The sequence below is a fragment of the Gossypium arboreum genome, chromosome 10 (genome assembly GCF_025698485.1).
Source record: "Gossypium arboreum isolate Shixiya-1 chromosome 10, ASM2569848v2, whole genome shotgun sequence".
NCBI lineage: Eukaryota > Viridiplantae > Streptophyta > Magnoliopsida > Malvales > Malvaceae > Gossypium > Gossypium arboreum.
Window position 1 is genome coordinate 3,157,914 of NC_069079.1, and position 72,089 is coordinate 3,230,002.

Below are 72,089 nucleotides of genomic sequence, written 5' to 3' on the forward strand. Positions count from 1 at the left end.
AATTATAAGTTGTTAGTGTTTATAGTTTAGTGTTTTATGATTTTTAATGTAATTTTTATATAATGTAAATTTAATTTATTGAATTATTTATTTGATAATTTTTATTGATTGATTAAAATTTTGATTAAATTTGTTGTTATATAATTTTATAGGTTACGTGAAAGAAACTATTTAGGAATGTTTCAATTTCAATTATTTTTAATTCATATGTTTTTAATCTTTAGATAATTTATATTTATTTTTATTGTATATAAATGATGGGGAATTATAAAATTAATTTTTAAAATGGTTGTGCAATAAAATTATTTTTTATTAGTGTATTAGTGTAGTGTGATTTTTAATGTAATTTTTATATAATGTAAATTTAATTTATTGAATTATTTATTTGATAATTTTATTGATTGATTAAAATTTTGATTAAATTTGTTGTTATATAATTTTATAGGTTACGTGAAAGAAACTACTTAGGAATGTTTCAATTTCAATTATTTTTAATTCATATGTTTTTAATCTTTAGATAATTTATATTTATTTATTATTGTATATAAATGATGGGGAATTATAAAATTAATTTTTAAAATGGTTGTGCAATAAAATTATTTTTTATTAGTGTATTAGTGTAGTGTGATTTTTAATGTAATTTTTATATAATGTAAATTTAATTTATTTAATTATTTATTTGATAATTTTTATTGATTGATTAAAATTTTGATTAAATTTGTTGTTATATAATTTTATAGGTTACGTGAAAGAAACTACTTAGGAATGTTTCAATTTCAATTATTTTTAATTCATATGTTTTTAATCTTTAGATAATTTATATTTATTTTTATTGTATATAAATGATGGGGAATTATAAAATTAATTTTTAAAATGGTTGTGCAATAAAATTATTTTTTATTAGTGTATTAGTGTAATGTGATTTTTAATGTAATTTTTATATAATGTAAATTTAATTTATTTAATTATTTATTTGATAATTTTATTGATTGATTAAAATTTTGATTAAATTTGTTATTATATAATTTTATAGGTTGTGTGAAAGAAACTATTCGGTATGTTTCAATTTCAATTATTTTTAATTCATATGTTTTTAATCTTTAGATAATTTATATTTATTTTTTATTGTATATAAATGATGGGGAATTATAAAATTAATTTTCAAAATGGTTGTGCAATAAAATTATTTTTTAGTAGTGTATTAGTGTATTGTGATATTCGGATAAGGTATTTTAAAAAATGATTAGGTTATATAAATTTATTGAATTATTTATTTGATAATTTTTATTGATTGATTAAAATTTTGATTAAATTTGTTGTTATATAATTTTAATTGCGATTTGTGGCAAATGGATTCATTGATTGATAATACTAATCACATATCAAGTAACATTAATGAGATGGTAATGAAATTTTATTTGATATTCACATTACATTATTTGTTGAATGAAATTCTATTGTATTAACTATTTCGTTAATATAATAATGTCAGGTCGAGTACCGCGCATTGAAGGCCCGTATTCATAGTGTAGGGTTTCAACCGGATGAACGCCTAATACCGTTCTTAGAGTTAGCCGGGTTCGGATCAGCAGCATTGATCCGGACTTTTAGTCTGATATGACTTGATTTACGCCTTAGTCGGCGATGGCGTCCGGAGACCCACACATTTCATTTGCCGTGTGGGGAGTGCACCATCACTCTAGAGGATGTTGCACTACAGCTGGGGCTCCCCATCGATGGGAATGCGGTCACGGGCGTAAGTTTGATTTCGGTGGCTCGCCTTTGCTATGACTTACTTGGGCGCCGCCAAGTGAGGGAAAATTTCAAACCTTGAGGTTTTCATGGCTAAAGGCCAATTTTGAATATTTGCCTATCGCCACCGAATTAGAGGTTATGCGAGCGTAGAGCTTATATTATGCACCTTATAGGAGGTGTACTCATGTCGGATACACACGGCAGTGAAGTCCACCTGATGTACTTACCGCTGCTATCAAATCTGCATAACACACGTTTATACGGTTGGGGGTCCGCAGTGTTAGCTGTTTTGTACCGCGAACTTTGTCGGACGACAGATGCCTCTGCGGTTGACATAGGTGGATGCCTTATACTGTTGCAGTCGTGGGCGCTTTATCGGATGCCATTCTTGGCATCCATTAGTCACCAATCATATGTATTTCCACTCGTTAACAGGTGATGAATCTTTAAGCGTTCTGACAATTAATTGTCTCTTTTCGGATTATATTATTCTAACAATTTATTTTCATAGATGGAGCACGAATCCGGGTATTGGGAGGTCATACACGGTTCCGATATACCGTCTGATGATCGAGAATCATTCTGGAGAGGGAGTAAGTTTTTCTAATATTATTTTTATTTTATTATTTTATCTCACTTAACCCGCGCTAATATAAAAATGTTATGAACTGTGCAGTTCATTTGGATGCCATATTCTGTTCCTGAAGTTACAGCTGTTATTCCATCGTATGCCCACGTCCACTCACACCTATGGTGCATTAGCGCACCCCTTATCCAGTTTCAAACGGTGGAGTGGTACCATGGCGATCGAGTACTCCGACAGTTCGGTTGTATACAATATATCCTGACACAGCCAGTAAGATTGAATGAACAGCTACATTGCATGACTAGGAGGGGGAGGCATGGAACTGATTGGGGAGATGAGCATTCAGAATATATTACGATGTGGAACAACCGGTTTAGTAGGGTACCTCAGATGCATCGTTGTTTGGATCTGCGGCCCTCGCCACAGTACTTACAGTGGTACTATGAGAAGGGGAAACCATTTTTATTTGGTGGGCGGTCGATGGTTGTCCCCCCTCATACGACACGGATTGGGCAACATCTTCCAGATCCATATCATGCACCAGCGCCGGAGGTAGAGCCGGAGCCGGAGCCGGAGCCAGAGCCGGAGCCAGATCCGGAGCTACACTCCGGGAGTAGCTCTTATTATCCAGATTTTGGGGGCAATGACTATTTCTCGGGCTCTTCAGCCCACGGATATTATTCAGATTTTGATACCTTCAGCCCACTACCACATCAGTACTCTACTACTTCTACCTCCTATCCACCACCGTACTCCGCTCCTTCCGGTTCCTATCCACCACCGTACTCCGCTCCTTCCGGCTCATATCCACCACCGTACTCTACTCCTGCTGGCTCATATCCACCGTCGTACTCTGCTCCTCCAGAGCCGTATCCGTAGCCGTTCTCTTCTCCCCCTGGCCCATATCCAGCGTCGTTCTCTACTCCCCCCGGCCCGTATCCAGCGCCGTTCTCTACTCCCCCCGGCTCGAGTTCATCAGTGGCATTTGAGTCATTCTCTACACCCATACATATGGATGAAGAGAACGTTGATCATCGTAGTCGCCCACAACGTGAACGTCGAGCTCCACAAAGATATACCCCTAGAACCACACCATCAAACCATCAATTTTAAGGGGTTTTGTATTGTAAATTACTTTATTTTTATGTAAATTATTTTTTGCATTATATTTATCAATTTTTTATTTGGCAATTTATTATCGAATTTGAGGGTGAATTCTGGATATTGCTTACTTGAAAAACATAATACGAATTAAAAAGGCAATAATTTTCTTTCAACATGCAATAAGCAACATGTAATGAATAACATCTTAATTTCTATCTGATCGCGATGATTGTCCAGTTTGGTAATTTCGGAGTGAGCAGTTACTCCGATTGTGACCAGCTAATCTGCATACTCCACACAGCTTCCCGTCGGATTTCTCTCTAATGTCCATTTCGTTACGGATTCTTGATGATTGCGGATGACCTCTCGGGTTCCTACGCAAGCCTTTGTCTGGGATAAGCTCAAAGGTCGTTTGAGGAATCTCCCAAGTAGATAGGTCAGGAAGCACGGGAAACTCATTCTCCCATACACGCAACGTGCGTTCAAGTGTGTACACTTCATTGATAAATTAATCTACATTGAGCGAGACCTTAGCACAAGCTGCCACAACATGTGCACAAGGATAATGAAGTGTTTGGAACCTCCTACAATCGCACCGTCTATTTCGGAGATCAACCCCGTATGACCTAGGTGGAATACCGGGTCGACGACCGATGGTCTCTGTAACGCGAAACGTTTCATTACGTCGTGAATATACTTCTACGTTCATCGACCTCGCCATCCGACGGTTTGCAACAATTGCATCCCTGACATGTTCGACAAACACGTGTCCTGCCTCTATCTGGTTGACTTGTTGTTGACCCATTCTTGGCATCAATGTAGCCAACCTATAGAATGTAGCTGAGAAGACAGATGAAATCGGAAGATGTCGCGTTTTTAACTACACAGCGTTAATCCCCTCTACCAAGTTTGTCGTCATTTGACCGTAACGAAAGCCCTCGTCAAAACTTTGAGCCCATTGCCATGGTTCCATGCTACCCAACCATTGTCGGAAGGATGTGTTCGTCTGACCTTCCATGTCACTCTCAAGCCGAGTCATTCTCTGCCGAAAAATGTGTGGTTCTAGCTCGTAAGCTGTGTATGTATTAAGACGATATAAGTTAAGTTACAGTCTCGCCATAAAAAAATGTATGTTATATATTGAAATGATAAGGTTGTTCTTTACCCATTTTCACAACTTGTCTCTTCCAATCTGCATTCTTATAATCTCGATGAAAGTTAGCCGCAATGTGCCGTATGCAGTAAACGGATCTCCATGGTACACCAGAACGCCTAATGGCGGCAATTAATCCTTTCCCTCTATCGGAGATGATGCAAATATTATCATTACTAATTACATACCTCCGCAGATTTGTAAGAAAGAATTCCCACGACTCCATGTTTTCTTTATCTACGATGGCAAATACAATCGGTAGCACGTTCCTGTTCCCGTCTTGAGCAATCGCAATAAGTAAGATTTGTGTATATTTACCGTATAGCCATGTCCCATCCACTTGCACAAATGGCTTACAGTGGGGAAATGCACGCACACATGGATCAAATGTCCAAAACATCCGTTGGAAAATCCTTTTACCCGGTTGCCGTTGCTCATCCAGGCCATAATAAGGTCGTGTCTGCAACTCAATGACAGTCCCTGGTATATACTCCCTCATTGCTGCAATCCATCCCTGTAACTCATTGTACGATACATCAAAATTTCCGTACAATTGCTCCATTGCCATCTGTTTAGCTATCCATGCCTTTCGGTATGATAGTCGATACTGGAATAGTGCTTGCATTTCGGCAATTAATACCGAAACTTTAATGGTCGGCATGTCTTCAACCATTGGCATGATGCATGTACAGATAGTTTTCGAATCAAGTTTTCGATGATCTTCTGTCATTCGTGTTGAAGTACATGTGTGAGACTGAACAAATTTTCGTATCTCCTACATCTGAGACTTCTGGATAAATGCAGCTCGTATCCGCCACTTGCAGCCTTCTGCCGACTTCCAACACTCTCCAATATATAATGTCGATTTAGACTCGACGACTTTGTAGTCTACTGATATATTCATACTATACCGCTTAATGGCAAATACGCACTCTTCTTTACTTTCGAATCTCTGGCCCACGAACAACTCCTCAGGATCAGAATATATGGCCATCTGGTGAGCAGGTAGTATCTCAGGGTACTCCGGGAACTCGGCTGCATGCGCCGCATCAGGGTCTATCCGAGACATGTGTGCCCCAGGATTATTGTGTATCACAATACGACGGATCTGGTTCCCGACTAAAGACGCATTAATGTTTCCATCCTTGTTCACACCTTCATCGTCAATATCATCTGGGACATCATCTACGTCGGGATCACTATCAATATCGACTTCATAATCAGAAGGATCACTACTTCGGTATACATCATCACCACCCACATCAGTATCGGGTATAGCATTAAGATCAATGTCGATCCCATGTGTAGTTGATTGACTACCAACGTATGATATCGGAACCACCGTACACGGCTCTTGAGGTCCATCTTCTTCACCTAATGGAGTTGGATCTTCTGTTGACTCCACAATAGCTAACTCAGCAAATAAGTGAATCGATGCATTTTGGTTGCTATGGCAGTAAAGAGCGACCATTGTCTCCACATCTTCATCGTCTACAAGTTCCATTTCGGTAAATTTTATGGGATCCATCGAAACTGAAAACTTGTAGAAAATTTTCGAGATCCTTCTTCCATAACGTCTATAAATTTTTTCACTAATTTTTTCCTTCATATCATCAAACGAGATATTTCTATTAAATCTCATTGCAACTTGTTTGCGGCATTCAAATATACATCCGACGCTTGTTGTCAAAATTTCTCCATCGAAATAAACGCATACGAAAAATTTGTTCTCCATCTTCAATACTAGATCTGTTAAAAAAAGTTCAAAATTCTCACAATTTTCAAAATTTTTGATGCAAAATTTTTCATTCAAAACCTACAAACAAAATTATTTATCTAACAAAATAACATTAAATAATAAAATTTCTAACAAATTTCTACATTCTATTTAAAAATAAATAAATTAAAATACCTTGTTTTTCTTCTTCTTTTCCTTTCTTCCCTTCTTCTTTCTCTCTTTTTACATCTACTAATTCTTTTACTAGTTTTTTTGCTCATGCTTTCCCGGGGAGGGGGTATATATAGGGGAAATGGGTTGCGCCTAATGAGGAGGCACCACATGTTGCCCCTACGATAAGCGCGACATGTTGAGCTTGTCGTAGGCGCGACATGTGGTGCCTTCTTAAGAGGCTCAACCCGTATTTTATTAAACTCTATTTTCGTATATAATAAATTTTTATACCAAATAGGTGAAAACCAATAAAACCACTATATAAACTAATCATAAATTACTAATAAAATAGCTATAAAAATACTTTTTAAAATACATTATAAAAAAATCACAATACAATAATACACTACTAAAAATACCATTTTAGAAATTAATTTTATTGCACCAATATTTACAAATTTTATTGTCCTCAAACTCTAATACTACTTTCACCAATATCATATTTTTCCATTCAATTTCCTCCGTCTTTTCTAATTTTTATTCTCAATCTCTTTTAATTTCAATTTTCTAGTCTCTTGACTTCTAAAAATTCTAAATTATTTTCTTTACAGATTACAAATTATTTATAGCAAAATATTGAACAAAATAAATTTAACATTATTAAACTAAACAAAATAATTTAGAATATATAATCTTAAATTATTAATAATTTAATTTTAAAATAATTACAAACATAAAAATTTATCTAATAATTCTACATTTGTACGGTTTCCTCATTCATAAGAGTAAAACATCGATTATATTAACATAGATAATACCCTCAATGTATAGATAACACCTAAACCCTCTTCATGCTCTTCCACCAAGGTGTAAACAAGATTTCAAAATTTATTCGTTTAATTTTATAAATTATAAAAATTTTCAATCAATTATTTGATTCAATTGATTTTTGCCTAATTTAATTGGTTCCAATAATGGAGGTAAAAATTGTTTTGAGATCGAAATTAAATTATATATTTTACAATGATAAAAATATAATTTCATCGATTAATATTTTATTATTTTTATATGATTAAATTAGATTTTTATTATTTTTTAAAGAGTTAAAGTATAATTTTGCTATTATTAATTTAAAATTATATAAATTATAAAAATGTAAATGAAAAATTTCTCATTATAGGAGAAAGCAGACACCCTTATCAACCTCTCTAGTTCTACCACCGATTCATTCATAGTAGTTTTTAGGTCATGTCTTTCTTAAGATTGATATATTGATTTTTATTTTATTCCGTCTAAGTTACACAATTATTGATAAAGAAATTATGTAATTATTTAATATCAAAAGATATAAGATGCAATTATTTTAAAATTGCTTTTATTATAATAAAAATTGAGTTTCTAAAATAGTAGTAAATTATAACAATTGAAGACACACTATACCTATACTTTTTTCTCGCCATGTAATCTTTGTTCACGCAGTGATTTGGCACCCCCCTTATTCATATAAATTAAATACTGTTTGAGTAATTAACCAAAAACAAAACAAAGAAGAAAACAAACAAAGAAAAGACAAAGGACCAGTCAGAGTCAGCAACAGTTGCTGCAGGGTGTGGCGCCCTTGCAGCAGGCGCCACATGTGGCGCCTCCGGGTCACGAGCGACCCGTTTTTGACCCGATTTTTTTTTAAAAAAATATAATAATAAAAATAATAATAATAAAATATTTTAAAAAAATTTATTAATAAAATAATATGTCGCGCCTGTTAGGTAGGCGCGACTAAAAAAAGTAACCTATTTCGGTAAATAATCTATCTGACAACCTATTTTCGTATATAATAATTTTTTTTATATTAGATTTGTAAAAAACCCGTGGCCGTAAGAATGGAATTTAGAATTAAAAAGAAAATGTAAGGTCTGAATTGAAATTATGAAAAGAAAAAAATGTGGGGTTATAAAATTTAATGAAGGTGTGGCCAACCTTTTGAGAAGCAAATTTTCAAAACCCGACCATTGGTTGGACCAGTCATAATATTGATTTTTGTTCCTATTAATTTATTCGTTTTAATTAAATAAATTAATGAAAATTTACTAAAAAATTTTAAAGAGTTTAACCGATTTTTTATTTCAATTCATTTTAGCTAATCCTCTCTTCGAATCAATATCTCAATTTGTTCTTGATTTAATTGGTATAATTTAAACAACATTGTAGAGATATTATTCAGGATGAGTTTTAAGGAGTTTGATTTCTGGATTTAACTTAAACTCGGTGATTTTTATATATTAAGAATCGAAAGAAAATAATAGACAGATTTAGGATAGATCAATTCAAGAGTTGAGTTAATCATCTAAGTCCAAAGGTCCGTTCGAAATTTAAAAAGATTTGGAATAGAAATATAAGGCCTAAAAAATGGGTTTTGGCAAAAAATATAAATCTGTTTAAAATACGAGTTAAACTCAAGCTCAAACATTCAAGACCTATCGACACTATATATTTTTAGTTTGTAATTAATTATATTAAGTTATTTATATATTATATAATTTATAGCACATTCAAATAAAATCTAATCTAGTCTATATTTTAAATAATATCATAATTTTTTAAAATAAATTATATCACTATTATAATTTAATTTCACCCAATCTATCAACACTTTAAATTTAAGATTAGAACAAGCCCATTTTTTTTTACTCACACCATGTCTTTTACCTAATTTTCTTTAGTGATGTTTGAGAAAAAATAAGAAAAATAACAATTATTTAACAAATAATAATATAGGAATTTCTTTACAAAACAAAAAAAATGGGAAATTAAATAAGGAGATGAGAGAGAAAATTGAAAAATGAAGATTCCACTTTCATTTTCATTACCAAATAAGGAAAAATATAAAGGGAAATATATAATGAAGGGGAGAAATTGGGAAAACATGCAAAATATGGTCAAAACCTAAACAAGAAAGAGAACGAGGAAAAAAGAAGTCTTTTAGACAGGATCGCCACCTTTTGCTTACCTTGCATTCACACTTTTCAATATCCACAACCATAAATAAATTTCAATTTTTTTCCATAAAAAAAAACTGAAATTTGTTGTTGGGTGGGAACAAAATATTTAAATATAACATATTTTTAAAATTTAAAAATTATAAAAGAAGTTTAATAATTTTTATTGATGAAAAATTAGAATAGATTCACTTACATCGATGTAAAAATCAAGTAATTTTATAATTTTTCGTATATTTTTATACTATTAATATTTTAATGATACAACATTATTCATATATATAATGCATATTAAATTTGATGTAAACTTTTATATTTCTAACTATTTGTTTTATATAAAAAAAATTTACGGGTTCAATATTTTGTGAGAAAATATAAAATATCTATATAATTAAAATGTGGTCTAAAATATACCTTAAATTATTGTATTTTTGAAAATTTTAAATTTAATCCTTAATTAAGAGAATTTTTTAAATTTTTTATTTATGAATTACACCATGCCACATGATAAGTTTGTAGTTTGTAAAATTGTTTTTTGTATATTTACACTCTACAAGTAAGGTTAGGGTTGACAAGTATCCTATATAAGTATAGTACATTATTAAAAAATAAACACATGATAGTTTTTTAAGGCTTTTTTGTGGAATAAAAAAAAAACACTCAGTGTATCAAATACTAACTATTTTTATAATTACAAAACGTGTAGTTGCTATCTTTTTAATTACATTTACAGTTATTTTATAATGTACAAATCAATGTTATTTGAATTGGGCTAGATCAGCAAGTTGAATCTGTTGGAGTGGGATTGGCTAGTCTATTAGTCTGAATGTAGGTTTGAACTGACGTTTAAGTGAATTGCTCGGAATTGATAAAAAACAAAAATTGAAACAAAAAAAATAATTGATTTAGTTCAACTAGTTTTATAAATTTTTATTACTTTCTAGTATTTTTTAAATTTTATGACATATTTAATTAGTTATTATTAGACCAATGACTAAACCAGTTAAATCTAAACTAATAGTCTAATCCGTTCAACCACTAGTCTGGTTACTAAAACAGTTCAAACACACTTGTAATAAAAATCAGGGTAAACTACACTCAAGGTCATTAAATAATTAGTAATTTTACATTTTGGGCATTCAACTTTAAAATTTACCAATGATCGTTGAACTATTCAAAAATTTTCATTTAAGTTACTGAATTATTCGAAAGTTTTTATTTAAGTCATTGAGTTGTTAAGTTTTTTTTTTTTCAAAGTCCAATTAGTGAGCTTCAAGTGATGATTCAATAATTGATATGGTGGATTAATATCCATCAATGAGTAGAAGAACATACCCTAGATACAAGTTGATCTAACGTTCAATGTCAAATATCAGAGGAAAAAGTTGTTTAGATTTTGGTTCACAAATTCATAATATTCAAAATTGTTTCATTAAAAATAACTGAGTTGTAAAATGGAAGAGAAATGAGAGCAGCTTTTGACTAGAACAGGCTGTAACACCTCTACCCGTATTCATTGCCAAAATAGGGTACGAGGAATTACCGAAGTTTACCGAATTAATTTTCTGTTATTACAAGTTAAATACTATTCATTTACCGAAACATGTCATGTCGTCCTTTAAATGGGCTTCCAAAGTCCAAAACATACTTGGAACCAAACCGGAATTAAATCGAAACCATAGGAAATTTTTCACAAAATCTCAAAGTTTTTTTTTTAATAAGCTCAATATAACTCATTTATAAATATCTAACCTTCCATGCAAATTTTAAAACCGAGATCAATCCAACCAACCAATCCATTTCAACCAATTTGATACCAAATTATACTTCTATTATAATTATACCATTTAACATATTCAACACTCTTTACTTTAATGCATATTCATTAAACAAGTCTTAGCATTTATATAATCATCAAACCTTATACAAGCCATATAAATCAAAAAGAAAATTTACAAAAGCTACCGGAGATAATCTGGATAGTGTGATCCTTTGTGTTGATCCGATCCTCCGTATACTTCCACGTCAATCTACAAGAGACATTGAATACACTTAAGTAAGCTTATAGAAGCTTAGTAAGTTCATAGGCATAAAACATAATTATTACCAAATATTCATACACTTATACATTATACACAAATATTAAGTTCACCTGTCAACTACAATCATTGGTAAGTTCCCTTGTATAAACTCATAACCACTTATCCATTTCCTTTAATTCTTTTGTACCCATTTGTCACATATCATTCTTAATCAAATTAGGGAACGGTTACGAAAAATTGAGTACTTCACTTCCACTTTGCCATAGTATAACTATAGTCTTGCGTATGATTACTTATCATTTTCCGAAGCCATAGCCCTGCCACGGTCTTACACAGATCACATTTATCACTTGTCACTTGTCACTGATCAGATAAGTATAGCTAAAGCTACCACTTATCACTTATCACTTGTCACTGATCAGAAGTACTCAAATCCGACGTTCCGCTCAATTTGATCATTTATTCGGTTTTTGCATTGTTATTTTATTCTCAATTAATTAATAAATATATCTTATCATACATTATATAATCCATAAAATTAACACTTAATCATTAAATTTCAACCATATGAACTTATCTGGGTCGATTTGCAAAATTTGTGAAAGTTTTGGGACTAATCAGCTACTTTTTCTTTTCCTGACTTACTTCGGGTTCTCGATCTATCATTGTAAAATCATTCACTTATCAGTATTGATTTCACTTTCACTCTATTTTACATCTTTAATGTTTATAACCCGCTTATAAGTAACATTATCTATAATTTCACTATTTACTTATGTATATTCAATGTTGTCCATCCGTGTCACAGTCACTAAATTATTTTTATCTTGAGCTACAAAATTCCGAATTAGGATCCGCTAATTTTTCCTGAAACTAGACTCACATATTTTCTTATCATAAAATTTTCAGAATTTTTGGTTTAGCTAATAAGTACAGTTTATTCTTTAAAGTCACCCTGTTCTACTGTCTGACAGTTCCGACTCTTTTTCACTAAAAATTAATTATCTCCTCGTAAAAATTCAGATAATGTTCCCGTTTATTCATCTTGAAAATAGACTCATTCATAATTTTAAAAAGATAAATTTAAGCCCCTAATTATTTTTATCCAATTTTTTTATGATTTTCTAAAGTCAAAACAGGGGAACCCGAAATCAATCTGACATTGTCTCACAAAATTTATTATATCTAATGATTTACAATTCCATTATTTACATCGTTTCTTCTATAAGAAATTAGACTCAATAAGCTTTAATTTCATATTTTATTCATCCTTTAATTCAATTTCTAAAATTTCTGGTGATTTTTCAAAGTTAAACTACTGTTGCTGTCCAAAACAGTTTTAGTACAAAATGTTAATTTTCATTTTGCCCCAAATTTCACAGTTCATACAATTTCGTCCTTGCTCAACTAACCCCTCAAATTATCTAATTTTTCTCAATTAATACTTTACCTAGACATTATAAGTTATTTCAAAACTATTGAAATTTAGAATTTTCACATAAAACCCTAACTTCAAACTCTTTTATCATTAGGTCCTAAACATTCACTTTCTATTCAATTCTTTCAATAAAATCAGCATATAAACAATTTAAAGTTCTAATTCCATGCTAAATAATCATATACTTCCAGCACATATTCATAGAAACTTTCAATTTCTTTCATAGAATAAAAAATTAATGAGTTCAACAAGTGGACCTAGTTGTAAAAGTCACAAAAACACAAAAATTTCAAGAAATAATCAATAACTGAACTTACTTGCAGTAAAAATATGAAAAACCAGCTTAAGGAAACCCTTCTATGGTGTTTTTGCTGATGAGAATGCAGAAAAATAAAGAGAAATCTAGATAATTCCACTTTAGTCCTAGTTTTTTTAAGTAAATTTTGCAATATTCCAATTTTACCCTTAATTCTCCTTTTTTTTTTTTTTTGCTGATTTCATGCCCTTGCTGTCTAGCCCAAATGGACCTTGGGTCTATTTTCCTTTTAAACCCTCTTTCTTTTATCATTTAAGCTATTTAATCATTTTTCAAAATTTTACATTTGTTACAATTTAGTTCTTTTTATTCAATTAACTATCGGAACTTTAAAATTTTTTGACGAAACTTTAATACTAACTTATTAACACTCCATAAATATTTATAAAAATATTTATGGCTCGGTTTAAAATTTTCAAAGTCTCGATACCTTGTTTTCGATTCTAATTATTCTATTTATTTTTAGTCCACTATTCGCTATTTCAAAAATTTTTTCTACCTTCACATTTAACTTATATTTACTAAATTAATAATATTTTTTACTCATTTTTTGAATTTAGTGATCTCGAATTATTGTTCTGACACCACTGAAAATTTAAGCTATTACAATTCGGTGCGAACATAGAAGGCCATATAACAACTATTTTAACAGTCCAATTACTTAAATGAAAACTTTTGAATAATTCAATGACCATTTTAACTTTTCGAAATTAATTTACCAAAACATAAACTTACTAATAGTTTAATAATATTGGGTGAAGTTTAGCCTAAAAATATACTTGTTTTGTCGCATTTCGCATGAATGCTTTTTTTTGACATAATAACTTATTTGACCCTTTAATTTTATAAAAAATATTATTTTAATTCTTCATTTAATTTTTGTTTTTTATTTAACCCTTAAACTTGAGTTTTTTTCAAATCACCTTAAAATAGATGAAAAATAACTTTTTTAATTTTACCGATGTGAAATATATGTGAATTGTTAGGTAGATGATGATCTGCTTTTAATTAATTTAATTTTTTAAATTCAAAAGATATGTAAAATATATTTTAAAACTTAAAATATTTTAAAAAAGTATAAAAATTATAAAAAGATTTTTAAAATTTTAAATTTAATTAAATCTTGACATGTGGACATCCACGTAGCATTAACTTTTCCATCAATGTTCCATCAATGTTGGGATGATTTGATAAAAAATACAAGTTCAAGTGTTAAAAGACATGAAAATTTAAATGACGGGTTAAAATGATTTTTTTTGTAAAATTGGAGAGCTAAAAAAGTTATTATGCCTTTTTTTCTTTTTCAATATGTTTAAGCAAAGTATTTGAGACATCTTAATATGTTGTCATCGAGGCTTTTGAAGGCGTTGTATTTTTCCAATCAAACAAGAAAAAGCTAGAACAATGCGTAAAAGTACTCTACTTTGTAAACATCCATTAATGGAAAAATATGATCGGTACAGCATTGAAGACAAACAAGAAGGAAAATAAAAAAAGGAAAAGACAAACACCAATCTAGGTCTTGGGTTTGGAGAAGATGTCTTCAATGTTGCATTAATGCTTTTTTTTCCCCTTAATTTCAACAAAAAAATTGTGATTTGAGGCCACACGGCTGCTAGCAAACATGCCTTCAAAGAATGACAAAAATTGCTGTTGAATTGGCCACCAAGGTTGTTGGGAAATGGAGCGACACTTATCAATGGATACCAACATTCGGAGCTTTTGCCACAATTGCAATGGCATTTTCAGTTGGTGCCAACAATCTCCCAGCACCGGTTTGTCTCTCAATTTCGCCCCTTTTTTTTAGCTCAGTTTTACGGTTCGTAGATTACTTTGCAAGGCAAAGTATAAACTTTAAAAAAAACATGTTTTTGACATAAAAATTATTTCTTTTGATGGCAGTTCTCAATATCAATAGGTTCAGGGGCTTTAACCCTTCTGAAAGCCTCAATCATGGCTTGCGCCATATATATTCCCGGAGCAGCCTCTGCAAGCAACAGTAGAATAGTAGATGCTTTATTTTCTGATGTAAGCTAAAAGATTGTGGTTTTCCTTACACAGACAAGCAAGTCTATTTATTGGTAAAAGAACATGATCATGTCTTGTTTGATGCAGTTCCTCAAAGAAAGTCAACCCACTGAAGGTTTCTTGATGTGGAGTATGGTAGTTGTTCTGCTGACAACAAGTACTTTTTATAATACTTGGTCTCATTGATTTTGTATTTTCTTTGGCTTGACATTGAAGTAATATTAGTTCATGGTATTGTGTTTTTGACATAGACAGCAATGTGGCTTACACTTGCCACATACCTAGAGTTACCAGTATCATCCGAGCAATCGATACATGCTGCTATGTTAGGAACCATGCTGGTTACACAAGGTTTTGACTATTTACCACTATGGAACAAGGTAAAATGACTTAATTGATTTGCTCATGGAATGTTTCGGTCCTTGTACTAATCAATAGCTTACTGCAGAACGAGAATCATGATTTTAACAGTGGAGGACTGCTCTGGATATTCCTTGAATGGACTCTTGCCCCATCAATTGCCTGTCTATGTGCATGGTTCCTCTTTGTTGTTTTGAAGAGTTCTATACTTCACCGTAAAAATACAAAGAAAAGGATTCTTGTTTTCCTCCCTATCGACTATGGGATATCTGCAGGATTACTATGCTTCGTTATCTTATCTCAGGTTTCTCATGTTATGCTTAATCTCAAGTAATTATAGCTTATCTTTGATTGGCATTATTGCCTACTTAATTATTGTCACAGTTTCATGTTTTGGGTGGCAGGTCATAGGGAACTATGTGGATGTTAATAGATTGACTGTTATGATTGCTGTTGCAGGGTCTGCTTTGATTGGAGCTGTATTATCTTTGGTAATTAGTGTTAACATTAATGGAAGATAATTAATAATGGTTGCCATTAACATTAATGGGAGACAATAAAAAATGACAACCACCAACTTTGGAAAAGTGGTATGGGATAATTTTTTTTGGTCCTTGAGATAATGTGCTATTTATAGTTTGGTCCTTGAACCTCAACTATAAATAGGCCTTCTCATTTCTCATTTCATCCAATCTTTCTCTCTTAGTTTTCTCTCTTCTCCCATTTGAGAATTCTTAAGGAATTCTATTTGTTTGTAATATTTTGAAGATAGTAAAGTTATCATCTGGTGTTAGTGCCCGAGGACGTAGGTATAATTTACCGAACCTCGTTAAAACTCTTGTGTTCTTTTTGTCCTATTTTTCTTTCAATATTTGAGGGTATAATAGTAGTATTTAATTGTGCTATTAAATTACGTTAGGAGGAATATTCTGACTAAGGAAAGACTTGGTATTTAAGAGATCCTTGTGATCCACCTCTCTTCCCTGGGAATTGAACTTTGTGTGATTTTTTAGTACAATAATTTACACGCTTTCGACCCTATTAGAACAACAAGTGGTATCAGAGCCGAAGGTTAATCGTAGTATGCTCTGTGGTTACAGTTTAAACTGATCTTCCACATCAGAAAAGATTTCCTTAGGTATATTGAAAGATTATGGAGAAAACGGTCGGTGTAGGAGCTTCAACATCGTCCATATGGACAAGACCGACAATTGCAAATGCAAGATTGGCCGTGGAGATCTTTGATGGTACGGGCCATTTTGGTATGTGGCAAAGTGAGGTTCTAGATGCCCTTTTTCAGCAGGGTCTAGACATTGCCATTGATGAAGAGAAACCAGATGATGTACAGGAGAAAGATTGGAAGGCGATCAATCGGTTGGCATGTGGCACAATTCGATCATGCCTTTCTCGAGAGCAGAGGTATGCTTTCTCAAAGGAGACTTCTGCAAATAAGTTGTGGGTGGCACTTGAAGAAAATTTTTGAAGAAAAACAGTCAAAATAAGCTCCACTTGAAGAAAAGATGCTTTCTTCACATACGTCCCAAGTACCACAATGAATGATCACATCACCAAATTTAATCGATTAGTCACCGATTTCTTGAATATGGATGAGACATTCAAAGATGAAGATTTGGCTTTGATGTTGTTGGGGTCACTTCCGAGGAGTTTGAGTTCCTAGAAACTACTCTACTTCATGGCAGAGTGATATATCTCGAGCGAAGTGCATGCGGCCTTATACTGCTTATGAGCAGAGAAAGAAGGACAAACAGAAAAACTCAATCGAGATCTGAAGCTTTAGTAGTCCGAGGTCGTTCATACACTCGGAAGAAAACTCAAAAGGGAGATCAAAGTCAAAGTCCGGACTGGGAAAGATGAATGTGCCTTTTGTCATGAGAAAGGCCACTTGGAAGAAAAATTGTCCAAAGTCAAGAATAAGGGAAAAGTCATTGTAGATGCTCGTGTTGTAAAGCATGATACCCGTGACTCGAACTATCATCGGTTGCATCATCATCGTCATTCCATTCGGATGAGTGGATATTGGATTCGGGTTGTACCTATCATATGTCCCTAACCGGAGTGGTTCTCCGATTTAGTAGAACTAAATGGAGGAGTTGTTTATATGGGCAATGACAATGCTCAGAAAAGCTGTTGGGATAGGTTCAATCCAATTAAAGAATCAAGATGGATCAACCAGAGTTCTAACTGATGTTCGGTATGTGCCCGGTTGAAGAAAAATCTCATCTCATTGGGAGCCTTGGAATCCAATGGTTCAGTTGTTACTATGAGAGATGGGGTTTTGAAAGTGACATCCGGCGACTTGTGATATTGAAGGGCATCGGAAAAATAACTTGTATTACTACCAAGGTAGTACAGTTGTTGGAGCGATCATTGCAGCCTTCCAAAGAATAAAGACTTGGACTCAATGCGGTTGTGGCATATGAAGTTGGGACATGCCAATGAAAAATCCTTGCAAATTCGCAAAGCAAGGATTGTTGAAAGGTGCAAAGGCTTGCAAATTAAAATTTTACGAGCATTGTGTTCGGAAAAGCAAAAGAGAGTGAAGTTCGACCTCGCTATCCATAATACAAAAGGTATTTTGGAATATATTCACTCGAGATGTGGGGGCCTTCCAAAACACCTTCGTTGGGAGGAAAACACTACTTTGTTACCTTTGTTGATGACTTTTCCGAGAAGAGTTTGGGTGTATACCATGAAAACTAAGGATGAAGTGCTTGGAGTTTTTCTTAAATGGAAAACTATGATCGAAAACCGATCGGCAAGAAAATCAAGCGGCTTAGAACGGATAATGGAGGCGAATATAGAAGTGATCCGTTCTTCGATGTGTGCCAAGAGTATGGTATTGTTCGACACTTCACGATTAGGGATACACCACAAGAGAATGGAGTGGCAGAGCGTATGAATCGAACATTGCCGGAGAAAGTTCGATGTATGTTGTCCAATCTTTGGGTTGGGCAAGCAATTTTGGTGAGGTGTGACATACCGCCATCTTGTTAATCGTTTGCCATCATCTGCATTAGAAAGAAAAACTCCTATGGAGGTATGGTCTGGAAAACCGGCTACAGATTATGATTCCTTACATGTGTTTGGATCCACTGCATATTACCATGTGAAGGAGTCAAAGTTAGATCCGAGAGCAAAGAAAGCTCTCTTTATAGGAATCACTTTTGGAGTGAAGGGATTTCGTCTTTGGTGCTTAGACACAAAGAAAATGATCATGTGAGAGATGTTACCTTTGATGAATCGCCACATTGAAAAGGTAGCAGATAAAGATATTCAGACGAGCGATACTCCACAGCAGGTGGAGTGTACTCCAAAACAGGTAGAGTTTGAGCAGATGGGGATTTTCCCAGTTAATAAGTCTAATTCTCCAGCCATAATGGAGGAATTAGAGGTTGAAGAGGTTCTGACCCAAGAACCATTAAGTACACCAGAACCAGTTACAGTTGCAAGGCCAAGGAGAGAAATTTATAAACCTGCTCGATTTACTAATATGGTGGCCTACGCCCTTCCCGTTGTTGATGATGATATTCCTATCACTTATCAAGAAGCAATGCAAAGCTTAGAAAGTGATAAATGGAAAAGCGCCATGGATGAAGAAATGCAATCTCTCCTGAAGAACAATACTTGGGAGTTGGCGCAATTACCGAAAGGTAAAAGGGCAATCGGATGCAAGTGGGTATTCGCAAAGAAAGATGGATCTCCTAGCAAGAAAGATGTTCGCTACAAGGCAAGGTTGGTAGCTAAAGGCTACGCCGTAAGGAGGAATTGACTACAATGATGTATTTTCCCTGTTGTGAAGCATTCCTCCATTAGAATTTTGTGGCCTTGGTAGCACAGTTGAATTTGGAGCTAGCTCAACTTGATGTTAAGACGGCTTTCTTGCATAGTGAGTTAGAAGAGGAGATCTATATGACTCAAATTCAAGGATACAAAGATGCTGGTGGTAGAAATTGGGTTTGTAAGTTGAACAAATCGCTATATAGATTGAAGCAATCCCGAGGCGGTGGTACAAGCGATTTGATAGCTTTATGAAAAGCGTATACACAAGAAGCAAATATGACAATTGTGTGTATTTGCAAAAGCTACATGACGGATCTTTCATTTATCTACTCTTGTATGTTGATGATATGTTAATCGCTCAAGAGCCAAAAGAGATAGATAAGTCAAGGCTCGGTTGAATCAAGAGTTCGAGATGAAAGATCTAGGTGAGGCCAAGAAGATTCTCGGCATGGAGATAAGTAGAGATAGACAGAGAGGCAAGCTTTGTTTGAATCAGAAGCAATATCTGAAAAAGGTATTACAATGTTTTGGTGTAAATGAAAACACAAAACATGTAAGTACCTCACTTGCTTCTTATTTGAAACTTAGTGCTCAATTATCTCCGAAAACTGAAGAAGAAAGAGAATATATGGCAAAAGTCCCATATGCAAATGCAGTTGGGAGTTTGCTGTTGGAGTACGCGGCCTGACATTTTACAAGCTGTTGGAGTTGTGAGCAGGTATATGCATGATTCTGGAAAAGGACATTGGCAAGCTGTGAAATGGATTCTACGGTATCTTCGAAAAATCGTAGATGTTGGTTTAATTTTTGAACAGGATGAAGCACTTGGTCGGGTTTGTAGTTGGATATGTTGATTCCGACTTTCTTTGGTGATTTAGATAAACGTCGCTCAACTACGGGTATCTGTTTACTCTTGCGAAAGCCCCAGTGAGTTGGAAGTCTACCTTACGATCTCTGATGAGTCGTGTCTACTACTGAGGCGAGAATATATGGCGCTACAAAAGTCATTAAGGAGGCTATTTGGCTTAATGGATTGTTGAAAGACTTGGGAGTTGATCAAAGTCACATTAGTCTATATTGTGACATCGAGCGCTATTCATTTAGCGAAAAATCAAGTCTATCATTCAAGAACCAAGCATATCGACGTAAGATATCACTTTGTGCGGAAGTCTTTGAAAAGGAAAAATTCTACTTGAAGATTCCGACAAAGCAGATAATCCCGCAGATATGATGACCAAGGTGGTAACAACAATCAAGTTTAATCATTGTTTGAACTTGATTAACATCCTGAGAATTTGAGCACCTTCAGTGTATGGCGCCGAGAGCGCATTTGTAGGCACTACAAAAGATAGCTTTATCGAATTTGGGAGTTGAAGGAAGTGTGAATATGTGATTATCCTAATCAAATCTTCAAGGTGGAGATTGTTAACATTAATGGAAGACAATTAATAATGGTTGCCATTAACATTAATGGGAGACAATAAAAAATGACAACCACCAACTTTGGAAAAGTGGCATGGGATAATTTTTTTTGGTCCTTGAGATAATGGGCTATTTATAGTTTGGTCCTTGAACCTCAACTATAAATAGGCCTTCTCATTTCTCATTTCATCATCCCAACTAATCTTTCTCTCTTAGTTTTCTCTCTTCTCCCATTTGAGAATTCTTAAGGAATTCTATTTATTTGTAATATTTTGAAGATAGTAAAGTTATCATCTGGTGTTAGTGCCCGAGGACGTAGGTATAATTTACCGAACCTCGTTAAAACTCTTGTGTTCTTTTTGTCCTATTTTTCTTTCAATATTTGAGGGTATAATAGTAGTATTTAATTGTGCTATTAAATTACGTTAGAAGGAATATTCTGACTAAGGAAAGACTTGGTATTTAAGAGATCCTTGTGATCCACCTCTCTTCCCTGGGAATTGAACTTTGTGTGATTTTTTAGTACAATAATTTACACGCTTCCGACCCTATTAGAACAACAATTAGTACATTCATAGTATACTTTCATATTGCTATTGTAAAATTATGTTATTATCCAATTGGTTTTTGCACACAGATTGTAGTGGTTCCCTTGGCAATTAAAAAACTTGCTGCCACTAAAAACCATAGAAACTCAATGGAGAACAACACATCCATGAAGCAAGAATCTGTGGAAAGTCGAATAAATCAAGGTTGTTCTAATGGTGCAAAAGTCGATGATGATGTATTGGAAGATTTTATGCAGATGAGAGTGCTTGAAACAGTCTATGAGGAGGAAGAAAGAAGTTTTGGCTCACTTGATATGATCCAAGAGCCTGAGCAGGTTCAACCGGTGATAATACAAGTACGGAACAATCCACTCCGTTTAAACAGCTGCTTAAGCCTACACCGTAGAGGTTGGTGCAAACACAGAACTTTCAGAGGATTGAAAAAACAACAACAATCGAAAATGTCATCAAGTATATTGGAGATACGGCGAAGTCCACTTTTTCCCCTGTATGTACTCAGGGTCATACTCCGACTCGGTCTCATAAACTGCACTGGTTTTTTCTTTTATTGACAGAAAATTTGTAATGATTAGGTCCTTGAGTATGACAGAAGAACTCTTGTTCGACATGCCTTGGCTGAAAATTTGATGATATCGAAGACTGCTTCGGTTTTCCTCAACTTCTAGCATCCTGCATGGTTGCGTAGGTTACCTAAACTTATTACACTAAACCAAAATCACACAATTTCAATCTTAAACTATGCTAAGTTGCTATATCAACTACTGAGATAGCTTCCATTATGAATCCATATGTAGCTATACTCGACGTGTTCAAGCATAGATCAAAATATTCCAGTGAAGATATGGTGAGTTACTGTAAACATTATCGAACAATTCATTTTCATGGTTAAACCGAAATACAATATAACCATTCATAAGACAATATTATCAGGGACATTTACAAGTAAAATGGTGGTATGGTGGCATTGGAGGACTTGTTGCTGCAATTGGATTCCTTTTATGTGGGTGGAGGCTGACTCAATGCCTTGGTGGGAAGCTGACATACATGAGCAACTCTAGAGGATGGGCATCCCAGTTAGCAACAGTGGCAGCAATGATCATAGTTGCTAAGGCGAAGCTACCAGTTTCAAGTGTCCAAGCATTCGTCGGTTCTTTAGAAGGAGTCAGAGTAGCGGATGATCGCTGGGCAAGTTTTGCTCAACCATTTCTTATTCAATTTCAGTGTTTTTACACCCTCAGTGCTCAAGATATTTTAACTAATTTAAGATTTTTGTTTTTCAGAATGTTAACCGGAAATTGGTATGCAAAATTATACGTGGGTGGATCATGACAGTAATTCTTTGCTGTGGGATTGCTTATATGATGTTCTCTGCTTCCATACATACACCAGCCTATGCAGTGCCCTGAAGAGGTAAAAAAGATAAAAAGAGATATACTTATTTAGCCCATGCAGGTCTCAAGCCTACGACATTCACATTATTAGCACGAAACTCTAACCAACTAAGCTAATAGGCCAACTGTTCATCTACGTTCTATTTTCACTTCTCTGAGCATTCAGCTACTCAATTTTGGGTTATATGTTTCTTCTTTTAGTTTAATGTGGCCAGCAGGATACAAACTTTTAAATTTGTAATTCAATCATTTCATTTATTAAGATTAGATATTTGATCCAAATCATCACAACTCAAAACTATCAAATGATCCACCATGTAAATCTGCAAGGAGCGCCAAAGACATGTAACCAGTGGCATAAATGGACATTAGGGATAAAAGTTTCTAAAATGATATCAAGGCTAGGCAAATATGAGTGAGAAGGAGAAGAGTTATGGTCCAACTTATGGGCGGCGGTCTGATTTATGCAATGTCAGCACGATCGAGCATGTCTACCAAAGTCATCCTTCTGGGGAACCTAGGTGGCAACCTCAGGTTCATGGCATCTTCAATCTGAATTGGGAGATGCGTTGCAACGATTACAATCCCACCCTTCTTTCTATGCTCTGCAATAATATATTCTAACAACCTCACCCCTTCGTTATCTAATGCAACAGAAGGCTCGTCTAACAACCAAATCGGCCTATCGATGGCAAGCAACCTCGCGAGCTGAAGCCTCTTTCGTTGTCCCATTGAAAGCATTCTTGCCTTATCTTTTGCCAGTCTTCCTAGGCCCATGAGCTCCAGGGCTGGCAAGGACTTACCATGCTTACCTTCAAGAACCTCAAACCATTGAACATTGTCAAGGACCGTGAACTTTTCTTTCACTGCATCCTTGAGGGAAAGCCAATTTAGTTGAAGCTTGTATTGGTGGAAGATTCCTGACTGACTAATGTCATGGCCGTTCCAAAGTATCTGACCAGCAGAAGGTCGAGAGAATCCCGCTAACATACGCAGGAATGTGGTCTTGCCAGAGCCGTTGCTCCCTGTCAACACAAGTGCTCCACCATCATGAACCGACACATTCACGTGCCGCAAGATTTGTTGTGCATTTCTCATGCAAGACACGTCGTTGAGAAGGATTCTAGGGAGTGGAGGCTTCCTCACAGGCATTGAAGTTGAACAATAATATTACCCTCAGGTTTGGTTTGGGGATTTCGCAATACAACTGCAAATAATATTAAACCATGTTAGACGAATACCATAATTGATTTACACTTGTCAGATGAAACTGCCTGTAAGATAAAAGACAAATCTAGGCAGAATTCAGTGGGAAAAAACATCGAACACTTGAAAGACAACAGGATTTGACTATTGAAAATACATTTAACTTCACAATAGAAATGCAAACTGTATGACTTTGAGCAAACGCAACTCAAATAGATTTTAAAAGAGCTAGGGACCAAATTCCATTATATACCGTTCTTACTATTATCCATAACCTTCGTTACCTGGATTCTGCAATTTGGGGTGAAGTGCCCGTGTCAACACGGATTCCGACACGGGATATGGGTCAGATCCGGCAAAAACCAGCCGACACAGAGGTAGGTGAAAACTGAGATGAGAAAAAAAAACTGACTTGCAGAGAAGAGATAAAGGACGATGGCAGGAGGAAGATGATGATAGAAAAAAGAGAAAAGCCTTCTCAAATAAATGAACAAAAAATTAGGGTGTAAAAGATGCTCTAACTTCAAATAAACTGTATATATAACCTCAAATACGAATTTTTTTTTTATAAAAATAAAATTCAGCTATCTAACAAGTTTTAAGTAATAATTCGAAGATTCATATGGTATATTAATATTAATCAATGAGTAATAAAATATATTTTAGATTCGTGACGATTAAAATTGTTTCATGAAAAGAAACTTTAAACTGTAAAAGAGAAGGAAAATCAGAGAACTCTTTATTGGTACAAATAATGCGAATAAAAAAATTATATAATAACTTAAATAAAAATTTTTAAATTAAACAATTTTTTAATTTTTTAAAGTTAAATAAGGAAAATATAAATAAACTAATAATTTAGTAACTTAAATGTAATTTCTCCTAAATTTAACCAAATCACGCACGTCGGCAACGTGCCAGCAGCCATTCCTTTTTCCTATTCCAGCACCTGTATGATATAAAAGGAATAATCATGACCTCTGACACAAGTCACTGAAAATCTATGCAAAGGTCAAATTGAATCTAGTCATCGCTATTACCTTTTTCCTTATAATTATTTGCTTCATTATAAAGGAAAAGAAAAAAGGCATTATATCAGATTAATTTTATCATCAAATTAATTTACTTTATGAATAGACTATATTGTATTAAAACTGTAAATGTGGTAGGGCTTTTTTTAATTATCATTTTTAAAAATTATAAAATTTTAAATTAATATAATGATAAAATTATGTTTTGATATATTTAAAATTTATAAAAATAGATAATATTCTATAGATTTCCTCGTGTATAATGTAACAATGGGTAGGTATCATCATAATCTAAAGCAGCACTATGAATGAACTTCTCATTTCCCATTATCTATAAACCATAGCCCACCAACCTTTTAATCTCTTTATATTTTCTTCTTAAATATGGTTCTTAGTAATTACTCTTTAGATGCTATAAATCTCTCCTTTTCATTTTCTTCAAACTTGTCCTTTATAACTCAAAAGCTAAATAGCTAGCTAGCTCATCCCCCTACCAACAACCTTGGCAAAAAAACATCAATGGCTGCCTTCAATTATATTCTTTTCTTTACCAGTTTGATCATATTATTTCCAATTTTCATGTCGAGAACCGTTTCTACGATTCGAATCCACCACGAACTAACACCGTCGAAGCATTCAGGGGACGCCGCAGTCGTGAATCGGAACAATATGCTCGCAGCTGATCATCATAATGTTGCAGTACCACCCCATGGATCACATGGAATTGTTATTGGTGTTCTCAAGAAAGGTCGAATTACGCCTTCGGGTCCGAGCCATAGGGGCAATACTATACCTACTTACACCACCAGGCATGATGGAGTTGGTCGTCGATGATCATAAATATATATACACACATACATGATGATGATATAACTCCTCAAGTATCATGTTGAAACTATATATACATATATACATTTTCTTTTACCAAAAGTTTTTGTTTCCATTGCAATATTCAAATCTTATACTGTTTATAATATTCTTTGTCTCACTGTTATAATGTTTCAGTGCTTGGGGGAGTACTGTGAGTTCATTTCATCACTGTCTTTCTTTCTGAAGTTTCCTGGAAAGTCTATATAAAAGCGAATTTCAATTGTTTTTGTTTCTATTATTACTATTTTTGTTTATTTAAAAGCTTTAGCAATTAGCGTTTGTAGTCCAACGGTTGGGATAATTGCCTTCCAAGCAATAGACCCGGGTTCGACTCCCGGCAAACGCATTTTAATGTTTTTTGGTTTTGTTTTTTAATTATCATAATGTGGTAAAAATATCATGGGGTCCTTATACTAAAACATAAATTGCATTCTGCCCCTATCAAGAGATTGTCAAATTAGTCCTTGTAATTAAAATGAATTATCAACATGTTGCCACCCTGGTGTCCAATAATCTTTTACATTCCCAACCCACCAAAATAAAAGGTTTAAAAGGGGGAAATAGAAAAAGCATGATAAACTTGAAACTCTCCCCTGTTTCACACTCTCTTTCTCATATTTTTACTCCACACAAAGCAAAAGGGAAAGTAATATAGTATCAACATCAGTGGTTTTGAGAGGAAAAAAGGAAGGGTGAAATATGGCTGGTTACAGAGCAGAGGATGACTATGACTACCTTTTCAAGGTAGTTTTGATCGGTGATTCAGGTGTGGGGAAGTCTAATTTACTCTCCAGGTTCACCAGGAACGAGTTCAGCCTCGAGTCCAAGTCTACTATCGGCGTTGAGTTCGCTACTCGTAGTTTGAATGTGGATGGCAAGGTCATTAAAGCTCAGATTTGGGACACTGCTGGTCAAGAAAGGTATCACTTTTACTATTTCCTTGCCTTGCTTTCCTTTATTTTTGATCTGGGTATCTTTAGTTCTCTTCTGATTTTGCAAGGAATTTGGTTTTGTTCTTATTGAACTTGAGGAAAGAAAGCGACCTTGATCATGGAAGAGCTAGATCTGTGAGCTGTGCTTAAACGACATCGTTTCCTTTTCTTTTTTTTTGGCAAATGTTTTTATTTAGATTTGAACCCTTGCTTGATAATGCCTGCATGATAATGCCACTGGAACCCTTGCTTGCTTTCTAGTTTTGTCATGTTCACAGAATGGTGATGATTCTATAGCTGTATCTTTGAGCTTCCATTTGTGTATCGTACTTGCCAATCTGGTGTATATAGCATTAATCTGGTTTGATATTTTAGGGTTGTTGCATAGACACTACAAATGATAAACTGGTAATGAAACAAACAGCTTGTTAGAATAGTATAGGATCGTTTTAGCTTTCTGATTGATTCTAGCCGAGCGCTGCCTTACTTTATCCTGCTGGATAGTCTTTACCATACACCTGCCAATGTGAGAATCATTATTGCAAATGCTGCTTGCCACCATTTTATAAGTCCTAAAATTTTAACCGTCCCCAGAATTGCTAGGCAATTCTTCTGTTGCCATTATAGCTTGCTTCACCTCAAAGACCGCATAATCTTGGCTGACAAGTGACATGATTCTTTTGAGGCATGCTCATATATATTACAGGTCGAATTTAATGTTTTCAAACCGTGTGATTTGAGATAGTAGGATGTCCAATTGTATGATCTTATTCCAAGATTGTTTGATGAGGCATTGAATCAAAATTGTCATTATGTATAGGATGTTTCATGTGTGTAATGCTTATACTGTTGCTGTTACTGCAACGGGCTGCTACTGTCATGGCCTGGTTATCGTTTGATTACCCTGTTTCAGTAGGCATATATAAAGCCTACTAATTTATCATATGTTTTATCTAAGGTGATTCTTTGATTTGAAAAATAGAATGTAAGACTTCATCTTCTTCCTTCTAATGGCATAAAGAAAGAGGACTTGACCCACAAGAACATTGAAAACATCCCGTTTATCAAGTCTTTTAGCTGAGTTGTGTTACACAGTTTGGATTCAGATAGCGATCAATGGAATTTGTTTTTACATTATGAACAAGTAGCTGCATGAGTTTTTTTTAACCCTTTATGTTTCAGGGACAATGGATATTGGTTGCAGCTAGTGTTGATGTGGTTGTCAACTTATCTTTCATATTGTTTCTGAACTTGTCTTCTTACACTGATAGGTACCGTGCAATAACAAGTGCCTATTACCGAGGAGCTGTGGGAGCACTCCTTGTGTACGACGTTACACGCCACTCCACATTCGAAAACGTAGAGAGGTGGCTAAGAGAGTTGAGGGATCACACAGATCCCAACATCGTAGTCATGCTTGTCGGAAACAAATCAGATCTTCGTCACCTCGTGGCTGTCTCAACCGAGGACGGGAAATCCTTTGCTGAGAAAGAATCCCTTTACTTCATGGAAACTTCTGCTCTGGAAGCTACTAACGTGGAAATTGCATTTGCTGAAGTTCTTACTCAGATATACAACATCGTTAGCAAGAAAGCTATGGAGACAAGCGATGATGGGGCCGCTTCAGCCGTGCCCTCCAAGGGAGAGAAAATTGATGTCGGTAAAGATGTCTCGGCAATGAAGAAAGGGGGTTGCTGTTCAAGCTGATATGGATCTGAAAGTCTGGGGTTTGTTCAGCTGCATTGATTTCTTTGTAAACCATTGTTTCGTCACATATACGCAAAAAGTGTGCATTGTGGAGGCCCGAACTTGGCTTGTGAGGTATTGTCCGCTTTTAACATAGGTCCGAGTTTAAGTCTCCACATATAATATCATGGTAGATGCTTAAAATTTCTTGATATAGGATTGGGGTGTTACATCCATAAGCTAAAGTGCTAAAGTAGGGGATTAGCAGATAATGGAGATTGAGTTACTTGTTGGAAAATACTATTTTCTATCCTTTTTCCATTTTCAGGCAGATCTAAAATGAGTGAATGGTTTTAAAGGTATTACTTTTTGAGGAAAAAAAAACACCTTAAATGAAGAAAAATATTTGTTTTTGTAGCTTTTCTTTCATCTTTTTGGTCAATTGTAAGGGTGGTTAAAATTAATAAGAAAAAAAATACATAAAAGAATTTTCATGATCTTGTTCGGTCAAACAGGAAGAAAATGATTCATTATAATATTTTTCTCAATTATATTTTTTTATAAAATAAACTAAGATAAAAAAAGTATTCTTTTTTAAAAATATACAGTAAAATATCTATAAAATTCAATATGCATATAGTTGCAATGAATCAAGGTTAATTTGTTCATGTAACAAAAGAAAAAGAGTTAATTAATTGGTTCATGTAACCAAAAACAAAATAGTTAATGGTTTCAAAATGCAATACTTACATATTCATTGGATAGATTAAGAATTTTATTATAAATAAAAACATGTATGTATCAAAATATTATAATTTATATAATCTTTTCCTCTATGGTTCCCCATTTGAAATGTGTAAAAAAGTCTACATTGATAGATGAGATGAGAAAAGCATTATGTGAGTACAAAAATGAGCATCCCTCTTCAAGTCAAAATGACTTGCAACAGTAAGTTCAACAAACATTTGATCTTTCTGTTAGTTAATCAACAATATCAAATACTCTTAAAAGGTAATCTGAATATTTGTCAAAAGAGATAAAAGAATAGTAATGTTAAAAAACACAAAGCAACCAAATATCCCGAATTAGAAAAGGTATTGTATGAGTGGTTTCTCTAATATCAAGAGAAAGTAAACATGACTGGAGAAATGATTCAAACTAAAGCAAAATAGTTTCTGTAGAAAATATATGGTGATGCAAATTCCGAATTTAACTTCTCAATTGGTTGGCTAGAATAGTTCAAGGCAAGACATGAGATTAAGTCTTATAGAATATTTGGTGAAAGTGGTTAAGTTGTTATGGAGAATATTGAAGATGCCTTAGATGAAACATGCTTATTTTATCGTTTGTAAACAGATCATTCACTGGTTACAAAATAATTAGAAGGACGAAAAAAGGACTAGGCCTCTTTGGGTCATTTGTAAGTTTGATAATTCTAGATGCTTTAAACATGTGAATATTGACAATCTTAACTGTCATTATCGAGCCAACAAAAAAACATGAATGACTGGATTACTTTTTCAAGATTTTGTTCACTGGTTTGATGCTAGAATGATTGGTAAAAAGGTGTTGCTTATAAGTAGACAATTGCCCAGCTCATCTTAAGGTTTTTGAAGGCTTGAGAAACGTTGAATTATTCTTTTTGCCGCCCAATTCAACATAAAAAATTCAACCATGTGATGGTGGAATTATTAGAGCAGTTAAGATTTATTATCGGCGTCGCTTTTATTCTAGTATCTTGAAAGGTTACGAGAAAGGATAAATAAATCCTGAAAAGATTAATGTATTGGATGCAATCCATTTTATTAATGTTGCTTGGAACATTGATGTGAAGCCTACAACTATTGCAAATTGTTTCCGACATTGCAAAATTCGATCCGAGGAGGATATGCCTCTCGAATAAGAAATTGGTGATGTTGAAGGCATTCATAAATTAAAAGAATTAATTTTTATTTACACTAGAGAAATGTCATTGATGTTGAGCAGATTTTGAATTATCCAAGTGAAAATGAATCTTTGATAGAATCACTTACAGATGAAAAAATTATTCAAGGAGTTATATATGTGTCAGCTGATGACAAGTAAGAATCAGATGACAGTAGTGTTTTACAACATGTTTCTCCAAAAAAGGTTTTTCTAGCTGTGGATACCTCGAATAATTATTTAATACGACACGAGAAGAATATACCAGATTTGATTTATGGCTTTTTAAAATTTAAAGATGAAATCTTATTTGTTTCACATGGAAAGAAAGAACACTTAACTATAGATGCATATTTTAGCAAAGAATAAAATTGAAAAGAATAAGAATTGTCTAGAATGCACTTTAGTTTTATGTATTATATATAAAATTTTCAGTATATTTAATGAATTATTATTTTATATTTTCATTGGGTCCTTAAGGATTTTTCTCAAAATTATTATATTATGCATTTGGTGAGGTTATTATTTTATTCCCTTGGCCTAAGTTGGGATCGAAAAATTATTATTTAACCGAGATTATTAATTTATTGAATATTAATTTATCGAGGTTTTACTATACTAAGATAAAATATCCTGCTGTTAAGTTACATAACTTTTAATTTATCGTAACAACAATAATATCAACTAAACTTAAGTTAACCTTGACACATTCAATTAGTAAATTTATTCTCTTTTCATTGCTTTTGTGTGCATGTACTTGACTCCTTTTAAGGTTGAAAAAAAATGCATAATGATAAATTTAGGTCATAAAGTTTATATATTATGTTATTTTTATTTTTATTTTTTTAAGTAATCATTAAATTTTGAAAAGTATCAAATCATTTTTTAACAAAAATATTGACTAAAACATTAATTTTTAACGATATTGGACTTGGAGTAACAACGTACATGACAAGATATGTAGATTATCATGCAAAGTTGCTATATTTAAAATTTTAATATTTTAGTTAGTATTTTAATTTTAAAAAATAAATCGACTCATTAAAAGATTAATAGTCAAATTTAACTTAAAAAATAAATACTAAATTGACAAAATATATAAACATTAAAAATTAAATTTATTTTTATTCTAAAATACAACCGTGATTATATACTTACATACCATGCATTGAAATAAATATAATCAAAACCAATTATTATAAAATATAATTAAATTTAAAATCAAATCAGACATAATAAATTTTAAATTAAAATAATTCTTAATTAAAACAAATCTCAAAATTTTAAATGGTGAGAAAATAGTTAAATTTGCTATAACGGCTAACCCTGATTATATAAGTTGGCATTTCTCATAATTTATGCATCCCAATGCAATAATGGATAAGAAGGTTATTTAATTATTTTATAATAATTTTTTTTAAAAAAATTGTATTCAATAATTGGTGACGTCACCCTGACCTTTCCTATAAACGTGTAAAGACTTTTAAATTTTAAAATAACCATATATTAACAACCACTGCTGAATGCAGCTGACAGATTTTTTAATTTATTTTATTCATATTTTTATTTAATACTAATTATTAACCAATTATTATATATTTAATCCCTTTGATTTATATCAACTTGGGTCCTCGATCCCTCAACTACTCCTTGTATTATTATTTATATATTTTTAATGGAGCAGCGAATTTAGTAAGGATAAATATAGGTGTGTACAATATATAATGAAAGTGTTAAAAATATATTAAAATTTTTAAAAAAATGGGTTGTATTTTTCTGTAAAACAAATTTTCAGTTGGTTTGAAAATTCAATGGCCGGCTGCCCAATCAAAAATATTAAAAGCTTATGATCTTTTATAATTTATTATTGTATAAAAAAGCATGTGGTAATTTTTAAAGTTTTATTATTGTAAAAAAATCATAATCAATATATAAGTACCTAAGATTAAGATTGACGTTAACATAAATCTTGCGTAATGGTACATTGAATTTATTCATTTTATGAGATCATTCACGACGAAATATAGGAAGCGTAACGTAAAGTTATATCCACATTTACCTTTTTTTGGTCAAATTCTGTTTTTGGTCCTTTTATTATATTCAAATGTAAATTTTAGTTTTTGTATCGTAATTTGTACTTGTTTAAAACTTTTTTATTTGAGGGAAAGGGTAATTTTATTAATTCAAAAGTAAGTTAAACTAGAATGACTACACAACTCACTGAGTAACAATAGTGAAGTACAAACATAACGTGACTATTCAATGTAAAAACTTAATGTATGAGAGATATACACAACAAGGATCACTAAATTGATAGTATGAACTAGAGATGCAATACTGTTATCAACTACCAGTAATAACATCCTAGCCTTGCCACTATTAGACCGCGTTGACAATGAACTCTGATTAATAACAATGCAAGATGACTCTTCAATATTGGTGATGCACAAATTAGTCCCTGAGCTAAATCGATAGATATTAGGTTAGTCTAACCTACTTTAAAACTTCCTTAAAAACAAAATTAAAAGAAACAACTAAGAAAAATATTAAAAAACGACAATTACCAACACTGCTACCATTTTTAGAAAAAAGCAAAGAGGTTTAAATAAAGCAAGACTTTATTTATACACATGTTATTGTCAATAATGCCTAGTAAAACTCATAACCGTATAATTTTATCCTGAACTTCAATAATATCATTAGTTTTGTCCAAATAATTAAATCATTTTAATTAAAATGATTATATAATTTTCTTAAAACACTTCTGATACAATTTAAAAAAAATCAATGTTGAACTCTAGAAAGTACAAAACTTAAATTATAAATTTAAGTATAATAGGAGGACCAAAATCAGAATTTGACCTTTACTTATTTGACAAATTATGCTAAAGAGGATGTGAATTGTGCTAAAGAAGAAAAGGGTATAAACAACATAGAGTCTAAAAACGGGTTCTACCGCCGTTTACATTATAAGCTCAAGCATAGATTGGAGAATTGTCATTGAGATGCGTTAAATTTTCCTGTTTTTCAATTAGGTCCCTAAATCAGACGCCAAATGTTGGTGAGCATGATAAGATAACGACGGAGTTAGGAATTCGGAGTTCTTCTTTATTCATTTACTACACCCGAAATCAAAGGCAACTTAAATACTGTAATAATAATAATAATTCAGAGGAAATTTCAAAATGTAAGAGATTCCTTAAAAATAAAAATAAAATTTTAGTTTTCACTCTTTTTTTTTTTTCAATTTTTTTGGTTGTCCCACCGTTTGGGGATTTTCCGGACGACGTCGGAGCCAACTACTCCTACGGTACCGCCACACGTCAGCAGATCCCAACCTGTGGTCCCACATTCCGTTGGTGCCGAAACACAAACGAGCACTCTGGCAACTCGCCGAGATCAGCGAATAACGATTCGTCTTCTTCCCTCATCGGGAAAATCACCGCCGTGTCATCCGCCTCACTGTTATCCCTTTCAGAAAATAACGAGCTCTCCAATACCGTCGACGACGTGGTTTCCATCTCCCCGAACCAAGCGAATTCATCCCCCGTCGTAAGAATCGAATCCTCCGTCAGACAAGCGAAGCCATCTTCCATCCCTGAATCCGGTTCTGTATCCGGTTGCGACGTGGACGGATCGTGCTTTACAGCTGTGGTGGATTTAGTCGGCGACTCGGAAGCTTCCCCCGCCGCCGCCGCTGCTTGTTTAGCGGATGTGTTGTTGTGTCTAGAAGCAGGCCAAGCGTGATTGTGTTCGCAAGAGTAAGTGATCACTAACATTGTAGGGTTTACACGGCTCCTCTCGACTTGTTTCCTCGCCGGACATCCCTTTGAGCTACTACACCGGTAATAACCCCTGCCGGCGATATCATAAAAAAAGTTAACCTCAATCAATGTTCGATAATTATATAAACTAATCCTAAAACTAAAATTTACTCCTCGATAATGATTACCTCGGGTAAGGTGAACCTTTGATAGGTTTTTGGCCGTACTTCCGCCATGCCCAAGAATCAGACGGTGGAGCACCCTCACCTTTAAGGCGGGAACCTTCAACGTCCTTGATTGGTACTGACACCACTCTTTTCTGCATGGATCTTTTGCTGTAACCCCCCCCCCCAAAAAAAACCCATTACGTCAATACAAAAAAGGAAATTAAACAACGAACATAACAGAAGTACGAGTTACGGAAAAAATCAATTTACCCTTTTTTAGTAGTAGAAGGAGGAGGAGATTCAGCTCCAGTTACTGACGAAACGTTGTCACTTTCTTCTAATTCTTGGTCAGTGACAAAAGGGTTCCTCACTTTCCTGAAACTGTTGCTGCTACTACCACCGCCGTCCATGGTCGATGATGATGAAGCGGAGTTTTTTATGATGATGTTGATTGATTAAAAGCAAAGAAGAAAGAGAAAGGAAGGGAGGGGGTTAGGTCGAGGAAGAAGAAGAAGAAACAAAAAAGGGTGGTCCTTTTAAAAATGAAGGGGCAGCATGTTGTTGTTGACAGATAGAATGGTGGTTTTAGACCTTTTTTTTTCTTTTATATTTGTTTATCAAGGACGTGCAAACAAATGTGATATAAAATCCTAAACTAAGCTTTTGTCCATGTGTAATATGAAAATGACCCAGTGTCTTTTTCCTCTCTCTCTTTTTTTTTTTTTTTTTACAATTATCCTTAAAGATATTTTCTAATATTTAATTATTATATGACATGATATCATCTCATTTAAAAATAATGAGTATTTTTAAAAATATATTATTAATTTTGATTTAATATATAATATAATATATAAATTTTAATTTACTTGTCATATACAAATAATTATAGTTATTTAACACGAGAGAATATATTATTAATTATATATGATAACATAAAATCGAGGTAATTATTTTATTTCTTAATAAGAAGCATATTTATTAATTGCATTGATATTACAATATATAACATATCTTTTACTATCTCTTTTATTTTCTTTAATATTCCATTCCTGGCCTAAATTATTTTTAACCCTTCGATACTTTGTGTTTAAACACATTGGTCCTCACAACTATTTGAATGTTGCCATAGACGAATCTAAGAGACATGTGATGTGACCTTAATTATAAAAATTTTAAAAATTACTTTTTAATCCCACTCAAATAGAGCTGATCATGGGCTGGGCGGCCCGGCCCGGCCCGAAGGCCCGCCCAAAAAATGGGAGGGTTTGGGTAAAAATATAGGCCCGAAAAATGGGCTTGGGCAAAAAAACGAGGCCTGTTTAGAAAACGGGCAGGCCTCGAGTAAGAGTTTTTTTGCGAGGCCCACTTTGACCAATTATATATTAATATATATTTTTATTTTATTTTTAATTATTTTAAAATTTTAATATAACTATTTTTATTATATTATTAATTTGTGTATTGTTTTAAAATTATTTTAGTATTATTTTATTTGTTTTAATATTTGTTTTATGTTTTTAAATATATTTGATTATTATATTTTTAAAAATTTTTATTTAATGAAATAAAAAATTAATATGGGCGGGCGGGCCGGACTCGGCTTAGTAATTTTATTTCGGGCCGGGCTTGAGCAAAATTTTAGGCCCATATTTCGGGCCAGGTCGGGCTCGGGCCTAGTAGACGGGCCTAAAAATTTGTATGGGCCTGGCCCGGCCCATGATCACCTCTACACTCAAATGATGAAATTAAAATTAATATATAATAAAAAACTATAATTTAATATTAATACTTTGCCACCCAATGGCCTAACCCTTCATCTAAAATATATATAGGCGATGCATTTTTATGGTTAGTTATAAAGGTTGTGGACAACATTTATTTCTTTAATTATAATTGAGTACTACGGCAATGGGGTCTATAGGTTTTTTTCCTATAAATTTTCACTTTAAATAAATATTTTAACATTATCTTATTATAGGTTATTGTCATATCTGATTTTTTATATAATATAGTTCTTTCTTAACCTTTAAATAGGAGAATAATACATTTTAGTATACTCAAACTTACGTCTTTCTATATTAACAATAATATCGATGTCGATCGAACTAAAACTCAGTCAATTTCACTTTAAATAATTTATATGAACTCTTATACATAGCTCTTCTCTTATACATTAAATCTGTCGTTGGTTATATTAATTTCAAAAATAAAACAAAATAATGTCACCATTTATATAATTGAGATTCCTCGGTTCCCAACTTTTACCACTACAAATTAAATAAAAAATATATAAATTAGGGGAACAAGTCTAGGATGTGTAATTGGGGAATATTATACATAAATAACATGAAATCATGACTTGAAGCGAAGTTGTTAATTTTGATCGATGTGATAATTAATTTTAGTCCAAAACAATAGTATTTAATTGCTTAATATATTAAAAAAAGTTTTTTAATTAGGTATTCATTTCACATATTTGGATTAAAAAAGAAAATTTACCCTTGATGGGTAATGAAATTTTCGCAATGTAAAGATTGCTTCGCATATTATTCGATATATTACATTATCTTATTAGATTTATTTGATTGGAAAGTAAGATTTTGGTATTTGATTATGTAAAATATCGTTTGTCAAGAGTTGGTGAACCCCTCAATGAGTTGGTATTGTCTTTGGTGGGAATTTTGTCTTTTGACTCTGCTAAGAGATCAAGTGCTTGAAGAAGTAAGTTTACAAAGTGGGAGAGCTTCATCAGGTGTCTATTGTTTGCCTTATTAGGCACCTAACGAGGCGCTTTCAATTTTTTTTAGGGAGATAGTTGAAAAAAATCTGTAAAATTTTAAGAATATACCATAATATTAATGAACTTGAACATCTGAATTAATTTTTTTAATTTTCATATACTTTTTATTTTACAATAATGTTAAACTCTTAAAATAAAGAAACCACGTTTTCAAAAGTAATTTTAATCACATTTTTTTTTCAAACCTACTTTTCCACTACTTAAATAAAAAGTTGATAAGTTGAAAGGCCACTTGAATGAGATGAAAAGAAGATTTGAAGTCAAACGGGATGTAGATATAACAAGATATGATGAACTTTAGTCATAGAGTCAATAACTTAAGACACAACTTCAAAATGTATTAGCTTTTATGTGGTAACATAAGTCTCAACATCTATTGTCTTGGGTACTTCGATATTTGTTTACTCTAAATGTTAGTACTGATGTAATGAATATTGAACTTTTATTTAAATTTAAAATTTATCTCTCTTCGATCTTATTAAAGCACAATTTTTATTATTGTTCTGTAACATCCTATACCCGACTCGATCGCCAGATCTAGTCTATAAGATGTCATTTGTTGTCGAAGCAACTACAATCAGATTATGTAATAGCCCAAATTTCAACGATGTTGAAAATAGTGGTTCGAGACCACCAAATCCGATAACTGAACTCATAGATTATATTATTTAATATTTATGAGTCCAATGTAGCTTTTAAAATATTTTTGAAATAGTAAATTCTGTTTTATAAAGATTTATTTGGTCAAGAAATTGAGAAATAAAAGTATCGAGATCTTGGTGTTATAAATAGAGCCATAAATATTTTTATAAATATTTACGGAGTATCAATAAGGTAGTATTAAAATTTTGCTAGAAAATTTGACGTTTGGGTGATTAATTAAATAAAAATGACTAAATTGAAAAAAGTGTAAAAGTTGCTAGAAGAATTAAATAGCACAATTGTCAAATGAGGAAGGACCTAAAGTGCAAATAAGCCCAAAGGAGATATTTTGGGCCGCAATAGCGGAGAAAAATTAGGAAATTGGTGAAATAATGGCAAAATTAGCTAAATAAAATTGGGACCAAATTGGAATATCTAGAATTCTCTTCATTTTCTCTTCATTTTCATCAGCTGAAAAACAACCATGGAAGAGGGTTCAAGTTGGTTTTCATACTCTAACTTTATGTAAGTTTAATTCAGGCACCTCGTGTGTCGTTTTAGGCACTTATGTGTTGTATACTGATTAGGTACTATGTACCGTTTTAGGCACAATGTGTCATATTGGTGTGTTTGGTTGGATCCGTGTATCCTTTTGAGTCCGAGTTATATTAATAGGGTTGAATAAATGAAATGAGAAAATCAAATGAGTTTGATCAATTGAACTATTGAAAGTATGAAAAAGTGGAATTATGAATTGAAATGTGAATTGAAATTGAGATATGAGATTGAAAGCTTGAACCAAAGGTTCATGAATTGATTAAAGATAATATAGATGATACGTGATGCCCTTTGATGAAAGACTATTGTTGAGATATGAAATTAAATATAAATTAACACATATGACTTATAATGTTACATGTTTGATGTCTATTATTTATTATAGTTTTATAATTTAAATTATGGTAATACCATTTGAGTATAGACATACCCAAAGATACGGTTGTATTACTATAATTCAATTTATTTATTATTAAATGTTAAATGTTAAATTATATGTATGGTAAGTGAAGTATGAGGTAAGTGTTATTGTTGAATTGAATGGAAATTGAATTGAGTGATGGATAAATATTAGTATTGAATTGTATATTGATAAGAAATGAAAATTAATTGAGTTGTTAATGAATTGAAAGTGAAATTGGAATTGGATAGTGATATATGAAGTACATGATAAGAATTATTAGTAAATTACGAATGACTAGTGAATTTTGAAATATATTACATGTATTAAAGATAGAAAATATATAAATATAAGGATTATTGGTATAAGGATTAAATTGTAAAGTATTTAAATGTATGAAATTCAATTTTAATGTTCAAGTAGACGGAATTTAGAACTACTAGAATATTAGTGGCATGCCATTAAGGAACTCTAGCGTGCTCTTTGATTATTAGCACATTAGTGCTCTCCGTTTAACACATCTGTGCTATCTGTATAATACTTTAGTGCTCTCTGTTTAATAGTGCATAATAATGCACCTCTATATCAGTTTCGTATATTTTAAGTGTTTTGTTTAGTCTATATCAATTCCCATCAATTTTACTTGATAAAATCATCATATATCAAAATTAAAGCTTCAATTCTATATTTATTCATCATATACTTCCAGCACTCATCCATAGCAACTTTAAAAATTAGCCATGAAATCAAAAACTAATGACATAGTAAGTTGGACTCAATTTTAAAAGTCCAAAATCTTAGAAATTTCAAGGAGAAAGCAAGAATTAAACTTACATGAAGCTAGAGTATGAAAACCAACTTGAACCCTCTTCCATGATTGTTTTTCAGCTGAAGAAAATAAAGAGAAAATGAAGAGAATTCTAGATATTCCAATTTGGTCCCATTTTTATTTAGCTAATTTTGGTAGTTTTCCAATTTTGCCCTTATTTCACCCATTTCTTGATTTTTCTCAGCTATTGCCGCCCAAAATATCTCATTTGGGCTTCTTTGCTGTAATGACCCAAAATTCACGGGCATCAGAAAAGTACATTAACAGGCCTCCATCTTAGTAAATCGAGTTCGAAATAATTACTAGAAATATTTATGAGTTTAGCGATGTGTTTAATTAGGTTTAAATTAGGTGAATTTAGCTTAATTAAGAGTAATTAGGAAAAATGACTAAATTGAATAAAGGATGAAAGTTAAATTGTAAATTAAAAGAAAATGAAGAGGACCAAAATGGCAATTATGTCGTTTGTCCTAAGTGAAGCGGCATAAACATAAAAATCTGAGATTTTTATGTGTTAAAATATATATTAAATTATTATTATTAAAAGTAAAGTAAATAAAAGGAAATAAAGGAAAGAAACAAAAGAATAAAAAGAAGGAAGGAAATGAATAGCAGAAACGAAACAGAGAAGAAACAGGGAGAAAGAAAGAAAGAAAAGAAAAAGGGAAAATAGGGTTTGAAAGGTTCCAAGTTAATTTGTTAACAAAGAACCCAAGACATCGGCGCACAGAGGAAATGAGAAAGCTATCGAGGATTAAAACGAGAAATTTACGGTTTGTATTACTATAATTCAAATTACTTTTTATTAAATGTTTTATATCAATTCTATATTTAATAAGTGAATTATAAGGTAAGTATTAATATTTGAGTTGAATGAGAATTGAATTGAATGGTGAATGTGTATGTATAATTGAATTGTAAATTGATTTGAATGTGAAAATTTTAATTGAAAAGTAATCTTAGAATGGAAATGAAAGTGAATTGAGAATTGAAATACCCTATTAACTAGTCGGGCTAAGTCGGATATAATTGGCATGCCATAGGATCTGGAAGTGTACGGGATTTGCCAGCTTTATCGATTAGGCACTTTATGTGTCGCATTTCAGGCACCTCGCGTGTCGTATCAGGCACCTCGTGTGTCGTATCAGGCACCTCGTGTGTCGTTTTAGGCACTTTATGTGTCATATACTGATCAGGTACTATGTACCATTTTAGGCACAATGTGCCGTATTGGTGTGTTTGGGTTGGAATCCGTGTATCCGTTAAAGTCCGGATTTGTTAATAGGGTGAATATCTAGGATGAGAAATTTAAAATAAATTGATTGATTATATTATTGAAATATTGAAAGAAACGAAAAAGTTGAATAGTGGATTGAAATTGAGATTGAAAATGAAAGGCATGAACTTAATGTTCATGCAGTGATTGAAATTGTTACATGTAATATGTGATGGAAACTGAAGAATAGATAAAAATTGTATCGTTATTATTAATTAATGAAAGTTTAAGAATGAATTGATATTTGTGAAATTAGATAGTTACATGTTTGGTAATTAAAATTGTAATACCCTGAAAAATTTTACAGTAAGATATTATCCTTGATATAGTAAAATAAGGAAATAAAGTGACAAAAAGGGAAATTTTGAGTTATGTCAATATTGAGAAGTATATTATGATATATTAATTCAAGAAAGGACTAAATTATAAAAGTGAGAAAGGTTTTGTTGCACAAGAGTAAATATTCATAATTTGAGGGGTTAAAGTGTAAATATGAAAAATTTGAAGGACCAATAGTGTAAATAATTTAAGAGTGGACTGATTTAGAAACTAAGGAAAATGGATGAACTAGGACCAAATTGAATAGATGAAGAACTATGAGGGACTAAATTGCAATTTTACCAAATTAAATGATGACTCAAGGATGGAATTTTAAAAGATAATGAAGGGCAAAAAGGTCAATTGGAAGAGAGAGAAATCTAGAAAGTAATAATGATGCTAGAGATATTTTGATATTTTATAATTATTTAATTAGAAAATATTATTTTATTAATACTTTAATAAGTATTTTATTATTATTTTATTAGTATATAAAGAAAGAAAGATGAGAAATTCTCATCCATATTTTCCCATGCACTAACGTGAGAGAAAGAGAGGAAGAAAGAAAGTTTTTCTTTCTTTACAATTTAGTCATTTTACCAAAATTCACTATTTTCACCCAAAATCAAATGAATTTCCATAGCTATCAAGAGACAAAATGTTAAGGAGAGCATGGGGAGTTAGAATATCAAGTTGGATTCAAGAAATAGAAGCTGGAGGAGAGAGAAAATCAAGTTAAAGATTAGTATCAATAGAACAAGGTAAGTATATCAAGATTTCAATATGTGTTAAGTTTGTTATTATTGACAAAGCATGGAAATAATGTTATAGTAGAGTTTTCTTACATAAGGTCCTATGTTTTTGATATGTTAGTGAAGAGAAAATAAGAGAAAGTGATGAGAAATGGTGTAGAAAAAGAAAATAAGGGTGTTATAACATGATAATTAATAGCTTGCACAAAAACAGTTTGGACAGCAGCAGTATACTAAATTTAAAAAATCACCATAAATTGTAGAAATCGAATTATAAGATGAAAAAATATGGAATTAAATATTATTGAGTATAGTTTCTCATAGAAGAAATAGTTTAAGCAATGGATTTGTAAATTTTGAGATATAATGAATTTTGTGAGACAATGTCAGAATGAATTCAGGTTCCCCTGTTCTGACTTTGAAAAATCATAAAAAAATTGAATAAAAATAATTAGGGGATTAAATTTATATTTATAAAATCCTGAATGAGTCTCTTTTTAAGAGAAACAAACAAGAACATCATTTGAATCCTGTATGAGGAGATAATTAATTTTTGGTGAAGAGGGGTCAGAACTGTCAGACAGCAGAACAGGGGTAACTTTAAAGAATAAATTGTACTTATTGGCTAAACTAAAAATTCTGAAATTTTTATGGTAATAATATATATGAGTCTAGATTCAGGGAAAATTATCGGATATTAATTTGGAGTTCTATAGATCCAGATATAAATAATTTAGTGACTATGATGCAGATAGACAACTTGAATATTCATAAAAGTAAATAATAAAATTATGGATAATGTTACTTACAAGTGTGTTATCTACATTAAGGATGTGGAATGGAGAGGAGGAGGAGGAAAAATATGTATGAATATTCATCTAGCATGGCTAATTTGTATATTTTAGGCTCAGGGACTAAATTGAATAAAAGTAAAACTTTATGGGCAATTTTGTAAACATGTCAGAAATGACCAAATTGCATGAAATGGATTATTTTATTATTTAAATTACAAAATTGAATGAAATTATTAATTTAGTTCAAGATCGGGGGAAAACATGTTTTAGGGATTAAATTGAAAAGTGTTGAAATTATGAAAAATTCTGATATTTTATAGAATTCATGGATTGTTATCAATATATATGAGAATAATAGCTGGAAATAAGGATTAAATTGCAAGAATTTTATTTTCCTAACCCTAAGGATGAAATCGTCATTAATTAAAGTTTAGGGGCAAAATGGTAATTTTGCCTAGAGTATTAATTAAATGCATTAGAATATGAAATGAATGAAAATGATGATCGAATTTATTTATAAAGATCCGGACGACTCAAATATGAGACTTGATCGTGGAAAAGAAAAGATATCAGATTAATGAAATTATAAACACAAACAAGCAATGAGGTAAGTTCGTGTAACTTGAATTATATTCTTAAATGCTTGAGATTGTATGTTATTTATGTGAATATGATTTGAATGTTCATTGTATGAAAATTTATGAAACATTGATAAATTTGATAAAATGAGAAGAAATCCGGTTGAATGAAAGGAAAATTCGATGGATCTTTGAAAAGAATTGACGGTAAAAGGATCTAGCCCTAAGGGTGATCCTATCTGATATAGCCCTCCCAAGAATATGTGTAAAATGGATTTAGCCAGACGGGTAATCCGAATTAGGGTCTGAATTTAGCCTTGACTGTAATTCAAATCCAAGCTCATTAGAGTAATTGTCGCTCTGAGGATTTAGCTCGGACCGTAATCCCAACAATACTCGAGTTTATATTACAAGGATTTAGCCCGACCGTAATCCCACCGTAAGGATGAGGTTCGAGAGTGTGCTCTCGATATGAAATGTGTAAGACCATGGTTGAAAGATACCATGGCAACTCGTGTGTAAGACCATGGTTGAAAGATACCATGGCAACTCGATATGAAATGTGTAAGACCATAGTTGAAAGATACCATGGCAACTCAGTGTAAGACCATGGTTGAAAGATACCATGGCAACTGATATGAAATGTGTAAGACCATGGTTGAAAGATACCATGGCAACTGATATGAGATGTGTAAGACCATGGTTGAAAGATACCATGGCAACGTGACATGAAAAGAATAAGACCATGGTTGAAAGATACCATGGCAACATTACGAAAATGAGTAAGACCATAGTTGAAAGACACTATGGCATCACGTCAAAGATAAATAAGACCGTGGATGGGAGACGCTATAACATCTGTTGAACAATTGATATTCGTAAAATGTATCGATGACGAATGGTTATATGAAATGGTTGTGTGAAATGTTTACAAGAACTGGTCATATGGAAATATATGTACAAAAGCGTTGTATGAAATAATTATGAAAATGGATAAACGAAATAAGTATAAGTACATGGAATATAATTTATGTTAAGTTTGATATAAGCTATTACCGAATAAATATACATAAAATATATGGAAATGATGAAGCATAAAATATTGATATAATGAAATGAATGATATATGCTTGTGAAGAAACGGTAAGAGCATGATATGTTTCATGACATGTACATATATGATTATCTTTGATATGTTGATACAAGGAAATTATGTAATTGAGACTATTATTAAACTCAAGTGCGACATGTCGAGAAAATAGATATATCAATGTTGAATTTATATGAGATATGTGCAAGTATACTAACAATGTTGTTGTTTGATGCTTATACAAGTGCCAAACTGTTGATTGAATGGTAATATATTTATTTTATATAATGCATTGAATCGGTAAGTATTTTAATTTTTTAAGTGATCGCAAATGGTAGTAATGCTCAAACCACTTACGGCAAATGGATACGAGTTAGGGGTGTTACAAAAATTCTTTATTGCTATTATAATTTGAATTATGGTAATACCACTGAGTAAGGAATACTCAGCGTGCGGTTGTTTCCGTGCGCAGGTTAATAGGAGTTTAACACCCCCTAACCCCAAACCGTTACTGGAACGAGGTTATGAGGCATTACCGGACATATCAGACAACTTACGAATAATTTACAATTAATATAACTTTCATAGTATAATATAATAATTAAGTCACTATCTTGGACTCTCGAAGTTCAACACGTATTAAAAGAAGAACGGAACTTGTTCGCGTATTCCAAATTTTTTTTTTATTTTATTTTTTTTATAAAAAATTTCGGCAGCATTTTTGCTTATTTTTACTTAACCCTCCTGCAAATTCAAACCAAAACAACCAACACCAATATTTCACATTCATATAACTAATATTTATATCATTAACAAAATTTTAACTTAATTACTATCATAGCATCATTCAAAATTGATTAAAAACTTCATTCATTTAATAACTTAATGTTCCTGTATCAAAATATCATGTACTTTTCTTACTATTTCATTCAACCATCTAAATCTTATAATTCATCCTTCACTACTCAAAACAATATACATATTCAGGTGACTAAACAACACCTATGTACATGCCACCTTTACCCAAAAGAAAAATATACATCACCAAATTTGTGTTGGATTCGGAATGTTCGGATGCTGAACCGGACACTTGACTTTTACTAACTCAAGCATACGGAAACAACCGTCTGCTGAGTATGGATATACTCAGTGATATTACCATAATTCAAATTATATCAACAATAGTAAAACATAAATATTAAAATACCTAACAATTAATGTCAAATGTACTAATTCATAAATCAATGTATTTTCTCAAACTTAAATTTATATCACTTATGAATATACGTTTCATACTTTTCTCTTATTATCACAATTCCCATTTCAATTCATAATTCTTCTCGTTTCAATGCCTCAATTCACATTTCAACTTTTCACCCTATTAACGTAACTCGGACTTTGGCGGATACACGGATCCAACCAAACACACCAATATGGCACCCAGTGCCTCATCGGATAGTTCGAAGTAATAGTTGACACCCAGTGTCTCATCGGCCTAGCCGAAGTAAAGTTGGTACCCAGTACCTCATCGAATCTATCCGAAGAAATATAGTGACACCCAGTGTCTCATCGACTCGAGGTCGAAGAATCCCTGAACACTTCCAATCCTATGGCATGCCAACTATATCCGACTCAGCCCGACTAGTTAATAGGGTATTCAATTCACTTTCTCAATCCTATATCACTTTCAATTCACAATTCAAATCACCAATCATTTTTTTCAATCAATACACTTTTCAAATAATTACATATTCCATAATTCACTTATTCAATTCAATTTGATTCAATTTGCATCACTTTCATTTTCACTCAATATTCATATCAATTTCACATACTTACCTCAAGTCTTACTTACCATACATAACAATAAAAAATTCAGCAATCAATAATAATTAAAATTCGAATTATAGTAATACACACCGTAATTCTCTCGTTTTAGTCCTCGATGATTTTCTCCTTTCCTTTCGATGCTGATGCTTCAGGTTCTTTGTTGGCTACGAAAATAATAATTTATAATCATCAATACAACATGATTCAATTTAATTCATGAGCCTAAACATGCAAATTTAACCATTTTAATGTATATATATAATTTCACCATTAAGCTGTCTACTTGAGTCATTGTTACTAAATTATTTATATCTTGAGCTACGAAACTCCAAATTAATATCCATAAATTTTCCTTAAAACTAGACTCATATATCTTCTAACCATAAAATTTCCAGAATTTTTGGTCCAGCCATTTAATACAGTTTATTCGTTAAATACTCCCTGTTATTTCATTTGACAGTTCTGACCTCTCTCTACTAAAATAAATTATCTCATTGTACAAGACTCGAATAAGGTTCTTGTTTATTTATTTTGAAACTAGATTCATTAAGGAGTTCACATATATAAATTACACTCCATAATAATTTTTGTACAATTTTAATGATTTTCCAAAATTAAAACAGGGCATCTCGAAATCACCCCAAACCAGTATTACAAAATTTCAAATATCTCTTGATTCATTAATTAATTGCTTACACTATTTCTACTATAAGAAACTAGACTCAATAAGCTTTAATTCCATATTTTGTTCATCCTCTAGTTCAATTTATAAAATTTTTAGTGAATTTTCAAAGTCAAACCATTGCTACTTCCCAAAACTGTTTTGATGTAAAATGTTAATAACCAAATTTATAACACCAATTCACACCTTATTCCTATTCAAATTTCATTTAAACTCAAATTTAACTATTAAATTTTCAACATATTTTCTTAATTCCGAATTTTCCTCAATTTAATCCCTAAAACACAAAACTTATAGCTTACTTTGCAATTCAATCCTTATATCTATTCTAACTTGAATTTCATTCAATTAAACCCTATTTCATCATTTTATTCAACATGAACTTTGTTTAAAAACCTAAGAACTTCCAAACTAACAACTTAATTTCATCAAAAACTTGTTTTAAGACTTCTAAAATATCAAAATTATGAGAAAAGGACTTGATTGAGCTTACCAATTAACTCCAAGCTTCATAAACCTTATTTCCCTTTTCTTTCTTCTTTCCTTTCTTTCTCCCTGTTCTTCTCTGTTTCGTTTGCTTTCATTCTGTTTCTTTTAACTTATTTGTTTCTTTTATATATAATAATAATATAATATAATATAATATAATATAATATACTTAATTATTAAATATATATTTTTTTAATCAATAAAATCTTTGATATTTTCCACATTAAACCGCCTCATTATAGGAAATGGTTTAATTTCCTCTTAAGTCCTTCTAATTTTCTTTAATCTATAATTAAACTTTTACCCTTATTCAATTTAATCCTTTTACTAATTACTCTAAATTAAGCTAAATTTACTTAATTAAAACCTAATTAAACACACTACTAGACTCATAAGTATTTTTAATAATTATTTTCGAACTTATTTCACTAAGACGGAGGCCCGATAACACACTTTTCTCGGTGCCCACGGATTTGGGTCGTTACATTTCCTCCCTTTAAAAAATTTCGTCCTCGAAATTTTACAAAAAATAAGTGAGGATACTGTGATCTCATAGTTTCCTCTGCTCCCACGTTGCTTCTTCTACACTATGGCTTCTCCACAAGACTTTTACCGGAGGGACTCGTTTGTTTCTTAATTCTTTCACTTCTCGAGCTAGTATTTGAACCGGTTCCTCTTCATATGACAAATCTGGTCTAATATCAATGTTTTCAGAGAGATAATATGAGATGGATCTGATCGATACCTTCGTAACATGGAAACATGAAAACATCATGAATTTGTTGTAATTAGGAGGTAAAGCTAATCGGTAAGCAATCGGTCCAACTCTCTATAACTTCATATGGTCCGATAAACCGAGGACTTAACTTTCCTTTTCGCCAAATCTTAATACTTTTTCCAAGGAGAAACCTTAAGAAATACCTTGTCTCCGACTGAATATTCAATGTCTCGACGTTTTAAATCGGCATAAGACTTTTGTCAGTCAAAAGCAGCCTTCAATCTGTCTTTGATCTTCTTAACTGTTTCCTCCGTTTCTTGAATCAGTTCCGGCCCAATTACTTTCCTTTCATTCAACTCCGTCCAACATACTGGTGATCTACATTTTCGACCATATAAAGCTTCATACGGAGCCATCTGAATACTAGATTGGAAACTATTATTATAGACAAACTCAGCTAGTGGCAAATATCGCTCCCAACCTGCTTCAAACTCAATAATACAAGCTCGAAGCATATCTTCTAGTACCTGAATTACCGTTCTCGGATCGTCCGTCGGTTTGGGGATGAAAAGTCAGATCAAACTAAGTTTAGTACCCAACGACTCATGTAACTGTCTCCAAAATCTCGATGTGAACCGAGGATCTCGATCTGAAATTATTGATATCGGAATGCCATGTAGTCTAACAATTTCTCGAATATACACGTCTGCAAGCTTCTGCAACGACCAATCACCCCGATCGCTATAAAATGTGCTTGACTTGGTAAGTCTATCAACTATCACCCAAATAGCATTCTTTTGCTTGTCGACAACGGTAATCCCGTAATAAAATCCATCGTGATGCGATCCCATTTCCATTCAGGAATATTAATAGGCTGAAGCAATCCAGTAGGAACTTGATGTTCTGCCTTTACTCGTTGGCAAGTCAAACATTTACTTACAAATTCTACTATGTCTCTTTTCATCCCTGGCCACCAGTATAATTCTCTTAAATCTCGATACATTTTCGTGCCTCCGGGGTGCATAGCAAATGAACTATCATGAGCTTCTCGTAGAATCAACTTTTTAAGCTCAGAAGTATTTGGAATACAAATCCGATTTTGAAACCTCAAGCATCCACAATCATCAATACTAAAATTTTCTGCTGTGCCATTCTGTACCATCTCTCTTTTCTTCAATAATTTGTTATCCTCCAACTGAGCTGATCTAATCTGATCAAACATTACCGGTTTTACTCTCAATTCGGCCAAAAGACTCCCATCCTCACTGATACTAAGTCGTGCAAACATTGCTCTTAATTCAATTACAGCTTTTCTACTTAATGCATCAGCTACAACATTAGCTTTTCCCGGATGATAGTCTATAACACAATCATAATCTTTCAGAAGCTCGATCCAACGCCTTTGTCTCAAATTCAATTCCTTCTGAGAAAGAAGATACTTCAAACTCTTATGATCAGTATAGATGTAGCATTTTTCACCATAAAGATAATGTCTCCAAATCTTTAATGCAAAAATCACAGCTGCTAACTCAAGATCATGAGTGGGATAATTCCTTTCATGTGATTTCAATTGACGAGATGCATAGGCTATTACCTTCCCATCCTGCATCAATACACAACCCAAACCACTCAAAGAAGTATCACTATACACTACAAAATTTTTACCCGATTCTGGCAATGTCAAAACTGGTGCCTCAGTTAACATTCGCTTCAATGTTTCAAAACTTTTCTGACACTGATCATCCCAAATAAAAGGAACATTCTTCTGCAGTAGTTTAGTCATTGGTAATGCTATCTTCGAGAATCCATTTACAAACCTCCTGTAATACCCAGCTAAACCAAGAAAACTGCGTATCTCCGATACATTCTTTGGCGTCTTCCACTGAATAATTGCTTCGATCTTTTTAGGATCAACTCGAATTCCATCTGCAGATACTACATGTCCCAGAAATACCACTTCTGATAACCAGAACTCACATTTACTGAGCTTTCCATATAGCTATTTCTCTCGTAAAATTTGTAGAACTATTCGAAGATGCTGATCATGTTCTGCCTCTGTCTTTGAATATACCAATATATCATCAATGAAAACCACTACAAACTGATCTAAGTACGGCTGGAAAATGCGGTTCATCAGATCCATAAAAGCAGCTGGGGCATTAGTCAATCCAAATGGCATTACCAAAAATTCATAATGGCCATAACGAGTACGGAAAGCAGTTTTAGACACATCACTTTCCTTCACCTTCAAATGATAATACCGGATCTCAAATCAATTTTTGAAAATATGAAGCTCCTTGTCGATCAAACAAATCATCTATACGAGGCAACGGATACGGTTCTTGATCGTCACTTTATTCAACTGTCGATAATCAATACATAACCGCATAGAACCATCTTTCTTTTAACAAACAATCTGGAGCTCCCGTGGTGAAATGCTTGGTCTAATAAATCCACGATCTAGTAAATCTTGTAATCGCACCTTCAACTCTTTCAACTCGATGGCGACATTTGATACGGAGGTATAGAAATTGGTGTTGTACTGGATACACCTCAATAGCAAATTCAACCTCTCATCGGTGGTAAGCCCGGTAATTCTTCCGGGAATACATCTGAAACTCACGTCAGATCCTAATTTGACTGCAGACCGACTCCCAACCGAATCGAATTAATAACATATGCCAAGTATCTTTGGACGACCTATTGCGATAATTTATTAGCCTTCATCGCTGAAATAATGCGTGTCGAACCACCGTACGGATGCCATTCACTTCAATTCTATCCCCATTTTCTCGAATACTAAACCTCTTTTATAGCAATCCAAAACTACCTCATGTTCATATAGCCATCCATACCCAAAATGATATCAAAATCACCAAAAGGCATGATCAACAAGTCCACAAGAAACATTTTATCATGTATTATTAACGGGCACCTCCGACATACTCTATCTACTAACACCGCTTTGTCCCAAAGGGCTAGACACTTCTATAGAAACTTTAGACATTTGATTCTAATTTCCCGATTCGACTAGTTTTGAATTTATATAAGAGTGTGACGAACCGGATCAATTAAAGCATAAATAGGCTCGAATACAATAGAAATATACCAGTAACAACATCATGTGCATCGCCTTCTTCTCGTTTTCGACCACATAAGCTCTAGCTGGTACTCGCTTCAGATTGTTGAGTAGCAATATCATCGCTCCTTCTACCAAAGACCTCCTCCGAAGCCGAATTACCTCTACGACCCTCTGCCTCTAGCAAGAGATACCGATCTTTGTGATGATACAGTGCACTATCGGTATTCTGGACGGTCTCGATAAAATGGTCTGTAGAACCACATCCGAAGCAACCTCTAGTTACTTTCCAACATTCTCCTCTGTGTTTCTTTCCACAGTGCTCACAGTCTGGAATTTCTACACCTCGAGATGGACCTCTCACACTGCTAGTAGTTACTGTCATCTGCTTTACCTCGCTTCTACCACCTCATCGAACTAAAACTAGATTTCCAGTCACTTCTTGATTCTTTGAATCTCTTCGGTAATGGATTAGAACTAGTAGTTCCCATACGTTTCCCAGCTGATTTACCAATTTCTGATTTTTTATCCAGGCCCAGTACTTGTTCTATCATTTTTGCTCGCTCGACCAGATCAACAAGTTCAGTAATTCTGAGACTTACCAACTGAATCTTGATTTCATCTCGTAGTCCCCGTAGAAATCGTTTACAACTATCAGCCTCGGTTGGAACATATTCTAAAGCATACCTGCTCAATCTAGAGAACTCTCGCTCATAATCCAATACTGACATATTCCCCTGTTTCAACACTAAAAACTCTTGCTTTTTCTCTTCGATGTACAATTCCCCAATATATTTCTTCTGAAATTCTTTTTGGAACAAGTCCCAGGTTACCTGATCATCCGGCAAATGTCTAACCACAGATTCCCACCAGAGATACGCTTCTCCTTGTAATGTTGATACAAAGACATATCGACTCTCTCGGGGTGCGGTCTAATTGTTGCAAAACTCTTTTGTTGTTTCTATCCAATTTTCAAGAATGATGGATCAGCTCCTTTTAATCCTCGAAATTCGTGGCACCATATTTTCGTAGCTCTTTAATCGGGCTGTCGACAATAGGTACAGATGTAGTAGCGGTATAGCTCTCACTATATGTTTGTAATGCATCGCTATATCTCTTAACACTTGTGAGGTATTTCTTTCTCTCCCTACGTTAGGAGATTGATTATTTAACGGATTCACACTAGGTGTAGCAGATTCGCTTTCTTCTAATTCTCGACTTCCAGTATACATTTCCTGTTCAACATTATCTATTCTTTCATCTGACATTTTATCTATAAAACAAAATCAAATAAACACATTAGCATCCAAAAATCCCGACTCAATTTCGACTCGACAGTGGCATGTACTTCTAAACTCACTTCCAAGCTCAATTTAGCCCGAGAATCATTAAACTGATAGCTCGATACCAATAATTTTAACACCCCTAACCCCAAACCGTTCTTTGGACGAGGTTATGAGGCATTACTGGACATATCAGACAACTTACGAATAATTTACAATTAATATAACTTTCATAGTATAATATAATAATTAAGTCACTATCTTGGACTCTCGAAGTTCAACACGTATTAAAAGAAGAACGGAACTTGTTCGCGTATTCCAAATTTTTTTATTTTTTTTATTTTTTTATAAAAATTTCGGCAGCATTTCTGCTTATTTTTACTTAACCCTCCTGCAAATTCAAACCAAAACAACCAACACCAATATTTCACATTCATATAACTAATATTTATATCATTAACAAAATTTTAACTTAATTACTATCATAGCATCATTCAAAATTGATTAAAAACTTCATTCATTTAATAACTTAATGTTCCTGTATCAAAATATCATGTACTTTTCTTACTATTTCATTCAACCATCTAAATCTTATAATTCATCCTTCACTACTCAAAACAATATACATATTCAGTGACTAAACAACACCTATGTACATGCCACCTTTACCCAAAAGAAAAATATACATCACCAAATTTGTGTTGAGTCGGGAATGTTCGGATGCTGAACCGGACACTTGACTTTTTACTAACTCAAGACGGAAACAACCAGACGCTGAGTATGGATATACTCAATGATATTACCATAATTCAAATTATATCAACAATAGTAAAAACATAAATATTAAAATACCTAACAATTAATGTCAAATGTACTAATTCATAAATCAATGTATTTTCTCAAACTTAAATTTATATCACTTATGAATATACGTTTCATACTTTTCTCTTATTATCACAATTCCCATTTCAATTCATAATTCTTCTCGTTTCAATGCCTCAATTCACATTTCAACTTTTCACCCTATTAACGTAACTTTCGGACTTTGGCGGATACACGGATCCAACCAAACACACCAATATGGCACCCAAGCCTCATCGGATAGTTCAAGTAATAGTTGACACCCAGTGTCTCATCGGCCTAGCAAGTAAAGTTGGTACCCAGACCTCATCGAATCTATCCAAGAAATATAGTGACACCCAGTGTCTCATCGACTCGAGGTCGAAGAATCCCTGAACACTTCCAATCCTATGGCATGCCAACTATATCCGACTCAGCCCGACTAGTTAATAGGGTATTCAATTCACTTTCTCAATCCTATATCACTTTCAATTCACAATTCAAATCACCAATCATTTTTTTCAATCAATACACTTTTCAAATAATTACATATTCCATAATTCACTTATTCAATTCAATTTGATTCAATTTGCATCACTTTCATTTTCACTCAATATTCATATCAATTTCACATACTTACCTCAAGTCTTACTTACCATACATAACAATAAAAAATTCAGCAATCAATAATAATTAAAATTCAATTATAGTAATACACACCGTAATTCTCTCGCTTTTAGTCCTCGATGATTTTCTCCTTTCCTTTCGATGCTGATGCTTCAGGTTCTTTATTGGCTACGAAAATAATAATTTATAATCATCAATACAACATGATTCAATTTAATTCATGAGCCTAAACATGCAAATTTAACCATTTTAATGTATATATATAATTTCACCATTAAGCTGTCTACTTGAGTCATTGTTACTAAATTATTTATATCTTGAGCTACGAAACTCCAAATTAATATCCATAAATTTTCCTTAAAACTAGACTCATATATCTTCTAACCATAAAATTTCCAGAATTTTTGGTCCAGCCATTTAATACAGTTTATTCGTTAAATACTCCCCTGTTATTTCATTTGACAGTTCTGACCTCTCTCTACTAAAAATAAATTATCTCATTGTACAAGACTCGAATAAGGTTCTTGTTTATTTATTTTGAAACTAGATTCATTAAGGAGTTCACATATATAAATTACACTCCATAATAATTTTTGTACAATTTTTAATGATTTTCCAAAATTAAAACAGGGCATCTCGAAATCACCCCAAACCAGTATTACAAAATTTCAAATATCTCTTGATTCATTAATTAATTGCTTACACTATTTCTACTATAAGAAACTAGACTCAATAAGCTTTAATTCCATATTTTGTTCATCCTCTAGTTCAATTTATAAAATTTTTAGTGAATTTTCAAAGTCAAACCATTGCTACTTCCCAAAACTGTTTTGATGTAAAATGTTAATAACCAAATTTATAACACCAATTCACACCTTATTCCTATTCAAATTTCATTTAAACTCAAATTTAACTATTAAATTTTCAACATATTTTCTTAATTCCGAATTTTCCTCAATTTAATCCTAAAACACAAAACTTATAGCTTACTTTGCAATTCAATCCTTATATCTATTCTAACTTGAATTTCATTCAATTAAACCCTATTTCATCATTTTATTCAACATGAACTTTGTTTAAAACCTAAGAACTTCCAAACTAACAACTTAATTTCATCAAAAACTTGTTTTAAGACTTCTAAAATATCAAAATTATGAGAAAAGGACTTGATTGAGCTTACCAATTAACTCCAAGCTTCATAAACCTTATTTCCCCTTTTCTTTCTTCTTTCCTTTCTTTCTCCCTGTTCTTCTCTGTTTCGTTTGCTTTCATTCTGTTTCTTTTAACTTATTTGTTTCTTTTATATATAATAATAATATAATATAATATAATATAATATAATATACTTAATTATTAAATATATATTTTTTTAATCAATAAAATCTTTGATATTTTCCACATTAAACCGCCTCAGCTATAGGAAATGGTTTAATTTCCTCTTAAGTCCTTCTAATTTTTCTTTAATCTATAATTAAACTTTTACCCTTATTCAATTTAATCCTTTTACTAATTACTCTAAATTAAGCTAAATTTACTTAATTAAAACCTAATTAAACACACTACTAGACTCATAAGTATTTTTAATAATTATTTTGAACTTATTTCACTAAGACGGAGGCCCGATAACACACTTTTCTGGTGCCCACGGATTTTGGGTCGTTACAAGGAGTCTAGTACCCCGGTCCAGTATCTGAACGATCCCGACTCCAGCAAATTTTGGGTGATGTTTTCTTTCTTAATTGAAAGTGGCATGTACTAGGTGTTGTATAAGTTATATAGATATACTTGCAAAGTTGGTTATAAGAATGGTATACCATATTTTGTTATTCGTTTGATAAAATGGTAAATATTATATTATATAATTTGGTATAAGTTGGAATGAAAATGAATGAAGTTATTAGTTAATTTGGATTAATATTATGAATGTTTAGTTATTAAATGACTATGTTAATGAATTGGTTATGATTTAGATATATTTAGGTTTAAATTGTTTTTGATTGTGCCATTGGTTTTGGATTAGTTGGTTTTGGTTTGAATTTGCGGGGTTTTATGTAAAATTAAGAAGAAATGCTGTCAAATTTTTGTAAAAAAAAAAATCACTGAATACTCGAACAAGTCCCGTTCCATTCCACTTTAATACTTGGGTTGGGCTTCGAAAGTCCATTATAGGGACATAATTCTTCAATTATACTATGAATGTTATAATAATTGTAAAATATCCATAAGTTGTCTGATATATCCGGTAATGCCTCGTAGCCCTGTTCCGGCGACGGTTTGGGGTTAGGGGGTGTTACATTTGCACTTTAAGTACTTCCTCATTTGACAATTGAGCTATTTAATCCTTCTAGCAACTTTTACACCAGTTGTAATAGCCCAAATTTCAGTGATGTCGGAAATAGTGGTTAGAGACCACCAAATTCGACAAATGAACTCGTAAATTATATTATTTAATATTTATGAGCCAAATGTAGCTTTATAAGATTTTTGAAATAGTAAATTGTGTTTTATAAAGATTTATTTGGTCAAGAAATTGAGAAAAAAAAGTATCGAGATCTCGGTGTTATTCTTTTAAAAGCTACATTTGGCTCATAAATATTAAATAATATAATTTACGAGTTCATTTGTAGGATTTGGTGGTCTCAAACCACTATTTTCTGACATCGCTGAAATTTGGGCTATTACAGATTACAATTTGATTTACAACCTTAAACATTCAAATCTTAATAAAACGAGTATATAAAACAATTCGTATTCACTTTTGGATCTTATACGAGTTTACGAAAGTTTTAATGCTAATCCAAGATGGAATTAGGACTAAACTGTAAGATTTTCAAAAGTGTAGGTTGACGTCGTGACGAAAGGAATTCCTCGTCGTGATGCAATACATTGTTTGGGTCTCGTCTCAACAACCCATGTTCGACATCGCAACGTTATATTCTATTTCTGCAAAATGCCAAAAGGAACTCTTGCCTACATTTTCCAAACAATCACAATTCACAATCATTCATAAATTCAAATCACATATGAAGTCTTTAAGCCTCAATTCAGGGATTACAACATCATCTACAACAATGCAACATACCATTTCATCTATGATTTAAATCAAACAATCATATATCATTTAAAACTTAAACATGCTTATCTATTCATCAAACTTTTGACAATTGCAACTTTTCGTACCATTCCAAACTATATTGAATCTTTTTACATGTTATATTCAACTAATCAAGTTCACACATCAAACTTTTTAAACCAAAAGTGTATATAACATAGTTTTGTACCAAATTGAACTTACCTTGGTACATGCCATACTTGACACCAAAACAAAACTTAAACAAACTTTGTTGAGTTGGGGATTGCTTCTGGGATGTTGGATCAACCATTCGAACTACCGGAAATCTGTTATACCTGCGTACGGAGAAAACAAATCATACGTTGAGCAATTATGCTTAATGGTATTTCCTGATTCAAGTCAATATAAAAAAAATTAAACATATGCATACATCCCTATCAAATTCAATTCATAACCTAATATTTTGCCTATTCATTCCACAATACAATCATTTTTACCATGATAAATATATATAACACTAAACTCACACCAATTTATTTGAGCATATACACAAACTTACCAATCATCTACAATTTCAAATACCATTTGGTTCATTTCACTTATCATCTCTAGTTCATACAAACTCATTATTTTGTCATTCTTAGCATAAATACAATATGTCACATTTTATACCACATTTCAATTATTTTCGAGCCTATTGGCTCATTATTACTCGATCAGCCACCAGGGCTCATTTTAGTTCATTTCGCATATTGTCATATATTACAATTCAATGTCATTTATTAATTTACATATCATTTATCCATTCTTATGTTTATAACCCTATTAACCAAACACAAACTTGGAACAGATGCACGGATTCATCACCTTAGGTTTCCCAACAATGATAACGTTGTACAAGTACATATTATCACCCTGGATTGCCATATTTGACTCGGTTCGAACAATTAATAAGGTAACCAAATTTCTGATTTATTATAAATAGTTCAAATCATTCTTTGTCATCTCTAATTATTCATCAATTTCTCATATAACGCAATATGTTTCAGCTCAATTTCATGTCAATTATCAAATATTGATTAAATCATGAAACTTATATTCTATTCAATTTAGTCCCTGTATCGATAATCAATCTTAATCACATCAGTTCAAGTTAAGTAATCATCAATAACTCACCTCAGACTCCATATAATGATTCCCAAATCATAGAAATACAAACCAAATTTTTGAGCTATTCATTGACTACTTTCGATTTTCCTTTCCCTCTGGACAGTTTCGTGTCAACGCTATCTAAATAAAATCATAAAATATATTATATTATTAAATTCCATTCAAATCAGAACCAATCACAATATCAAACATATTTTACAATTTAGCCCCTAAACTCGGGACTAGGGGTGTTCATAGTTTGGTTAAAATCGAATTAACCGACCAAATTGATCTAATTCAGTTAATTAGTCAGTGGTTGAATTTAGTTCAATCGAAGGTCAATTAAATCTATTTGAAACCTGGTAATTAATCGAATTAACCGAAATAAATAATATATTATATATAATATATTTTTATATCAACAATGTATTTTTAACTATTATTTTTATTTTAATCAAAATAAATAAGATATATTATATATAATATATATTTTTGAACTATTAAAAAGTGAACATTAGTAATATATATATTTTATATGTTTTATACTTATTTTAACCAAAAGACAAAAACATATAAATTTCGATTAAGTTGGTTAACCGACCGAATTAACCGAAATATTTCAGTTTGGTTAATGTATTTGATAAAATTTTTGGTTCGGTTAACGATTAAAGATTTTTTCCATTTCGGGTAATTTGGTTAATAGTAATTCGTTTTGGTCATTAACCAAACCGACCATTTGAACACCCCTAACAAACATAACATTCAATCCAAAGCTTCAGATTGAAATACGATTTCACAATTACTCATTAAGGACCTCCTATTTCTTATTTCTACAAGAATTTCATGTCAAATTTATATTGTATTCAATTTGGTCCCTAATGTATGAACCTAACAATTAAATTTTCCAATTTAGTACTTTTCTTAAACTAAGCTTAATTTCTATCAATTTAACACCTAAAATATTCAATTCTCAACAATGGCATCTCATAAAAAATCCACTAATTGATCAAATTGATTCTTGGGTTAGCTTCATCAAGCTTCCAAGATAATATATATATATATATATATAAATCAAAGAAAATGGATAGGGACTTACTTGAAATTGAAGTCAAAAACTTGAAAACCGTTAATGGCGTTGTTTTCTTCTTCCTCTTTTCTTCTATTCGGTTGGAGAATATGAGTTTATCTCTCTTCCCACCGAATTTTCCCTTATATAGTGGGATTAATTTGTTAATTAAGTTAATTAACCTTAATTTAATTAAATAAATTTTAATTTGTTTAAGTTAATGGCCATTTCATCTTACCGCCCACTAACACACACTTAAACATGGTCTAATTGTTGTTTTTAACCTTTGATTAATTGCAATTTTAAGTCCCCAAAATTTTACCAATTAAAAATCTATAGCGATTGGATTTTACAATTTAGTCAATGGGCCCTAATTAATCATAATTTCGGCTAAATTAACAATCCAAATTTAAATTCATCTATATAATAATTCCGTAAATATCTTTATTTAATATTTACATACTTAATTTACGGAAACGAGATCTCAGAACCACAATTTTCGATTCAACTGAAAACCAAATCGTTACATATTCATTATAAATATTTATAAAAATATTTTAATATTAACATTGGAATCATAAATATATATATATATATATACTGCCACCAATTCGTTGTGTTTTGGATAAAACCGTTGCTATTGCTGCAACATATTGTGGTTTTTTATCAAAAGAATAATCGTCAGAGTTTCTTATATTTAGCGGCAATCAGATGGCTAAGACGCCACTAAAACATACAATTTGCTATGCTTTTCCAACACAGCCGCTAAATATATAAATATACTAATAATTAAACTTTTTTGGGACGATAGATAAACAATGTCATTAAATCCTTTATAACCAATAAAATTATGACATTTTTCAATTAACTAAAATAGACAGGAAGACAAATGTTTATTGTATTATAGAAATTAACAAAAAATTATGCTGCATTAGTAATTTACCATGAAAAGCTAATTAATTTTTAAAAATGTTTTTTTAGACAAAATGTCGTCTCTGTCATCTATATATGACACGTAGATAACATTAATTTAAATGTTGTCACCCTCTTCTTCAATATTACACTGATAAATATTTATTCGACTAAAATTATTTATTTAAACAAAATGTAATAATTTAAGACTTTTTAATATGTTAACTTATTTAGTTTGGATTTCAGTGTCTAGATTTATATAACATATATAAATTCTGTAAACGAAAAAGAATAATTTTGTCCCAAAAAATATAAAAACTTAATCCTTTTATATATAGTTGATGTATGAGCCAATAAAACGTGTGAGTAGTAGTGGGATTGGCAGGGGTTTCGTCTCTTAAAATGAAAACTTTTTATTTTTAGATATTTTAAATTTTTAAAATTTTAAATTAGAAAAATAAAATTATATTTTATCTCTCTAAAAATAATAAAATTTTAATTTAATCTTTTAAAAACTATAAAGATATAGGCTATTCAAAAATAAAATTATATTTTTACTATCATGAAAATTAAAATTTAATTTTAGTCCCTTAAAACTTTTCTACCTTCACCCTACAAGAAAACTATGACCTTTTTTAGAAAAAAGTTAATAATCAAATAAACATCATCATCTTCTTCTTCAAATTATTAAATTTATTTATATATTAATATAAGCATCGGAATAAAATGAATATTTTTTCTTCTGCAAAATAATAAATTTAATTTAATATTATATAAGCATTTAATGACACTTATAGATAAGTACTTAGCCGCCGCATTTTTATATTCAATTGTTCCCATTCTGACTTCTTGCACCAATGGTAAAAAGGTTAAAATCTACCACAAGTCATTGTACTCTTTACAAATTGAAATTTAGTTCTTATACTTTTATTTTTATAATTTAAATCCTCTATTTTTTTAGATTTTAAAATTTAAGTCCAACTATTAAAACTATGAATTTCTTTTTATTGTTAAATTTATTGATGTGGCATTTTGAAATTAAAAAAGAAGAAAGAAAACTCACTTGATAGCCATGTAATTAAAAATGACGTTGTAATGAATTTAAATTTAACAAAATAATTTTAATTTTGTTAAAATTAGACTTAAAATTTGAAATATGAAAAGTAGAAAGATTAAATTTCTAACAATAAAATAAAAAATTAAATTTTAAATTTCAAAAAGTATAGGGACTTATAGAATATTTTAACGTTGGAAAAACTATACAAAATGGATTTATATTTAATTTAAGGAACAGAAACTTCCTCACGTCTTCCTAATGTTTAGATTTATCTCTTATATACTTGTTAAACACGACATATACGATTATTATACATATAATATGTTATTAGAACTCGTTCGACGTATGCACATATTATAATGTTTTTCTATTAAACAAACAAGATTATTGTAAAATTTAATAACCCGATGTTATATATCTATAATCTATAAGCCTCGATTGGGTTTTAATTCTATTGATATGAATATTGTTATTAATATAGGAGTAAATAAGATTGAATGCGCTAAAACACATTATCCTCTTATTTATGGATTGGGAGGGGTTATGAATAGTTCTAGGTATTGTATAAAAAAAAAAGTAGATATGATCAGAACTTAAAATGAGATTATTCAATTTATTTTTTCATTTTTTTATTAATTAAAATAGTTTTTTTTCGTTTGGGTGGGAGTGAAAGGAGAGAAAAAAAAAAGTCTAATTATTTTTCAATCCCTGAATCTTTTGCATTTTTAAAGTAAATAATTTAAACCAAATAAATTATTGAAAAAACTTACAAGTCCCTCAGCGGTAAATTTTATATAGGGATGATTTGATTAGAGCATCCAATGGAATGTAATGCACATGCTTTTATATATATATATATATATATATATTTTCTAGATCCATGTAATGTGGGAAAACAAAATCAACACCATATCTAGGCATGGATGGATCCATGAAATAAATTTATTTTATAAGAATTTTTTAATAATGAATCAATATCAATTTTACGAACCATGAAAAATATTTATAGTTTGTCATTATTAATAATATAAATTTTAATATTCAATTTAAATTCTCTTCTTAATAATACAATGTGCTTTAAGACTGTTACATTATCGTTCATAATAGTAATAGGAATAATTGTAAAATAATAAGAAATAAAAATAAGAACACGTAAATTTTACAAGGAAAACTTTTATCATGAAAAACTATGAGCAGAGAAGGAGAATTACTAATGTTAAAAATAACAATACAAAAGATTTTTCGACTACATTGAATACTTGTTGATAAATTTAATATAATGTTATTTTTCCGTAGTGTAATATATTTTTATTTCTTAATATTCATTCAAAGTTTAAATTTTTAAAAAACTCGATAAAAAATTCAAATTTTGAATTAAACAGTTTGAGTTATTGGGATCAACTCGAATAAAAAAAATCAAAATTTTCAGTTTAACTCGAATATGAATTACACAATTCGAGTTATCCGAAAATCCCAATAAGAAAAAGACAAATAATAAGATTATAAATAATAAGATTCGTTAAATAATCTTATACTTCGTCTACTAGTTAAATAAGCAGTCCATGTAACCGCAACATTGAGTATAAATAATAAGATTCGTTAACTCGACTCGAAATTTTTTAACTCAATTTAACTCGACCGAATAATCACATCTGTTTATAATTATTTTTTCTAGAGTTTGTGATTGTTGTAGAACTATTTTTATTTTATTTTAATTTTTTATTATCCATAAGAGTAAGTTTAAATACTGACAACTTCAATTAACAAATTGTCCAGAAGGTTGACATATAAATAACATGGACCCCCCACCATTACCATTTAAGAAATGCACCAAACTCTTTATCATACTCTATGTTCCCATGTCATATAGTAATGAGATTTAAATGACATCAATTAAATATCATAATTCATCTTCTAGATGCTTACACCTGCTAACCTAGACTTTTCACTTAAACTTAATTTTGCCTAGAGCTTGTAACATATATATTTTTTATGTTATAAATTAATTCACATCAAAATATGATTTTTCTTTTTCTTTTCTAAATTAAGATTTAATCTGATTTAATATTTAATATAATTTTTTTGTCATTACATCACAAGTTCAATCAAGGGTAGGTAGGGATCTTGACCTCTTAATTAAATGAGAAAATTCTTTTTAAGCCCTTCCTAAAATTGAAACTATTAATTTAAGCTTTTCTTTTTTAAATATTCAATTGAATGAAAAAATTGTTGGAAAATATTACATGTTACTATTTAATTACTATCATAAAATGTTAGCCTAAATTAAAAGTGATCTAATTTGATTAAAATTTTTGGGTTTATATATTATATTTCCATGGAATTGAACAGTTGATTTGTTTATATGAATGGGGTTTTGAGTTCTCATCTAATTTGGTTCTTTGATATTTTGTTATGACAATTTTTATCCTAATTTAAATTGGGAATTTTTTTATATAGAAGGAATGGTCAGAGGTTCACTACCTACCAAGTTGAAATTATGTTACATATAAGGGAAATATTGAGCTTTACCTAAATTTATTGATGTCTAGTGGATTTGTATCATGTATAGGCTGACCATAACCATTTTAATTTTTGGACCAACCATCATACCATATTATAATTAAAGGTGTACATAAGTTAGACTAAATTTAAGTCAGATATATGTTTATTTATGATATTAGTTTGTTTTATATTTGTTTTAATTTAGTTTAGAGTAAAAATTGTGAACCAATTTTAATTTAAATATGTCAAAAATTTTTGTACTTTTTGAAATTTAAAATTTAGTATTTATATTTTAATTTGAGACATTGAGTTCTGTACTTTATTTTTATTTAAAATCTTAGTCTCTTTGTCAATTTTGATATTACAATTGATAATGTGACATTATAAAAACGTAAAACAACTCTTTTTGCCCTCAACATTTACATTTTTGTCGGTTTAGTTTTTACTCTTTAAAAGTACATAAACAATTACAAAGACATGTTTTAAAATTTTAAAGTTTTTGGTATTTTCAATAAAAGTATAACAATTGTGAAAATTTTATAACTCTTTAAAATTGAAAAATAAAATAATTTTAAAAAATGAAAATTTTCAAGAATTTTAAAAATATGCTATTTACTCCATGAATAGTAAAAAGATCTCGAGCTATTTGTTAAATCCGATCTCCATCCCTATCCTCAAATTATTTTAGTTTGAATCGATTCAGAGTTTGTTCTTTATTTTAAAATTATTTTATACTAACATTTTATATACTTTATAATTAAATTTACATAAAATATATATTTTTATTTATATATGATTAATCTAACTTAAAATAAAAAATATTGTTCTAAATTTTTTAATATAGACCAAACGAATAGCTTAAAGTTTAGAGAGATTTTATTATCGGAGTAAATAACACATATTTGAATTTTTGAAAAATTTTGTATTTTCATATTTTATAAAAATATTTAAAATGAATTGTTACAAATCATTTTTATTTTTGAATTTTAAAGAGTTTTTAAATTTTCACGTTTTACATATTTTTATTGAAAATATTTTTTTATTTTTAATATATATATTTGAAATTGTTTATATAGTTTTAAATAGTAAGGATCAATTTGCCAAAACAGTAAATATTGAGGGCTAAAGGAGTTATTTTATTTTATTTATAACAATCGCATCACCAATTCTTACGACAAATTTGACAAAAGGACCAAGATTTTAAATAAAAAATATAAAACTCAATGTTTAAAAATTAAAATGTCTCCAAATTAAAATTTAAGGACTAAATTTTAAAATTAAGAAAAATATAACAACCTTTAGAATATTTAAACATTCAAATTTTGTCCAAACCTCTTTATTTTTGTTTCAGCCAAAACACTGTTCATATTAATAAATAACAAACTCAGCCTTCCATAGTATTTAAAATAATTACAAAATTTATGTTATTTTAATTAATTTAGTATGTGATAATTTAATAAATATATATTTTAATGTTTACATTTTAGTGTTATATATTATTAATTTAATTTTTATATGATGTAAAAATATTTAAAAAACATATTACATGATTAAAAATAAATTTGGTTGAACTCAGATGTTTGAGTTCAGACTCAACATATTATAAAGTGAGCTTTCTTTTTTTTTTTTTTTTGCTAAATTTATTTTTAGGTATAATAATTTTGTCCAAATCCCACCAAAGTTCATGTGAGATTTCGAGCTTAGGGAGATAGCTTGGTCTGTAAATAGAGCAGGCTTGAAAAGGATCTCATAGTAGGATAAACAATAGTTAAAAGAAACAAGTACAATTGGATTTCCTAAATAATAATCCATTGTCGTCCAGTGGTTAGGATACTTGGCTTTCACCCAAGAGACCCGGGTTCAATTCCCGGCAATGGAATTTATAGTTTTTCTCTTCCCTTTTCCAGTTTTTCTTTGCACCAAATATCCTCAAACTATGACCCATATTTTAAATTAATCTCTAAATTTTAAAACATTTTAATCATACTCCGAAACTATCAAGATTATATTGATAAGTTCTTCCATTACTAAAACTATTAATTTAATCAGTTAAGTGACAGATTATATCTTATGCAGTTATGCCACATAAGATAGGATCTATTACTTAAAAGTAAAGTTAACAGTTTCAGTAACGGAAGGACATAATTGCTGTAATCTTAATAGTTTAGAGATGTAATTAAAATGTTTTAAAATTTAAGAATTAATTTAAAATATGAGTCATAGTTTAAGGATTTATGGTGAAATTTACTAATTTTTAATGAAAAACGAAAATCGCACTTGATTCGTTAGATATCTTCTCATTTTATTAAATTTTAATAGAATTTTCTCATTTTCCTATTATTTTTTAATACAAAACGAATATCATACTTGATTTCTTAAATATCTTCTCATATTCAGAACCTTTTACAGCATTAAAATGAAACTATTGTGAAACTAGCAAAGGCTAATTAGATACAATAGAATAAAAAAAAAAAAACATTTCTAACACATTAGAATATTAATCAAATAAGTCCTATGTTACAAGCATCTCCTGCTCCCCACTTTGCTCTTCATCAATGGCCTTAAGAACAGCATCAGTAATATCTTTCATATCACTTGTTTTCTGGTCTTGACCTACACCAATAATGGCTTCCATGGAAAAGAAATGTCTGCAAGACACTCTAGCTTGAACAACATTAAGACCCAGTTCATCAAATACCTCTAATATTGACACCAACTTGTCCCCTCCTTTGTTGCAAGCCACTTTAACCACAAATTGTTCTCCATTAATCTTCTCCACCTTCACCTCCTGTTTAAGCTTTCCCATGAATATATATTGAAAATTTTGTACTTAAATATAAAAAAAATTTGGTAAAAGTACTATTGAGGCTTTTATACTAAAAATTGAACTGTATTTTGTTTTACTTATTAAAAAAGTGGACAAATTAGTCCCTGTACATTATATCAAAGAGTAAATTAATCATTCTATTAAAAAATTTATCCATCTCTACTGTTAAAAACTGGTCCTTATACGTCAGAATGAGGTAGCCACACTAATTTTTAACAGTAGAAATAGATAAAATTTTTAACAGAGTACTAATTTGCGCACTTTTTTATGAAGGGGGCAAAATACAATCCGACTCTTAGCGTAGGGGCCTCCATGACACTTTTACCAAAAAATGTAAAGATGAAAAGTATATAAAACTAAGCATATTATTATTACCTGTGGGATTCGCATGTTCTTCAATAGGTTTTGGTATTCTCTTTGTATCTCTTCCAACTTGACTTTGAGCTTGTAAAAATGGAGAACATTTATGATACTGCAACTCCTTTTAACCTTTCCAAAAAAAAAAAAAAAAGAAACAAAACAACTAGGGTATTAAGTGAAGCTGTTAAGTGTATTGAAACCAAAAAAGAAAGAAAGAAAGAAAATTATTTTCAGTAATTACAGATTTGGGTTTGTTGAGAGTTTGCAGAAGGTGAAGCTTTCTAAGAGATGCTGTTCTTCTTTGCAGCTTAGTAGCCATCTTTTTTCAATGTAAAAATGTAGAAAGATTTGAATGCAATGTCTTAGTTTTTTATAGGAAGAGAGAGGAAAAAAGGGTATGTCTTGGAATCCAATATTTTGGTTGCTAATTTTGATGGTTTGATGGAATGATTGTCATCTATACTTTAAATTTAGATATGAACATGTGATAAGATAGATTGGTTGGAAGTGGTTAAGGGCAAAATTTTTAAGACATTTATAAGAGACAAAAAAAAAAAAAAGTTTTCATTAATTAACAGTAATAATTAAAGGGTATTCAGTGACAATGAAGTATGGACAATGTGAGAAACAGTGGGCCAGGGCCACTTTTGGGGTGGCTAACAACAAATGCTAAAATGATGGATAAAATGGATTATTAGGTTGTCATATTCTTTGTTCTTAGCATTATTTGCATGGGAAGAGATGTGGGAATTTCAGTCGCAGATGATTTTTTTGAGGCAATCAATCAAAAGAATAGGGGGCACTGAGTCAGTCAATGTTTGTATACATCTATGCCATGGCCATGTTGGTCGAGCCATGTTTTTTCACAGTCTTCAAGGGTCTTTTCTCATAGGCTTATTTCTTTGCTAGTTCCGAGCATGCAACCTATACACTTCGGCTTTGCCATTGCTTGGTTAGCCCAGTTGTGGCTTTGTAGGTAGGTCACATGCTCTCTGACACTCTCACTTCTGTTTTTATTCTTTATAGTTTATTGCGTTAATACATCATTTGGTTTAAGTTTGGTTTTAATGTTAATTTTTTATAATTGAGTTTGGCTTGAGTGCTAAATTTAGTATTTAGAGCAAATGGTATCATGTAAATTAATGGCTCTAATAAAAAGAAGGGTTAAATACTATTTGGTATCTATATTTGTTTTCGATGTTTAATTTGGTACTTCATTTTTTATTATTCTAATTTAGTACCTAAGTTAAATTTCAATATTCACTTTGATACCTAGAGCAAATGGTATCATGTGACCTAATAAACGATACAAATGATTGATACGCATGTTCTAAAAAAAAAGGGTTAATAACTTTAATATGCTATTTGATACCTGGGTTTGCTTTTAATGTTCAATTTAGTATTTAAGTTTTTTTGTCCTAATATGGTACTTGAGCCTAGCTTCAATATTTACTTTGGTACATAAGTTTTTTAAATTTGATATTTGAGTTTTTTGTCTCAATTAAATACTTATGTTTTCTTTACTAGAACACACTTGTCTAATATTCATTGGGCCACATAAGACTATTTGATCTGGGTAATAAATTGAACATCAAAACAAAACTTAAGTATTAAATTGGGACAAAAAAACATTGTTACTAAATTGAACATTAAAAACAAACCCAGGTGTCAAATGATATATTAACCATAAAAAATAGGTATTTAACGGGCAAAAAGCTCCTGCACCAGAATTGAAGATAAGCCAAACTCAGATACTTTACTAAGATGAAGAAAATTTCAAGTACTAAAAACTCAAATACTAAATTAAACATTGAAAACAAATTTAAATACGAAATAGGTATGTTAATGGTAGTGAAGAGTTGATCATATCACCCTCTAAAAGATCATGCTGTCTAAAGCTTTTCTGGGTTTCAATTATTTTCACCAACAACACTAGAAATGTTTTATATAAAATGACTTTAAAAAAAAGGAACAAAGCAATGTCATATACAGATTCTACACAGTGACACACCAACTAGTGGATTATCCATAGCCTAGATCTCTGCAAATTCTTGCTCACTTTTTTGAGTTTAATTAATAAGAAAAGTAGATAAAAAAAGCATATCCACTAATCAAGGGTAAAGATAATAATAAGCTATTTTGGCTTACATCTGGTTTCCCACATTGATAGATATTTTCATTTCAATTTAACAAATATAAAAGATTGTGAAAAGGGGCCAAGAATTTTTTGATAATATCATAGCAAAATAAAACCGTCGGAATTTGGATACGAAAACAGTGAGCGGTAGTAGAGCAATGTTCCAAGAAAAAATAAAAAGAGACCAGATTTATGACATTGTACATTTGCCTTTTATCAATGGCAACAACGCTTTTGTCTGCTTCCCAATTTGTTTAATCATTTCATTCACAAGCATGCAGAAAAAGAAAGCAGCCATTTACAGATGAAAGGTGAAAAGGGAATTCACCCTTGGATTTTAGCAGCTCCATAGCTTTGCCGTTCACTTGCATCCCACTCCTTAAATCACTCTTTATTAGTTTTTTTGTTTGTTCATTAATGTATTAAAAATGGATAATAATATGAATATACGATTTATTATTATTATTATTATCTTGAAACCCTATCTTTGCACTTGTTTTTGTTTGTGCATCTTCCTAGCAATTTGCTTTTTTTGGTCTAGATGTTGAAGATGTTTTTCTCTATTATCTTGTTGAATAAGGAGGCACGTGAGCTGATTAATAACAGTTGTTTAGCCAAAACAAGGGGCTAAGAAGCCTAAAACCTTTACTTAATCTTTTATTTGGTGCTCATTCTTGAAATTTGTTGATACAATACAACAGGATTACGACAGTTCACATAGTGTTTGTGCGAAAACTCATTTAGAGATTACAAGAAATCTTGGGTTCTTTGGGGAATGTTCTCCTAGTACTCTTTACATATACTCAATGTCAAGTGTTTGTGTGTGGAAGTTTAGAAGTTTAAGTCATTGTGGGCTTTTGTGTTTGTATTTGGACATCATCAACGAGTTACATGTTGTCTTCTCAGGGCCTTCTAGTCTGCATGACAATTGACTTATGTGGTGTATAGATGGAGGCCAATATTTGTTCTCTTGTTGGGGTTTGCTTGCTTGATGAGGTTCTTTGGCTAGGTAAACATCTTGGCAGGGTTTTGCTGAGCAACGTTACGAGTGTACAATTAAAAAAATTTCCTTTGGCTATATCTATAGTTAGGATTATTTTGATATATATCTAATGTGTTTATAACTATAGAGTGCCCGGCTAGCAGACTTGTACTTATTCAGTCCACAGCTGCTACCATCCCTAATTACTTTATGTAATGTCGCATGCTTCGCAGAGGCATACTCAGCAAACTGGATCTTATTAATAGAAATTTTTTATAAGGTGGCAGTGAGCATTCAAAGAAAATGCATCTGGTTAGGTGGGAAACTGTTACACTTCCCAAGGCTGAACGGGGAATTGACACTCCTGCTAAACCAAAAAACCAAGCCCTTCTTGTTAAGTTGGGGTGGCAATTCATCCACGAGAAGGATAATCTCTGGGCGAAAACGCTTGTCGCCAAGTACCCCTCGTAACCCCCTTCGCTTGACTAATACGTCCTTTACCTGGAGCTCGCTTAGAAAGGTTAGTCTTCTGCTGGAAGCTGGTATGAGATGGGTGGTACGGGATGGCACGATTGTTAACTTCTGGAATGATAACTGGTCTGGGCTTGGACCTTGAGAAGTTTTGTCCAAGGGCCCTTGAGATCTTTGGAAAGCACTTGAACCTTTGAGCAGGTGAGAGAGGGTCGGGTTGCATAAGGCCCCTCTTGCGTCTCTATGCAACCCTCCGGGAATTTTTGGACTCCTTTTTGAGTACCCCTATATCTCGACCCGCTTCTTGTTAAGATTCTTTTTGTTGGAGTCCCTTTAAATTGGGCGTTTTCTCTTTATCCACTGCTAAGTCTCTTGCCCTCGACTCTCCCCCTATAAATTCCAACAACGATAAGGAGCTCTGGACGACTGTATGGAAAGCCAAACTTCCTTCTAAATTGAAAGTCTTTCTGTGGAAATGTGGGTTGAAATCTCTCCCATGAATCAGGTTCTGAGCCGAAGAGGCTTAACTGTACTTGATCAGTGCCCATTATGCTCTAATCTAGAGGAGAGTATTCAGCATTTGTTCTGGGATTTCCATGTCACTATCACAGATTTGGAGTCATATCCTTGTTACGTTTCATTGTCTATCAATTCCCATGATTGAACCGGTTCAGTGGTTAGATGCCAACCTATCTTCCTCGATGTGGTTGCACAACCCATGCCTAATGGTGTATTATATGCATAACCAATCTTGTACAATTCTAGCCACACATATAAACTATATATTCGGAAATTAAGCTCTAGCAACTTTACCAACTTATTACATGACATACTAATGGTGTTTTTGGTCGATATATTTCACAGGTTAATGCAATGAATTTCACTTTTCACAAATATTTATAAACATTTCGAACTCATCAACCACTCCAATTAACGCATATAAATTTGAAACATAATTAACATGTGTTTTATTAAAAAACTTATAACAATTTTTAAACCCAACCATGTATTTACATGCAATGTAGTACTTTTTTTTGCTGTCATGAGATCAAATTTCAGACATTTGGGGGGTAAGGAATAAAGTTGGTGGAAAACATTGAAATGAGTTTGTGCCTAGGATATTCGTACGTGAAGCACTACAAATACATGAATATGAATATCAGAATATATATGGATATGGAAAGGGTATAAATAAGGAGCCTGATGGGATTCATCTATATCTGCAAATTTCAGCTGCAGTTGAGATATTACAGGGCAAAATCTTCAGTGGCAGGCAGCCATTGTATATGGCTCCGTTCATCAGGCATCAGCTGTATGGAAAATTGCAGTGTGTTCTCCGCCAATGGAGATTTGTCCGGTAATTCCGGTTCTGCAGCATTATTGCTGTTCAGTGTCTACCAACCGGGAAAAGGAGCACTACATGGATGTATGTATATGTATAATGAGGGGTGAGCCGGATGACACCCTGTCGCTAGCCTAAATAGTAGCATTCACAAATTTGATATTCACAAATTTAAGGTGTCAAATTATGATT

General features: G+C 31.7%; 4 protein-coding genes, 2 non-coding genes and 1 pseudogene across 6 annotated transcripts; 4 read left to right on the forward strand and 3 right to left on the reverse strand.

The window, feature by feature from the left end:
• Positions 1-14,905: 14,905 nt before the first annotated feature.
• On the forward strand, positions 14,906-22,995 carry LOC108488291 (uncharacterized; annotated as a pseudogene).
• An 84-nt stretch (positions 22,996-23,079) lies between these two features.
• LOC108488495 (ABC transporter I family member 1) lies at positions 23,080-24,588 on the reverse strand. Its single transcript, XM_017792772.2, has 2 exons — positions 24,343-24,588; positions 23,080-24,059 (listed from the first exon to the last, which is right to left on the reverse strand). The coding sequence occupies exon 2, from the start codon at positions 24,002-24,004 to the stop codon at positions 23,315-23,317; it is 690 nt and encodes a 229-aa protein (XP_017648261.1). The 5' UTR covers positions 24,005-24,059; positions 24,343-24,588; the 3' UTR covers positions 23,080-23,314.
• Positions 24,589-26,233: 1,645 nt separating this feature from the next.
• Positions 26,234-26,305, forward strand: TRNAG-UCC (transfer RNA glycine (anticodon UCC)). The gene has a single exon. It is a non-coding gene; the product is annotated as a tRNA-Gly (tRNA).
• Positions 26,306-26,460: 155 nt separating this feature from the next.
• On the forward strand, positions 26,461-28,875 carry LOC108486900 (ras-related protein RABA1c). Its single transcript, XM_017791060.2, has 2 exons — positions 26,461-26,879; positions 28,163-28,875. The coding sequence occupies exons 1-2, from the start codon at positions 26,659-26,661 to the stop codon at positions 28,596-28,598; spliced, it is 657 nt and encodes a 218-aa protein (XP_017646549.1). The 5' UTR covers positions 26,461-26,658; the 3' UTR covers positions 28,599-28,875.
• A 4,712-nt stretch (positions 28,876-33,587) lies between these two features.
• LOC108487485 (probable WRKY transcription factor 65) lies at positions 33,588-35,042 on the reverse strand. The gene is made up of 3 exons (XM_017791839.2): positions 34,702-35,042; positions 34,453-34,599; positions 33,588-34,355 (listed from the first exon to the last, which is right to left on the reverse strand). Exons 1-3 carry the CDS (start codon positions 34,839-34,841, stop codon positions 33,824-33,826), a joined length of 819 nt encoding a protein of 272 aa, XP_017647328.1. The 5' UTR covers positions 34,842-35,042; the 3' UTR covers positions 33,588-33,823.
• A 30,543-nt stretch (positions 35,043-65,585) lies between these two features.
• Positions 65,586-65,657, forward strand: TRNAE-UUC (transfer RNA glutamic acid (anticodon UUC)). Its single transcript has one exon. It is a non-coding gene; the product is annotated as a tRNA-Glu (tRNA).
• A 492-nt stretch (positions 65,658-66,149) lies between these two features.
• Positions 66,150-67,417, reverse strand: LOC108488871 (uncharacterized). The gene is made up of 3 exons (XM_017793151.2): positions 67,207-67,417; positions 66,981-67,094; positions 66,150-66,566 (listed from the first exon to the last, which is right to left on the reverse strand). The coding sequence occupies exons 1-3, from the start codon at positions 67,282-67,284 to the stop codon at positions 66,291-66,293; spliced, it is 468 nt and encodes a 155-aa protein (XP_017648640.1). The 5' UTR covers positions 67,285-67,417; the 3' UTR covers positions 66,150-66,290.
• Between the last annotated feature and the right edge of the window lie 4,672 nt (positions 67,418-72,089).

What these genes read in the sequence shown, in the direction of transcription:
- LOC108488495 (XM_017792772.2), bottom strand. Translation starts at nt 24,004, where the DNA reads ATGCCTGTGAGGAAGCCTCCACTCCCTAGAATCCTTCTCAACGACGTG.
- LOC108486900 (XM_017791060.2), top strand. Translation starts at nt 26,659, where the DNA reads ATGGCTGGTTACAGAGCAGAGGATGACTATGACTACCTTTTCAAGGTA. An exon ending in GACACTGCTGGTCAAGAAAG is followed by an intron (nt 26,880 to 28,162) that starts GTATCACTTTTA and finishes TTACACTGATAG; the next exon opens with GTACCGTGCAATAACAAGTG.
- LOC108488871 (XM_017793151.2), bottom strand. Translation starts at nt 67,284, where the DNA reads ATGGCTACTAAGCTGCAAAGAAGAACAGCATCTCTTAGAAAGCTTCAC. An exon ending in CTCTCAACAAACCCAAATCT is followed by an intron (nt 67,095 to 67,206) that starts GTAATTACTGAA and finishes TTTTTTGGAAAG; the next exon opens with GTTAAAAGGAGTTGCAGTAT. An exon ending in AGAACATGCGAATCCCACAG is followed by an intron (nt 66,567 to 66,980) that starts GTAATAATAATA and finishes AAGCTTAAACAG; the next exon opens with GAGGTGAAGGTGGAGAAGAT.
- LOC108487485 (XM_017791839.2), bottom strand. Translation starts at nt 34,841, where the DNA reads ATGGACGGCGGTGGTAGTAGCAGCAACAGTTTCAGGAAAGTGAGGAAC. An exon ending in CCTTCTACTACTAAAAAAGG is followed by an intron (nt 34,600 to 34,701) that starts GTAAATTGATTT and finishes GGGGGGTTACAG; the next exon opens with CAAAAGATCCATGCAGAAAA. An exon ending in AAAGGTTCACCTTACCCGAG is followed by an intron (nt 34,356 to 34,452) that starts GTAATCATTATC and finishes TATCGCCGGCAG; the next exon opens with GGGTTATTACCGGTGTAGTA.